The sequence below is a fragment of the Melanostigma gelatinosum genome (assembly GCF_949748355.1).
Source record: "Melanostigma gelatinosum genome assembly, chromosome: 22".
NCBI lineage: Eukaryota > Metazoa > Chordata > Actinopteri > Perciformes > Zoarcidae > Melanostigma > Melanostigma gelatinosum.
In genome coordinates, this window is record NC_136655.1 from 2766486 (window position 1) to 2828148 (window position 61663).

Here is a 61663-nt window from a genome sequence, read left to right on the forward strand (position 1 = left end):
GTATGTCGGGTCGGAGCGACGGGCCTCCCCTGCAAGGGCCAGGAGGTGATTGACAGGGCTTTCTACTTGAGGTGTAGAGTTTCCCCCTGGTGTAAAGTCCCCGTGGCTCTCCTCTAAAGGGTGACTGCATTCCTGACCAGGTCATGAACTGACCACCTTTACCGCCGCCAACCTCCCCCCCCCACCTGAGCTGCAGAGCAACCCCAAATGTAGGCAGCTCTCGATTGCATGCTTCTCCCTGATTCTGAGAAAACTCTGCATGACTCAGGTCAATAAGGTGCAATTTGGTCATCATGACAAAATATCAAGATTGGAGCAAGTCTGCTTGGGCCTGAAAGTGGTTTCATGATCAAGTCGGGACTATTACCATCAGAACAAGACTTTCATGGTGTCCCAACTCCATACTTCTAACTGGGTTTTGAGTGTTTTGGTTTTGAGTAGTTTGCTTGATTTTGAGTTGGCTGATCGACAAAGTCTCCCATAATGCAACGGACAAAGGAAATGGGGGAGGTTACTCACAGCCGGCCCAAACTGTATACAATGCTGAGTTAGCTCCAGGAATTTCTCAGAAAAACAAAACAACTAAGTATTAGATCTTTAGGAAAGATGTTTTACATCCTCTACGTTCGGTGTAAGTCGTGTGGTCTGGTTCACCGATCAGTGACGCCTGGCCACAGCCAATGAGAGCTGAGTGTAGGAGACACAGAACAATGAGAAACAAACAGGATGCTTGATGTCACAACTCGGTTTCTATGTGACCACCAATTTTAATTAAAAAGTGTGAGGTATAGAGGACAAAGCGACATAGTGTTTCAAGAACAAAAACACATTTAAATTGAATGCAGCAGAGATATTGTGACGTTTAATCAGGTGGAAACATCTCAAAAGTGAAGCCAATGCAGAAGTGCATCATTTCCGTTGTGTAATTGTTGTTTAAGTGTTATATGCAGACTTTATATGGTCTGTTTAGAAGCACACACACACACACACACACACACATATGCATATCTGCTAATACATTACTACCACTTACAACATGGCATGGCGGCCCCTATAGACTTATTGTCTCTGTTTGTGTATTGTTGTGCCTGGTGGGCTGGTGGGATGGATTAATGCTTCGTTGTTGTTTTATTCAGTCTTTTTTTTTTCTACCCTGGCAATGTTTTTGAGCCTATAACCGCTTCATTTCTACCATGTCACACACACACACACACTCACACACACATGTAGATACACCCAAGCCCAACCCCAGCACCCTTCGGGCCTACCTCTAGGGGCCCGAGTGTGATGAGCTGCGCCCATCCCTGCCGCCTGTACTCTCAATCTCTATCTCGACCCCAGCAGAAAGCCCAGGAAATTACGCGCCTTTTTCCTGGAATGTGATTAGATTCCTGATGTTGGCAGCCACACATCTCTGTTTTTTAATTGGGTTCCGAGGCGCGACGAGATTAGCCTTGTGACATCATTGATGGTCTGTGTGTGTGTGTGTGTGTGGGGGGAGGTTGGTGGTGGCTGCTGATAAGAGATGGTAAGGGGGTGTCAGGAGGTTTTGTGGGTGAATCCCCTGCTCCCCAATGGATGATGCTTCCTAATAAGCATTACTAACAATCTATGAGAGTGTTTTTCCCCCTGTACATGTTTGCGTTTGAGCACACACATATATGTACATATGCATGGAGAGGTATTTGCTAGATTGCCATGTTATAGTGTATTAAACATTCATGCAGCATTGGTCACATCTCTTTAGTGTCAATCTGATAATTGTTGCTTCCATAGAAACAATCCAAGAAATGTGTGTCATCGCAATCTGCTTTCACAAATCATGTTCATCCACAATATCCAATAAAATCTACACTTGCCAGAATTGGCCTTACGTTGCGTACAATCCCTAGCTGTATAATGTTGTTATATTATAAACCCAAATCCTGTTTCACTTCATAAAACAAGGCTTATCATCTTGTTAGAATCACATCTTCTGGATATCCCGTATGAGTCTCATCGACTCATTTTGGTTTTCTCTTTCGTGGATGGGAGCCGAGAGAGAAAAGGGGCACGGAGGCAAAGGTTTTTTTATTTCAGGCCATCTCCGAGAAGAACTTCCACCGTAAACTGTCTGAATTCTCCGGTCAGTGAACCGTATGAAAGCTGGTCAAATGTTTGGAAAGCGTTGCCTGACACGTTTGAATCTTGACATTCACTGGCCCACACATCTCCATCGACTCACGGACCCGTATGAAGAGATTGTTGCTGATTGGTAGTAATTTATAGAATATTACACATATGACTTCTGCCATCTTAGCGTTTTGATTTTAATTTTAAATGTATACATGATTTGTACAACAACAAATGCATGACAAGGTTTGTGGTTAAATATGAACCAAAATGACTTTCATTTTGTGTTGGTTTTGGCGGTTCCTGTGGACAGAAGTGGTAGTGATTCTGAGCACCACCGTCCCTTTAAAAAACCTTTCATTTTACTGTAACAGGGTCTGGGTCTGGGTCTGTTCACGGTGGACCGGTCTCTGCTGGAGGATCTGGGTCTGTCCACGGTGGACCGGTCTCTGTTGGAGGATCTGGGTCTGTTCACGGTGGACAGGTCTCTGCTGGAGGATCTGGGTCTGTTCACGGTGGACCGGTCTCTGCTGGAGGATCTGGGTCTGTCCACGGTGGACAGGTCTCTGCTGGAGGATCTGGGTCTGTCCACGGTGGACCGGTCTCTGCTGGAGGATCTGGATCTGTCCACGGTGGACCGGTCTCTGCTGGAGGATCTGGGTCTGTCCACGGTGGACAGGTCTCTGCTGGAGGATCTGGGTCTGTCCACGGTGGACCGGTCTCTGCTGGAGGATCTGGGTCTGTCCACGGTGGACCGGTCTCTGCTGGAGTCTGAGCTGAAGGTGTTTCTGGTGAACCTGAATGATGTCATCTGGTTTCACCGGAATCCGACCCGGTGGCTCAGATGAAGAGCATCAAGAACAACTCTATAGAAACAGACCATCTTCTCTCTGATGGTCTTTGCTGATGTAGGTCATAAAGAGGCATCAGTGTTAAATTTACTGTTTCATAACTCATTGTAGTAACTTCTAAATCAATGAATCACGGCCAGAACTATGACAATAAGACCCAAATTGTAACAAATCATTCTTTAAAAATGGTGCTCCCGAGTGAAACATAGGGCCTTATATACTATTGGATTTGAAAGTTCCAACAGGAAGTGCAGGTGCCGAGACCACCTGGTCAAAAACTACAGACTGAAACTTTCACACACAGTTACTGCTGAAGGTCATGGACAGTGTGAATGATGGGGGGGGGGGGGGGGGAGAGAGGAGGTTGTGGGTGTAAAGGTCTCCCACTCCTCACCCCCCCATTAGCTTGCATCCCCTCCTCCTCGGGCCAGAGAACAATCAGCCTGGCGTCTGATACTTCCTGCCCGGCAATAATTACTCCACCTAATTAAAACTTAATTGCTGGCCTCTCCGACCGCCATCTTAAATGAGCAATGGGAGCCGGGGCGGGGGCGTAAGCCTGCTGGGATGTTTGTGTGGACGGCAAATTGGTTTATCCCTATCAGATTCCTCAGTCCCTGGCCCCGCGCACACTGCTGCACCGCTCCACTGCCCAGAAACAGAAAGAAAGGGAGAAGGCTTAATGTGATGGAGGCCAGACAAGACCTAATGAGACATACAATTTTCTTCCTTTTTTACTTGCTTCTTTAAACCACACTTTCATTCACAGTTTCGATCAGTTGGCTTACAGGAGCGGGCCGAGGCCTGTCTGGGCAGGTTTTTGTGGAGAGAGTGATGAAAAGTTTGCCTCGTGAGAAGAGAAAGACAAAAAGGCTTGATGGAGGGTGGGGGGGGGGGGGAGAAAGAGACAGAGATAAGGAAGTTAGGATTCATGGCCCCACTGCAAAATCATCAGGGGTAAATGAAAGAGGAAATGCTGCGTTAATCGCTATGGATTCTCATAATTGTTACGATTAAATTTCATAATTGACTAATGGCCAGCTGCGGCTTACATTACACGCAGGATAAATACATCACATTAAACATGCAAGCTGAGAGGAGATGAGTGGAGATGGATGGGTAGATAAGACGGGACGGACGGATGGATGGATGGACATGCACACCGGGCTTTATAGGCCTGGCGAGCAGTGAACGGCTCGCGGACGAGAAGCTGGAGGGAGCCTGGCAGGACATGAGTGAGAGCAACAAAGGTAAAAGGTGTGAGATGTGGTGATGGAGAGAGAGCGAGAGAGAGAAAAAGTGGTGTGTAGATAGAGGAAGCGATGAAAAAGACGGGAGAGGGGAGCTAGATTCATGGCCTCCGGGTGGTATTAGGCTGGGTGTGTGTGTGTGTGTGTGTGTGTGCTCTCTGCCACACTCACCTGTTCCTATGAACTCAGATTTTCCGTAAACCCCCATCTCTCGCCATCCTTCACTCTTGAACTCTCCCCGCTTTTGCCTCCTTTTTTCTTTTTTTTCCTTCATCTCATCCCAGGGAAACAAGCGAAACAAGCGAAAAGGCATTTGTGATGAGCAGATAGCGTCGGGGGGGGCGATGTAAGGAGGGGAGGCGGCTGGTGGAGGTGTGCTGGTGGTGGTGGTGGTGGTGGGAGAGCGAAAGTTGGAGGGTGATTAGAGAGAGATGACAGGTGACATCCATAAAGGGATTACGGAGCGGGCCTCAAAGACAGGGCCCTAATCCTGGCTTTGTACAGGCACAGATAAACAGCTCCACTGATGGCTTGCTCTCTTAAAAAGTGAACATGAGCTACACAAATAACTTCCTAATTCCCCCTTTGTAGAAGTGAGTGCACGCTACAACACAAATAAGTTCCCTAATTCTTCCTTTGTACGAGTGAGCCCAAGAAGCACAGAATAACTTGCTCTCGAGGTGTTTGTGAACAGGGGGGAGCAGGGGCCCCCGCAGACTGCAGATATGTGACTTGGAAATGTGCGATTGCACTCGGTTGCATGTTGTTGTTGTGACTATTGACAGATTTACACATTTGTACTCAACAGAAGTGCTTTGGAATGAGAGTTAAAGTGGAAATGTACTTATTTTTCTAGCTTTTGAAAACACACACACACACACAGACACACACAGGAACACACACGGTTGTCAGTTTGTGGTCTAATTAAGCGTTCCCTTAAAGACAGGGAGGGCTTCAAGCACGCACACACACACCACACACACCTGTGCTGCACAGACAGGAAAGACCACCAACTGAAAGTCTGGTTTCCCATGTAGGAGTGTGTGTGTGTGTGTGTGTTTGTGTGTGTTATGCGCCGAAGCTCAGCGGACTGTCAATATTTGTGCACAGCCTCTATTTTACCAACAACCCCAAGAGGTGGCTGAGTTACAGTGTAGTGGAACACACATTTATTGTGCTGCATGTTCTAGAATCGATTGCTTCTTGCTTTTCACGTGGTTTTAATTTAAATGACTCAGTCAATAAATCCTATTTGTTGGTTGAAAGTGGAGCTGCTCTCTCCCATCATTTGTGTTAAAATGCTTGTGTTCCTCTAAATTTAAAACCACATTTGTCATTGTGTTTTGTCGTCGTCGCCATCTTGGTTTTTGCAATCGGAGGTGTCACGAGATGTAGACAATGCTACAGTTAACTTGAAAGCACACTGAAAGGATTAAAGCTCCAAGAAGAAAACATACGACTCCCAGACTGGACAACACCGTGGTAGAGACCTGTCAATCACTGTGTAGCCCCGCCCGAAAGCATCCCCTGCTTTATGACTCTAAATGGACCATAATGTACGAAATGAACATCATGCTGTATTGAAGAAGACTTGAAACTAGAGATTGAGACATAAACTCATGTTTACAATGTTTACTGAGGGAATAAATCAAGAGAGAAGTAGAGTCATTTTCTCATAGACTTCTATACAACCAGAGGAGTCGTCCCCCTGGTGGACATTAGAGAGAATGCAGCTTTAACACGTGAAGCATTGGCTGCCGCCTGGGTTCAAGCAACAAAACGACTTGGTTAAGTTCAGGCAAAGATCATGGGTTTGACATGGGACACCTTCTTTGCTGACTTTGTCCCCCTTAATTAATATGTTGCCAGACATCCACTTTGCTCCGTCGTAACTACTACAACCACTGGAGGTCTGCATCGACTTCTTGTATTTGTATCGGTGATCATCCATGGGAAAAGATGGCTTCATAACCCTAAAGACAGTGTAGCAGGCCCCTTTCTAACCCATATCTATGATCTATATCTATCTGATAATCCCTGAGCACCTTCAATCGGTTGATACCATTCAAAGTTGGTGCATGGGGCAGATAGCGTGGCTTTAGACTTGTAGCCAGGTTTAGGGACAGGCTGGTCTAAACCTACGAAAACGAATACGCCGTAACTCGTATATCATATATGCACGAAAAACGAGGAGTAACTTCATCATACCTGTTGTGTGAGGATACGTAGGGACCAGAAGCAGTAGCTTAGTATAACCACAGCTTGTTATTTTAGACAGTGACACAGCGTTTTTGTTCGTAAGCACTATGCTGAAAGTTAACAGCATATGTTACTCATTCACAATCCACAGCCACATGTTCCTCGCCTGTCAAGGAGTCTAACATCCTTACAGGGTCGGACCAATTTCAGTTAACAGATGGCGTTTTGATTATCAGACGGGATGTGATAGCCGCTCGGCTCCCTCTGGCCTTCTCTTTCTTCCTTTTTAAATATGCACGGTCAAATCTCTATCTGCTATTTCACACTTCCCCTTTCATCACCCTCCATTACCTGGTCATGAATAGATCCTTGCTCTTTCTTCTTTTCCCCTTTTTCTGTTAAATTCATGCAAATTCGGCTGCAGTGGCTTCGCCGCCGACACATACCTCACATGTGAGGTATGGAAGTAAAAGCAGAGCAGAAGGGGAGGTCTGGCTAATGACTTCATTTTCTCTTCCAGTGCGTCGGCAGCGGGATTCCTCCCCTAAAGCACTGAGCTGGTGACACAGATGCTCGAATATGAAACGTACAGGCTAGAAGAAGGATGACTCGATGTGTGGGATTGATGCAGAAACAGGTCAAGCGTCGATTCTACCGCTATTTTGAGGATTTTCTTTATTAAATGCATTGAAAGAAGTTGAGTGTGGGTGTGACCAGGGGAAAAAAAATAAATAAGCAAACGGCGGCTACAAACGCACGCAGGCACATAAACACACACACGTCCTCGCCGCGCTCCCGTGTTACACACTCGTACACACACCTCAGCCCCCTCTAATAATCCGCTAATCCTGTTTATCATCAGCCAGCTCTTCTTAGTGCGAGCGATACATGAGAGAAATCACACTCACAAACACACTCCAATGTGCAGAGCCGAGATACAGTATAAATACACACATCTCTATTTCTTGATTTCTTCCTCAATCTTCACTCTGGCTTTTTTTTTTGTTGCTATTTTTCTCTACGCTCTGTTATGCATCGGCTACGCAGCTACACATCACAATCCCACATCAATGCCCAGCCTCTCAGAAATAGGAGAGTTTGCTTCTTGCTTCAGTGTCTGAAGAGTTTTACTAAGCTGTGGAGAGCTCACTTCTTCCCCCCCCCCCCCTCATTGCTTTTTAACTCCACATGCACACGTAAAAAAATATGATACTTCATTGCAAGTAAAATTGGCCTTAAACTGCAGCTGAACTTTTTCTTCCTTCCGAAAGAAAAAGCACGTTTTCCACGATATCCCGTTCTGAGAATAGGACTATGAGGTATAATCACAGATGATCCTGCTTTGGCTACCTAAGAAGGCAATAAATCTATATTTTTCTCATTTCTCTTTTGGGATGCTGATCCTAGTGAGGGCTAAGTAAGTTGTAAATATAGCCATAATCGCCGCTTCTCGTTTCATAAGGTAATCTTCGGCGCTTAAGGGGTCGTTGGAGGAATTGCTGTTTGGCTGAGAAGCACAGAGCAGGTTTACTCAAGCCTGGTATTGTGTAACTCTTGCATGGCGTATCGTTGAAGGGAGAGCGGGAAGGCGGGTGAGGCGGACGGGGATACGAGGAGGGAAACGCCTCGTTTTTAACAAAGGCAAAAGAAGTAGCTCAACGCGGCATGGCTCTGTTGTGATGGCAGCGCTCTGCAAGTTTTCAAGCGTCACGACCCGCAGAACTTTAAAGAAGCGCAGGCAGAGTTTGGTTTGACCCCTGAAACAAAATACAATGTCGAGTTTCTGAGGTAAAGTGCTCAGCCATGTGGTTTTCCTCGTGCAATTATGCGTGACAAAGTGAGGAAAAGCTACCAGGCGCTAACAACAGCATGCAGGCTCTCACACAGGTATGACGTCTTTAAATGTATTTAAAATAGATACAAATAATCCATTTAAGTGTAAATCAAAACATATTTCTGTGATTCCACACCTGCTATCATTTCCAATATTGTATTTATTTTTCTACAGCCATGCTAGCAGCTCTGTGAGACGCCACAATGGCTCTTTGAGCTAAATGCTAACATGGTTTATCAGGTACAGTATGTTTTCTATGCTAACCCTTTTTGTGTACCATGTTAGCATGCTACAATTAGCTAATAATACAAAGTACAGCTGAAGCTGATGGCAGTAGAAAACGTTAGTGTGTAATCACCTGAAACTAAGAGTTGTTGTTGTTTTCGTTAGCTTAGAATGAGCTCTTCATATCTACATACAGAGCGGGACCGCTACAGTAGCCCAGAACGGACAAACCTGACACTAGCCTTGGAGAGGGCCTTTTGCATTTTTACATTACCTGAAGGCCACCGTAGTTCTCAGACGTGCTTGTGGAAAGGGAGGGGTGAGAGGAGGGGTATTCAGGTGGTTGCAATCTGCAACCTCACCCCTCGATGTCACTGAATCCCACACGGTTCCTTTAAGGGATCACTAAAGTTATGAAAATGTGTCCTGAGGGTAACACTTTGGTACCAAATGTGATGGCAATCCATCCAACAGGTGTCGAGACATTTAACTAAACATTTTAAAAGTCAACCACATGGTGGCGCAAGTAGGAACGTTCGGGGATGAAGTCAGTAGGATTCATCCTCTGGCGACCAGGAATGCTGTCTAATAACAAACCAACGGCACTATTAAAGGGCGCAACTCTTGACCGAACATTCACAGTCACAAACATGTACACATAAGAGTGCGACTCTTTGAAATGCATGTGAGCAAGTTCTCACTGAGTCATTTACACCAAGGCCCTGTGAGATTTTCCACGATTAAAACATCTGCACTCGTTTCCGCCTCTCTAATTAATGTGCGAGTGATAGCTTGGCAGCGGGTGAGCTGTTTAGCCACTTATCTGTCGCCACCATCAACACCTACTTCATGACAAATTACACGCACAACTTGACCGGGATAGATGGAGGCGGTGATAGAACTGCCTGCGGAGCTTTTTGAGCATTCGCAAAAAAGAAAGAGAGAGAGAGAGAGAGAGAGAGATGAACAGCATCGGCTTAAAATCCAGCTTTCTGGTTGTAATGTGTTTTCTCTTAAGAGTGTGACACTTTGATGTCAGTCCAAGCGCGCTCAGAGGCCACAGAGGCCTCGGGAAGCAGAGAGGTCTGGTCACTTAGGGCTACTTTTAAACAGCGGGGGGCCGTTCCATTTCCTGAGTCCAGGAAGCCCACTTTTGAGGAAGCTCCGTGGGTTCGATTTCTTCTCATTTCCTTCTCTGACACCGTTCCTGGTTGGAGTGCAGGAATGCAGGCGGGGAAGCTCCTCAGCGGCGTCCTGTGGACATTTGTGGACTCCGAGAAGTAAGACGTCAGCACAGCGGTGCGGCAATGATTCATTTATCGCGGCGAGGTGAGACGCTCACAATCGGCATGTGTACTCAGTCGCAATTATGCTTCTGAGATACTTTTCTAAACTTTAATAAGTGAAAAAGAGAAGGCTGTTAAATACAGCACATGGACCATCTAAGCTGACATAACCCTATTATACACACACAAACTGTCACACACACATTCTCGGACACACACACACACAGTAATTTCCTCAGATGGCCTGTAATCTTGCAGGCCTCCATCTCGCGGGCTTAGCCCAGTGGACTGGGGCAGCCGCTGCCAGCTTTCTACCCAGGGCGGGGGGCCCTGAGGAGGGGGGAGGGGGGGGGTACAGGGGAGCCGCAGGGCCTGGAGGAGCCCCACATGGATTGTATTTGGGAGCCTGAGGCATGAAATGGAATAGGTTTAATCTGTTATCACCTGCAGGGGAGCATCAGGGCCAGCCACTGACAGATATAGCGGTTGAGGTGGGGGTATTGGGATGGGAGGCGGGTGGGGGGGGGGGGGCAGCACCTCAGTCCCCGCTAGTAAATGAAATATCAGCCACTACAGGAGGAGAGTGATATTAGTTTAATTTCTCTTCTGCCTCCCTGCCTGCCTCTCCCCCGACATTCAATATCATCTTGTGCGAGATTCAGTTTTGCCACATTAATGCTGGAAATGTGTCTTTATGGTCCCAGACGTGTCAATTTGTTGGAGGTAGCTCTAAAAACCCCACTCATCCATTTCTTCTTTTTCGTTTAATTTGTTTTGACGTTTTGTTATATTTGCTTTCGAGAGTTGGATGAGAGTTGGATGACACCACTCTCCTCCATGTCCTTTTAAGCTGAACTGGACATAAAGACTGGAAACAGCTAGGTTGCCTGGTTGAACTGGTGGGCAGATGCAACAGTGACGAGGGGTCACGAGTACAGACTGTATATGAGAAGTGAAGTAGTCGTCACAACGTCACCCATTGGTTTGTGGACGTTTTGAAGCCTTGAGTTCGGTGTTTTGGCCGCCGCCATCGAGTGTTGTAGACCTGTCAATCACTGTGTAGCCCCGCCCTAAAGCATCCCCTGCTTTATGGTCTGTGTGACTCTAAATGGACCATAATGTACTAAATGAACATCATGCTGTATTGAAGAAGACTTGAAACTAGAGATTGAGACATAAACTCATGTTTACAATGTTTACTGAGGTAATAAATCAAGAGAGAAGTAGAGTCATTTTCTCATATTCTATACAACCTGACTTGTTTTTTAGGAGACATTGCTTTATTTTAAGTGGTCACAAAGATCAGAAACCACTGAACACACGATATATTTTAGTTTTGAGCATCTTAGCAACCTGAAGGACGTGTTCTGTACATTTAAAGCAGAAATCACAGTATGTATGTTTTTAAAGCCAGCATGAATCTTCTCTTATGGATCTCTCCTGCATGAACTGATCTGCTTAGCGCATGTTTGAGAAAAAATATGATAAACTTGTCGTATTTTTGACGATGCTGACTTCTAAACCACAACTTCCTGTTAAGGAGAGAGAGAGAGAGAGAGAGAGAGAGAGAGGTCTGGTTTGACACTCAGGGGGTGTCGGATAGGTTGAAGGAAGGCGGCTTCTTCTTTTTTTTCCTCTTTTTTTTGAAAGCTGCTTTCAGACTCCTTGAAGTGGCTCACCGTCTCTGCTACTGTACTGAGAAGAAGACATGAAGGGGTGGGAGTGGGTGAAGGATATGAGGTAGAAATCGGCAACCGGGGGAGGGAGAAAATGTTGGGAAATGGTGGCATAATAACTATCTGTAGCAGAAGAAGCTTCACCTTCCATCACGTTAGCCTCTGCGTGAGTCTCAGCCGGTAGCTCTCTGGGATGCACCACATCATTCAGGATGTCATCGCTCTATTTTAATTGTTTATGCTCGACAACATACCACATCCCCTTTAATAGTGTATTAATGCCTTTCCTGCGTCATATCTATATAGGAGGTGATGTTGTTGTGAGCTGTTTGCTCCGTGTGCAGCCTGGCAGATTGTACCACTGGAAGTAGCATATTCACTCCTTTTTCTTTCTTTTTCTTTCTTTTTTTGCAAGGCAAGTCATTTTTCGGTTTAAGCTGACATAGCTCTAAAAATAGGTGTGGTTGGGAGGTTGATATTCTCACACACGCATATTTACAAACTACTCCTTACCCACACACACACACACACCAATACAGTATGTTCCCACACTCTGCTCCACTTTGCCGACAGCCCACGCTGACACAAACAGATGTGCCACACGAGAGAGAAAATATTCCATTTCACACATTGTTTTTGCACGAGTTATTTTTGTTGCTGAGGATCACCAGGCGGCTTAAAGAGTCAGTTAGTCACTCAAGTCAGTGTGACAAAATACACACAGTGCGTGCTGTCAGGAACACAAGAGGAAGCAGTGTTTGGCAGGTGTGAATAACCCCCCCCCCCAACAGATGATGCATTTAGCAGCTCACATGGAGGAGGGAAAACAGGCAACCCCCCCCCGTCCCCGTCCCCCCCGTCCAGCTACGTCCGTCCAGCTACGTCTTCACATGGCAGAGGTACAGGACCACCTTCGGTTGCATCACCGTGTTGCAACTTGGCGGTGGCGCAGCAGGTCCACTGTTGTGATTGCAATCAGCCATTCCCGCCCGACAACTATCACAACCGACTAATTACGGGATGATCAAACAAGGCTCCTCTGTCACCAGCGCCAACCACACTGCGTATTTTGGCAGGCGTACCTGTCGGTTTTCGCTGTGCAAACAGCTGTTGGGGTGGGGGGGGAAAGATGATAATACAATCAACTCTAATGTCAGTTGCTTCCTGTATGACAACTTCCACGGAAAGTCCCCCGCGAGCTAACTGTTTATTTTGGTTAGCACGCAGACCAGTCCGCGGAGCATTCTTCCTCGAGGTTAAAAGTTGCTCGTCACCCGGCGGTGATGACACGGGAGTGACACATCTTGCTCAACGGCTGTCTGGCACGTTGCAAATGAACCAAGGAGTGAGGAGGAGGACCGGTAATGAGGACGGAGAGGGAGTAGTGTGGGTGACAGAGGGGCGGGGAGGGTGGGCCCCCCGTACTGTATGACATACTGTAACTGGGGTAAGAATGGGTGACTAGTGTTACAGTAGCATGATGCCGTATCAACTCTCACGTTATCTCCGTCCCAGATCGCATGATGAGGAAAAGGCGACCAAGAACAACAAGATTAGTCCGTAATCAGATGAGATGCGATACTCTGTGTACACTCCACTGAGGAGCCAGAATTCAGACAGGTTGTTTGAACAGAGGCAAGAATGTAGGAGCGGGTAGACCGACTGTGGCATGCAGCCGCACAGAAAGATGTGATAATCCACCCGTCAAACACACGTTTCCACATACCAACAGTCGCGATTTATACAGTCCACTTTGAGTGTAGCTTGAACACATCGTCGTTATTTTTCATTACATTTTCTCAACCCATGAAAGAAGATTTCCACATTCCATCCGTTTATCACGATCTTTATGTGAGAAGCATCACGTCACCATTGGTTTGTGGACTACGGTTTTGAAGCCACGAGTTTGCCGTTTTGGCATCGCCATCTTGGTCTTTGGCCGGCGCCATCTTGTTTGTTTTTTCTGAAGTGACACAAGAGGGCTGAATAAGACTTATAGGCTTTAATGAAAGTACACTGTGAAAGGGTTAAAGTTGTAAGAAAAAAAACACGGAAAACTCCCGGACCGAAACAACACCGTGGTACCGATCTGTCAATCACTGTGTAGCCCCGCCCTAAAGCGTCCCCTGCTTTATGGTCTATTTGACTCTAAATGGACCATAATGTACGAAATGAACATCATGCATTTCACAGCAAACACTCTCAGCCTCTGATCAGAATGAACAACACCAGAGAAAAAGAGGAAGTCGTGCACTACTGGATTTATTAGTGTTCTTTTCACATTCAAACAAAAGAAAGGAAAATGGTGACCATTAGCCAGACTCCAAAAGTAGTATAATTAAGTGTATTTCAGGAAGTATTATGGCATATTCCTGAAAAGTACAAGTGTACATTCACTTCATTTCCTTTCCCTGAGTAAGTGCCCTGAAGGTGGATGAACCTACCCATCTACATGCCACACATCGGCACAAGGACCTCCCCTTCTCTTGTCTTCCTCGTCTTGTTTCTTGCATATATTTCCCGCAGTTAGCTCCCTTAAATCTTTTGAAAGCAGCCACTTCCTTGATGCTGCTCAGAGTGCTGTGCTGTGACACAGAGTGACTAATGTCGCCATGACATCATCAGTGCCCTGACCTCAAGACGGACTCGTACTGTACAGACACGCAGTCACAGGAACAGACCTGCCGCATGCACAAACGCGTTCGCACAGCATGGAAAGATGGAAAACACGCTAGCACGTTAGCGTGTTTGTGTGTGTGTGTGTGTGTGTGTGTGACAGCTCGGCCATGAGGGCAGGCTGCTGACGAGAGTCTTCCTCAGCAGCTCTCGCCCGGCCGTGTTTGGAGTGTAAACATGTCAGGCAGTGTGAGAAAGGCTCTGTGTGCGTGACAACCTGGCTTTATTTTGGTTCTCAGGGTAATAATAGATGATGATGAGCCAGGTTAGCGTCTGTCGGTTTGCGGGGCGTGCAGGTGGCTACAGACGGGCAGTTGGCGGTGTGAAAAATGGCAAAACTAGTCGGCCCTCTGCAGAGCGAGAGACGCTGGAGTCGTCTTCTCAGACGCGAACAAATGACAAAAATACACTTCACTGAGCACTTACCACAAGCATCGATCACAATTAATTCCCCATTTTCCATCATCAAAATGAGATGGTTGTGAAACAAGATAAGATGATGCGCTTTTACGCCCGAACTGTTAGTTGCATGCGAGAAATAAACAGTGCAAAGAGCTCCCTGAAAGCACCACCAACTGATAAGGCCTATCGATAACGTTCGCTATGTATAATTATAGAATGACGTAATCTCATTAAGTCATTGTACATTACTAAACCTCGTTAGCCCATTAGCGCCGAGCGCCCGCAGCGATTAGTCACGGAAGGCCCCGCCCTTTCCTGTGCTCCCACTCACTCGGAGAGGAAGCAGGAAGCTGCTCGCATGTCAGTCGTCACCCAGACAGGAAGTGCCTGGGAGACGGCAAACCCTTTAATGCTGCAATTATTGTAACTATTGTTTGGATTGATAATCACGCTCATTAAACAGAGGGGGGGGGGGGGGGGGGAGGAAGGAAGTTGGAAGCTCTTAGGCTACATGTTGGAGGCCACGGTTTGTTCCGCGGAGGTCTGACGGACGGTGGTGGAGGGAGGGAACGCGGAGCTCCGGAGGGATGTGGTGTTGCCGCTCGGGTGCATGGGAAAGCTTGTTTGTTGGGAGAGTTTGCATTTGATCTGGGTTTCTCAGAGTAATTATCTGCGCCGGCGCTTCCAGGGTGGGGAGCGATTAGCACAGGCACAGGACGACACTCGGGAAGCTGGATGCTCTCTGGAATAAAGCAGAAGATAAGAGAATATTCTGATTTAAATACCTGATTAACAAGTGATATGTTGTTTGTTTACTACATAGAAAAAGTGAAATGTTAAAATGACAAGTTTACGCTCTAAATGGGGCGTTGAGTTGCTCTTTACAAAAGGAACAAAACTAAACAACTGTAAAAGTCAACTGACAAGGAATAAAATGAAACAAGTTCAAAGTGAATCCATGACACGAACATATTCACTTGTGTGCAAAAGCATGGAGCTCACAAAATCAAACTTGAATTGCCAACTTCGCCTGAGCGTCTGAGGAAAACAGCCACAAATCACACACCTGCTCCTCAATTACATGCTGGTAATTCTGCATGTAAGCAGGTCTTTAAAGCCACGGCAGGGAGGAACCGCTCATTTTCTCCTCAGAGGGGAGAAATTTGCTCCGGGATAAATAAAAAAAAGAGCAAAAACACAGCCAAGTATTAAAAGAAATGTTAAGTGTCACGACATGCAGGACTCAGAAAACCTGTAATTAGAGAATCCGTCAGTCGGCGGATATCACACACTGCTGTGGCAAAGATTGTAGAAGCTTGACAAGGACAATTAGAGGAGCGTCGCTGATTACCTCTTCTTTCTTGTGACATAAGCGTGATGCTGGTTCATAATCCTCCTATTTGTGGCCATTTGCAACACTGCTTTACATTTCACCGCCGACAATTAGATAACCAACCGATTAAGAAACGAGGAAACGCTGCAAATGGTAATGAAACAATGTTGTCGTTAATAATCACAAGTTAACAGGATGAAGCGACAGATAGGATGAAATAATAATGAAGTGATAATGAGCTGAATAAAAGAAGAAAAAACTGGTGTTTTTTTTACTGGATTATTACAATTTCATATTAAAATTAAAATATTTTTCTTCTTTTGATTTCCCCAAAGTTTCCAGATGGAATTTGCCACTTTTAGTTTCTCACAACTTTTATTATACATTCGCTCTAATAATTCACCTTCGTTTAAATGTTTTTACAGCATTTTTCATTCCGCCCTCCTTCATGTCGACTAGAACATGAACATAGCTCACATTCCTCAGTGTCGAAGGTGGAATATTTAAGGTGGCGTGCCTCTGTACGCATGGAGTGACCTCTTTACCCCGCTCCCAGAGAAACAAGCCTGTCCAGTTACTCACGCACGCACACACACGCACACACACACACACACACACACACACACACACACACACACACCTCCTCCACGTGTTCGGCCTTAAAACAACAAAAAGGAGACATTAACATTTGACCTCTTGTCTAATCCTGGGACCTGCTACTGTTCCTCACATTGTTTCCTCATTGTGTCCCTTCTTAATGGTTCCCTTTGTGTCCAGAATGGCTCGTGGGCCTTTTTTTCTAAACCGAACAGTTCCAGGAACTTAACAAAAAAAACACCAAAAAAGCACATTTGTGGTTGCACGTGGATCTGTAAACATCAGACAGTTTACACGCATAAAAGATACAGAAGTGTCCGCTGAGATTTCTGATTGAGGATGTTTCGTTCGTCTAGTTTAAAACAGCCATCTCCTGAACACATTCTTTGTTAGATGCAAATCAGAAAGTCCCTTTTCAGCGGCAGGTACTCTTTTGGGGGGGGGACCAACTGTGATCCGTCAACCAAAACTGTGACCAGGTTCCTGCTTATGAAATGCAGGTATGTAACTGTAAATGTTTCCTCAGTTCCTGTGCTCAGAACAGCTTCTCTGGGATTTATTCTGTTTCTGCTCAACGACCTCAGTGAGAGTAGTGAGTCGACATTTTCTCAAAGAGTTTAGCGATGGATGAATGAGACAGAAGAATGTCTTTGATAACACACACTTATGGCCTTTGGGGTAAATGAGCTTATTAGGGAAGCAGGAACACACACACACACACACACTGCTCCGGGGTCAGCTGATTACAGGGGTACGTTAGCCCCCCTGGGGCTGGCCCATTCACTGTGAAGTTAGCACACACACACACACACACATTTATGGTATTTACAGCCATTTGCATTGCTAAGGCTCTGACTGAGGAGTTTGTTTAGTCCTGCTGGGGGCCACGAGACCTCCACATCCTCTGAAGATCCGACAGGTCCGACCGGCTCGGCCCAGGGTGTCGCTGTGTTTGTGGACGTTACTGGTCAGTCTACCTGGGCCTCGACATCTTAAAGGGCCGGTGCTCACACCTGGTGATCATCACTGTCCCACCTTCCATTGAGTCAACTCTCTGTCTTTCTGTCTTTCTGTCTTGCTTTCTGTCAGCTTTATGTCAGTCCATGACAAAAAAAGAAGCTAAAACCAGGATTACGAGCAACACAATTATTTTTTTAAATTCAATTTAAAAGCTTTAACGATTTTTAAACAAGGCTAAATGTGGTAAAACCATTCATACATTTAGATCGTCTCATTCTTCATTGAAGGCTATTAACAGTAGCTGCTAACCGTGGCCTATTTTGTATTCAATATTTGTTTTCTGTTTTCTATTTTATTTTGAAAAGCCTTTGAAAATATGTGTAGCAGTTTGCTCGGCATGTATTGTTTTTGTGTATTTTATGAATGACTACATACGCGTACATGAATATACAACGTCATCTTAAAACTCAACTAAAGTCATGAACTTACCAGAAAGAAATCCAAAATGTGTTACAGCTTCGTGACTTTAATCTGAGTTTTTCTCGCAAATATATACGACTTGATTCTGAGAGAATATCCACGTTTTTTTCTCGTAGATTCTGACCATTTCTGAACCCTAATTTGCCATCTTATGAAGTAAATAATAGAACAATCTGAGCCATTTTTTGAAACCTGTCTCACCAAATCCCTGAACTAAAAGAGAAGGATCGGTTTGTTGCTCAGTACACAAACGTGATGCAACAGGTCAAGAAGTCAATCCGCCAGACAATAGAGCTGGAGTAAAACTACACGGGCTACATTAACATCGTGTGTGTGTGTGTGTGTGTGTGTGTGTGTGTGTGTTCGCCTCCCTCTGACTGCACGGATGGCTCTGTATGGGCTGATAGTTGGCGTCAGGGCCGCCTGCTCAGCCAGAGCCACACAAGACAAATAGCCAATTTGGTTTTATTGTGCTGCTGGAGGTCCACTCGACCCCAGAGACAGATGACAGAGCAGCTCAACACAGAAACACAGGAGGGGGCGAATGAGACTCGATACAGTCAACACAAATACTGCCAAAAAAGAAGCCGCTAACACAGGCGCACCCAGGTAGACACCAGTGAAACACGCTGGTCCCTCTAAACAAGGACACGCGACTTTGTACAACTCACACTTTTAATCTTTTCTCAGGAAAATCTGATGAAATGTATTTTGTAGAAGTGTGAAGAGGAATCACTGTAGTACAACACAGTTTTGAGGTACTTTCTTGATAATTTTGTACTTTATACTTCTTGTACTCTTTACCAATTTAAAGTTTTAGTTACAAACTGTACTGTAACCTAATAATTAGGTTATTATGTGTTGTTGTTTTCAAGCATTATTGATATGTATGACTGTTTATTACAGTGCTATAAGCAGATTATTAACGCATCATAATGCAGTAGAACACTTTCTATGTGAATTAGAAAGTATCACCTTAGAGAAAGTATCTCTAAGGAGATACTTTCTAATTAACATAGAAAGTGTTCTACTGCAATTCAGAAGGAAATGTTCACAAAACGTTTTACTCCTCTACATGACGCCCAATAAAATGTTCCCGCCTGGCAGCAATATGTTTTGCATGTAAGATCTTTATCAGCAAAATACCTACAAACTGCATCAATCAGATAAATGTGGTGGAGCAACGTTCCAACTCTGCTTCTCTGCATATCGACACACAATACACCGGTCTAATCCCGCTCAACGCACACTCTGACGAGGCAATAAAGGCCTCAACAGGCAACACACTCTTCAACACGAACACACACTTGAGGCCGTAAAGGCCAGTCGGCGGGCCCGCTGTGCTGTCCGCCGTGAGAGAATCGAGCTGAAAGAGGACGGGTTGTAAAGTCTCTCATCACCACTGTACTCCGCTCTAAAGGGCCACGCCGATTGGCCCCCCCATACGCCATGCCAGGGGGTCCCTATCAGGCACATTGGAGTCGGGTGGGACAGATGGAGTGCAGAGATGGCGATAGGTACGGGGACGGGTGTGCGTAATTAAAGCGGGAGTCAGCACTCTAAGGAGACCAACAGATGGAGAGGAGTAACCCCCCCGCCGATACTAATTCCACAGAGGGCTGAGGCTGGCAAGCACAGGAACGCTAAGAGCAGAGAGTGTGTGTGTGTGTGCAGTCCTGGGTGTGTGATAAGCACATGTTCCCCTGGGTAAGTGCTTGAGTGATCTAACAGGGGCAATTAATTTGTTTTATGTACGATTTAACTCCTCCGAGCGGCGACAAAAGGGAGGCAGTCCTCTGGGAGCTCTGAATGCTCTCTGATACAAACCGGGACCACAGGGGAGGTGCACAATCAGCCCGACGACGAGAACGCCCGATTATGCCCGAGCTTTCATGTGTACTGTTGGAGGAGGGGGGCGATCGACATGTAAACCCATTCCTCTCAATGAATATGTAATGGCGACTGATGAGGCTAATGACTCGTAGAGGTGACCTACTTATTCACGCCGAGGAAATAAGGGATCTGTGGCGTTTCATCTGTCCCACATTAGAAGGAATCTCAGATTATTTATGTACAAGCGATGCTTGTGATGTCCCAAGAGAGGCCGTCGTCTCTGTGTCATTTGAAACCTTCGCTATCTCTCGGAGGACGTGGCAAGGTGCCCTTTTACGGCCATCAAGAGCCAATGCAGGAAGTGGTGCGCTCTGTATGTAGCGAGGCAGAGAGTAAGGGGGTGGAGGCAGCGGGGGTGGAGGCAGCGGGGGTGGAGGTAGCGGGGGTGGAGGGACGTGCAGTGAGTCCATCTTTCATGCATGCATCCCATTTATTTTTATATTGTAAAAAAGTGACCATTTTTAAACTGCTGGCATTGGACGTGTGTGGTTTTGCATAAATCATTATTTTCTAGGATGAGAAGTTGCAGTAAGGAGTTAATTGATAACTCAATGCAAGACAACAGAACAGGGCTTCCTTTCATTGCTTTTGGTCTGACATGTTCGGATAGGTGGCAGGTGTAGAAATATCTCTTTTGAGATAAAATCAAGTCATTGTTTGGGTACAACCTCATTTGATGGAGCCAAAAAGCCTGCGGTTTGGCCGACGGCAAAGCCAACTCCAATTTAGTTATTCCACGTGTTGGCAGGGTCGGAGTCTCGTCAAATCCCCGGGTGTGAAAACGTTGGCCTCCCTGTTGATTGCCGTGCTGATCTTGTCTGGAACATTTCAGTCATTTCCACATGTGCATTACATCATCTGTCTTCTAGTGTGAGCCATCCAACGAGATGGATTTTCACATTTCAGAGGAGGTCACCCGGTACTCTTGAATCACGGCTCAGACACACGGACATTTAAAAAAAAAAAGCAAAACATCAAGTCACTTCAGCGGAACCGCCACAATCACCTTCCTTTTGTGAACTTTGAGAGGTGATTTTATCCCAATAACCAGCTCAGAAACATCCTTAAACGTGCCGACCGATTAACGGAACAGAGAGAACCGGAGATTCCAAAATGGAGGAAGCTATTATATTAGCGATGTGGCACCACCCCACTTTCTTAAAGCCTTAAAGCTGGCTGTCAGAAACCTGCACACACTCGGAGTAACTATTGATATGAGGACTCAGCGGTCAGCCCCCCGCCCCAAAAAACGGTGAACTATCCCTCATCAAAACCCCTTTCACGCCCCTTTTCTCCTCCCTTTTCTCCTCCCTTTTCTGGCCCTGATTTGGTCTCATTAACTCGCCAGTCCTCCCTCCTGCAGCAGAGCAGTGATGCTATCTGCCCATCAGTCCATATTGGTCTCCTGAGAGAACCCCGAGGCGCTGGGAACCAGGACCCCCAAACGGTTCTCTGGAGAAAGAGGAGAGAGCGGGACAACGGGTGAGATGATGAAGGGAATGACCCTTTAAAGAAAAACAGCTGGATCCATGGAGGTGGGCATCGCAGATAGCGACAGGCCCCATTGTGACCCAGCATCCTCTAATTAAAATAAAAAACAACCTGGACCCGACGATAAGGACGGCCTGAGTGTCATCAGTTGGAGATATGGAGAGGAGAAAATGAATAGGGACAAAGGGACAGAAGGGACGGACCGTGGGAATTATGTGATGAGCTCGACTGAACGGGACGGTAGCTCAATGCTCTCCGCGCTGCCGTCCCAGGACCAGGATGCTGATTGATCGGCAGGGCTGCAGGTTCAGGAGGATGTTGACGGTCCACAGCGGTATTTCATGTTTCAGTGAGATCGGTTCTCCTCGAGCAAGAGTAGCAAACGTAGATCCAGCCTGAAATCATTTTACATTGAAAGTGTTTCCTCTTCTACTCAGAGTCACAACTCAGTCATAGCAGAAATGCCGGTCATACTGTGATGACAGTCGAGTGTTTTCTGTGTATCCATGGTAAGAGTGAGAACAGGAACTATTCTTACAACGTAGCATGACTGCAGGAAAAACAGGGGAAGCAAACAGCTCAGTGGCAACACTGCACAAGCTGTTTGGAAAACAAAAGCATGATGGAAACCGTGAGGTCATAACTTGCATCATATTCATCACAAGTGGAAATATACGACACTTTCAACAACTCTGACGTCAGAATCGGCGCACCGACCTCGGGCAGCTGTCGGTGTCAGCTGTGTGGAAGTAAGCTGGGTTTGAACTTCTCCGTCAACTTCTCCATCAAACGAGGGCAGCGCCGTGAATCACGTCGATCAACATCAGGTTCACGTTCACAAAGGCAGAGCAACACATCCCCTGAAAGAACAACTGAACCACTTCACACTCTGTATGGCTGACTCGGTAAGAGCTGGTATACAGACATCATCCACAAATATTATCATGAGGGATGAGTGCAACCCAGAGAACTGTTTGACACAAAAGATGACATTTAAACTGCACAATAACCTCACCCAGCCACCAGGTATGATTGCACCAACCCTTGGAAAACAAAACTAAAAAGAATTTCCTCTCATTTGCGTCGTCGGCGGCGAAAGTGTCGGCCCAGGAAAAACTGCGAGCTGCAGATACGGCTTTGAGGAAACATGGACTCTCATCCCTGGAAACGTTCATCAGGCTTTGACCCATTTAGCCCGCGTCTTAATGAGGCGGACAGCCTCGCCGATCGGACCTCAGACGCATGGGTAAATCACACCCTGGGGAATGCTGGGAAATTAACAAAAGCACATTTCAGTCTGAATCATTCATACGTAATTATACACAGAGAGAGGATGAAAGCGTCCGTCAGAGGCGGAATCCGCCCGTAATCAAGCCAAAAACACAACTATTAAAGAGGCTAAATGGAGGCTGCTAAGTGGTTTGACCTCAACGCTGGGAGATGTAAAACAGTCCAGGCATTTTTGGCCTATTAGCTAAAAGACATCAAAGTTATGGAAAGAAGAAGAAGAGAGCGAGAGAGAGAGAGAGAGAGAGAGCAGATTAACTTTCCTTTCATGCTCTGATTTACAGCTGTGTGTCAGGTTAGTTGAAGGAATTTAATATAAAGTGATCTATGTATCTTGGCAACAGCCGGGCGTGACGAAAGGCTTGATATGAGCAGGTATATTTCCAACTGACACCACACGCTGCAAAAGAAATATCCACTGTGTTGACACTGAGATAAATACGTTATCTTGTTTGTTTTTTCTGCACATTAAAGACATTTTGTTCCAGTGCGACGAGCAATCGAGAAATAGCCAAAGTTAGAGAGCAGAAGTGAAACTATCTCAAGCCCACAGTCAAAGTGAGATTGTCAACAATGCTTCAGTGCTTAACCTGAGTGATGAGTCATGTTTTTATTCAGTAAAGGAAGCTGCTTTGTAATGTGAAATACAGATGCAAGGCCAATATTTATCACAGTGGCAGGAATGCACCCAGACACAAGATATTATACAAATATGAATCTGTTGGAATCGATGTACAACGTCTCAACCAAGTGGGCAAATAAAACCCAACAAGCTAATTATATGAAATACGAATGTACATGAAATATCTTAGGATGGGAGCTTGTGTCCATTCGAGATCAGTATCATTATCGGCCTTCGCCGGCTGATGTTGGTTAAACCTGAACACCAACTCCAACGTCACACGCGGTCAATTTTCTGCGACGGTATCTCTGCCGGTTACACTCGGATAAACCGACTCTCTTATCCGACACACACCTCGGCGTGTTTGCTCTCGCTGAGAGGTGCAAACTCAGACCTGTGTCAGTTTATCTGTGCAGCAACAATGGATCCGCTGTTGACCAAAAGATAGAAATGATGCTAATGCTAACTCAGCTCCGCTATCACGCCGCAAAGCCCTTGAGCGCATGAAGGGGCCACAATGCATATCTCACACACACACACATACAAACACACACACTCTCATACAAACAAACACACACAGAGAGATTCAATCTGGGCGGCTACTGCTGGCCTCTCACTTTGATGAGCCAAGGAGCCAAGAGTCTGGGTGCTGGATTAAGATGGCTGAACTAGATTCACACACACACACACACACACACACACACACTCTCACTCACTCCCTAGAGAGGTTAACCCTGATCCCCAATTCATTTACATTGAGTAGTCTTTCTTTTCTTTTTTTTAAAGAGAACACAAAGACTCGCTCCACAATGGTTAAAATATCCACCTCTGAGATTAGCCGGCATAAACAAACAGTCATCTGAGAGGAGGCCTTTCTCCTCCGTCTTCTCTCCATCACACACAAGGACCGGGTGTAGTCCGGGCCTGTTAATAAATTATATCTGGGGTCTGAAGGAATGATCCATATTGGTAGAGCTGGTGGAGGCTTGTGTGACTGGACTGTGTTGCGTTACACAGCGGGAAGCTCACTTGATTCCGAAGCCGACACCAGCGGACGTTGAGTTAAAAGAAGTGGTGAAGAGTGGACTGATGCAGTTTGACTCATGGTGTCAAGCATCACGTTTTCCGTCTCTGTCAGTCAGAAGGTAGTGTTTGATATGGGACCGGGTTACTTTGGGGTGTGATGGCTGATGTGAAGTGCGGGGTTCAAAAATACCACCGGGGGAAGCGGTCGGTTACGGCAACCAAGACTCAAATAAATGACATAAAAGCAGAAGTTCAGGTCATAAAAAGTGAAGACAAAGAAGTTTTTCCACCAGTCAGGGTGTCAGGTCGGAGGAGGATGAATCCCAGCTGTACTGCGACGTAAAAGCAGAAGAGTAATGCGTCACTGTGTCTCACTGTAGCTCTGGTGAAGCCTTAATTTGCCTGAACTGGTCAACTGAGGCCGTATACGTTTGATAACCATATTAGACCAAGAGCTCCTGTCTTACATGGACCTTTAAAGTTCAAACATTTGCATATTTTCTTAAACTAAAGACTAAAAAACAAGTTTTCATCATGCTTAGAAATGTCACGTTCCCCGAAGTTCTTCTACTCGTCGTTCTATCACGAATGTGATTCTGCAATATGAGAATAAAAGGAAAAAATAGTCATGATTAAATGTGTATATTTCATAACAGGAAGTTGTTTGTTGTTGATTGTAACAACAAAATAAAACAATCCTCAGTTTACAGAATATAAAACCAAACGATGTTTGGAATTTCTGCTTGATAAACGACAAACTAAAAAATGATAATCGAAATGTGTAGGCAATTCATTTCCTGTCATTCATTTTGGTTATTGACTTTTATGGAGGTTTGGTCTTCAGGCTCGTCTTCCCTCGTAAAAAACATGTAAAAGCATCATGATTGAGATGTCATTCAGAGATTTAGAAATAAAACAAGTTACGTGAACACAGACCAGTTCGTGTGTCTGCAGAGAGGAATGCCTGAAATGTATTTGGCAGTAACTGAGCAACATAGTTGGCGTTAAGGCCTGCAGGATTACCAAAGAGTATGAGTGAAAGGCAACGAGAGCACTTAAGTATCCACCTGATCCTCCGCTCACACACACACAGACACACGCCAATCACTTAAACACCCACACCTGTAATTAGCCATTCTGGCATTGCTGGCTAACTGCCAGGACTCATGCACGTGTGTGTGTGTGTGTGTGCGTGTGTGTGTGTGTTTGCAGGCATGTACTAAAGTTAGATAATGAACATGTGAAAGTTGGGGTTTTTTTTGTGTAAGTTCATGCATTTGAGCTATTTACTGACCAAATTCAGCTTAAAAGATCTGTTTTGTCTCGAGATCCAACACTAGCTAATAAAGCTAGCATCCTAGCATTAGACAATATGTGCAGATGCTACGAGGTGTTTCCTTTCCCGTACCACCTGTTGTGTGCCGAACTGCTCAAGAAACGGTTCGTATGACGTCTTACGAAACGTTACTCCTCATTTGTTGTGCGTTTTCCTCTGAAAAGCCTGCAGCGCGTGCACAACAACTAATGCAATGGACGACGTTGCAAACTTTTCAACCTCACCCTCCGCCTCTCCAACACAACAGCTCAGGCTCATCCAGCAGCCTTACTATGAAGAGGGAAGAGGGGGAGACGGCAGAAGAGAGACAAGACGAGACATACTAAGAGAGACTGCCAAGCTCCTCGCACTTCCTCATTGCCCCCCAGCGTGGATTTAGTCGTCCATTATTCTGCAAGCGTTTCGCGTGTTTTTGTCCCGTTCAGAAACTGTTCGCTCCGTTCCGAGAAACTGCTGCAGTTTAACACCGAACATTCAAAGAGAGGCATAAAGACGAGGAAATAATCAGTGTAATTGCATAATGCTACACGCACAGGGCGATACAGCTGAACATGTAAGCTGCTGCAATATCGTCATTACGAGAACATGAGCTCTAACTGTATAACGTAAGAAGCCCTAAAGGCGTAGACGTGTTCGAACTGTTCGCTCCTATCGCCAATAAAGTCAGAGCACTCCTCACACCTCCCACGCAGTCAGACGCAGTCGATCGTTGCTCTTGTACGAGTCGATCAAAATAGCAACAGTATTGCTGTTTTTGGTGGATTTCTCCTCTTTGGATGTCTCAAAGTGTGTGTGTGTGTCACCATAATATGTAGATGTGTGTGTACTAACTGTTTACGTCTGTTCAGATTGTGTGTCTATTTCTAGTGTCGATATTCACACTGCTATGTGTGTATGTGTGAGGACGTTATTATCAATTTACCAATCTGAACACCCGTACTGTCATCATTCAACCTGTACTTCATCATGACACGTAAAAGCGTCGATTAGCCATTATATACAACATATAAATGCTTTATAAAGACTGTTGTGCTCCAGCATGATGTACATGAACCACAGCCATGAAAACATGTTTCCTCCCAGCAAACGTTTGAGTCGAGCCGGTGGTCGTAGTGAGTGAGCTGTGGGCTGGCTGCTGCTCTGTGAAGACTTCCTTTAGCGCTGACTCCGTCAATGCGCTTCACCCAAATAAATGTGTCACTTAGAAAGCTGCTGCTGCTGACCACAATCCAAGAGTAGCCCGCAGCAACCATGAGCTCCAAGGTATTTATAGCAGCGTGAGTGAACTCATGAACGGTTTCCACAGAAGCATACGCTCACCGACAGAGCCGCTTGTTCCGGGATCCACTCGTGAAAGTCAGTCAGAGAAAAGTAACCGCTTAGTTTCACAGAAAAATACAGAACGACAACCCCAGCTGAGAAAATGTAGTGATAAAAAGTAACTTCCTGTTTTATATTGTGTTCATTTACGCTAAAATAAACTTTTTTGACAGTCAATTTATGCTGAACTAAAATGTGTTGTTACTTAAACGAACCAGGTAGTTTTGCTGACACATTATTGATGCTTGAAGAGGAACTGGAATCCCTGAAAGAGTAATTGAGAGTGCAGTGCAGTTCGGAACGGAACGGAAGATTGTGACATTGCTGCTTGATTAAAAGGGATCTTTCTGTAACTGGGAGCTTTATCACAATAATAACCGTAGCAGCAAGAACAATACAACTGGTGATGTAGATAATGATATGCATTTGGTGCAGCCAATGAGGGTAAAAGAGCATTCGCTTTCATTATGATGTTTACATCCCTGTTTGTCGTGTGTGTGTGTGTGTGTGTGTGTGTAAACTATATTTCTACATCCGAGTGTGAGTGACTGGCTGCTTACAGTTACCTCTGCAACTCAATACTCACTGCTGCTTTGTGTGTGTGTGTGTGTGTGTGTGTGTGTGTGTGTGTGTGTGTGTGTGTGCCTGTGTAACAGAGCCCTGGTTGGGCCTGAGTGGTTCTGATCCATCCATGGCCGGCATTCGCATCCAGGGCTTCTCGATTCCGCTTTGTGTGTGTGTGTGTGTGTGTGTGTGTGTGTGTCCTGGCGGGAGGCTGGCAGCCGGTGCTGGCACCGGGCCACCCCCCTCACCCTCCCCCCTCCCTCCCTCCCTCCCCCCCTCCCTCCCTCCCTCCCTCCCTCCCTACTCTGTCTGAGAGCACAATGGCCGATCCGGTAAAACAATACAGGCCCAGGAACAAGGCCCTCTATAGAGCGAGCGACACACTATCCCTGAAAGAGAAACACTCCAAAACGCACGGCGGCTGAAACAGAAATAGAAAGCTAATTTCTACTCTTCCACCACTTTGCTCTCTCTACCTGTTGCTCCTTTCAATGGCAACAGTATTGTTACAAGGAACTGTTTCACGGTTTATTTGGAGGTCATCTTCAGCATTTCTTTTGAGAAATCAGAGTGAGTCAGTTCCCTCTCGCCTCGTTGTTCTTTGCTCTCAGTAGCTCAATCACTCCCTCTGATATGTGTCTTGTGTTTGTCGTTACATTTTTTGCTAACTGTGGGACTCAAGCAGCTCTGATATTTCCAGTCAACAAGGAGGCGGCATTACAGTTGGTGAGTTCACAGAGAATGCTGTTGTTTATATGACGACAGTTTACCCGTTTTGGACGTGGACATTTGCAGACGACACACACACAGCCTGTGTTTCAAGGCCAGAGGCAATGGCATGTTTAGCGAGCTGGAGATTTAACGTGGTGCTGGTCGATCACGGCATTTTTCTGACCAACTACCTCATCGATATTGTAACAATATTATTGGGTTGACTTTTACGACAATGAGATTTTTGATAAATAATCACCGGTGATGTGGAAATAAAAAGTGGGTAAAGTTATTCTGGTAGGCTCAGAAAATGACATCGCTTTACCGTAACGCAGCCTTTAAAACCAGGCAAAGACAACATGTATGTCACGTTACCATATCCAAAATCTCACACTATATTTAGCTCGTCTCATATCACCATGTCAATATGATACCAATATGTTGCCCAGCCCTATTGAACATGTTGAAGTTACGTGTATTCATTTGTTTGTGACTTTAGACTGGACCCGCCTGCAAACCAGTGACTCAGTTGTGTCTCTGAAGAGGAAAACGTGCGTTCACTGTAATATTTTTGAAAAACTGAGAGTATCAGAGATGTGGAAGCGGGCTATGTTTGGAGGAGCGCTAGATTCAGCTGAAAGTAATCAGGAGCATGTGTTGCCCAATAACAGCTTTGAGTAACTGAAGAATAGCAGTTCACACACAGTAACGGACACATTCCCACAGTGACACGCCTGCTTTGAGCTGTATATACAGTAAACATGAAGACCCCCCCCCCCCCCCCTGAAACTCACCCACACAACACACACACACACACACACAGTTATATAAACCGAGCTCTGACCTGGCCCTGCGGGTCTGACAGGTAAAGAAGAAGAGCTGAGCAACCTGTCGATGCAGGTAGAGAAACATTCCACATGCAACCCCCGACACACACACACACCAAACACACACACACACACACACACACACACACACACACACGCGCAGAAAACAGGGCGTGTGAGGAAGACAGCACTGCTCACATGGTGTAGTTTATTCATTTGTGGAGCGGATCTTCCTCTCAGTGCCCACGCTCGCTAACACCGGTTAAACCCCACCGTCCCGCTCTCGTCGCTATCTCTGCTACTTTGCGGCGCCGTCACTGAGCAGAAATCCTGAATCTCAGTCCTCCAAAGCGAGAGCAGCCTTCAGACATGCAGGCCTAATCAGGAATCTAACGTTTCACTTGTTTGCAGATGGAATCTCTCCCATATTTATCAAACACGGCCCATCTCCTCTTCCCCCCCCCCTTCAGGCTACCGGGCATATCAGGAATGACTGACACATCGGCACATTTATCACACCTATCGCCCACACACACACACACACACACCTCAGTTACATTACCACTCATGACACATTACACATCTGATAAGATCCCTCGTGCTGATAGCGGCACCTTGCCCCAGAAAAGGTCGACGAATAGTGTTTGGGGGGGGGGGGCAACAAAGCACATGCTGGGAGTTTTTAAAACATGCCAACATGTCACGCTAGAATGTTGAAGGGAATGCGTCTAATGGTTTCTCTACAGCGGTGCAAGAGACTTTTGCCAATTAGTGTTTGTTTTATGAAGCGGGTTAGCTCACGTTTAACTTGAAAGAAGTACATTATAAATCTAATTATAGCACCGTATACTAGTTATAAACACTCGTAAATATTCAAAGTGCTTTATTGCAATGATCAAGTGTCACATTGTATTATGATTGCTCTTGTTTTAATACATTCTAATCTTTGTATAATGCGGTTCACGTGGTCTGTGGTTGTCCCAGCCCAAAATCCCAGATAACAACAATAATATAATCACAATAAAAGCTTTCAATTCCGCATAATGTCACCACTTATGAGGTCTGCCTCATGGCGTGTGTCACACATGACAGAATAGTCCATCACCTCAACCTTCAGCGGCTCTCCTGCGCTCAAGTCTTCAGAGGTTTAAGAAAGGTCGACCAACTGAAAAGCGACCGGAGGCCGAACGGTTTCGCTGAAAGGCTCCGATTCTCACCGCGCTGCATTCCAGCGTCTTCATGAAGTCGTCCTGACCTCGTGTCAGCGTGACTCCAGAGCAGCCTGACTCCAGAGCAGCCTGACTCCAGAGCAGCGTGACTCCAGAGCAGCCTGACTCCAGAGCAGCGTGACTCCAGAGCAGCCTGACTCCAGAGCAGCGCGACTCCAGAGCAGCCTGACTCCAGAGCAGCGCACTGCGGCGGCTACTTGGAATATCTCTGTCTCACTTCTCCAATCACACACTGACGTGTTCCCGCAAGGGGTGAACGGGTTAGCTGATGACGACGCCTGGGGGGACAGAGAGCAGCCCCCCCCCCCCCCCCCACCGCCCTTTTCCCAGCGGCGGAGGAGAAAAAAAAAAAATCAAAAACTCTTCAAGGAGTTAGCTGTGTCTGCGTTTGAAGGAATAACCGAGGCAAAAGTTCAACTGCTTCGCTGTGTTTCATGTCAAATCTTGCCTCATCTGTTCCACCACTTGAGGAATGTGAGAAGTGAGCGAGTGTCCGATTTCCACGTAAAACTCAACAGTTCAATGACTAAAGCATGAGCTCAAAGTTGATTTAGTTTACGTCAAAGACGTACTTTGTCATAAATGCATCAGAATATTGGATGAAAGAAGATTTTAAAAAACGATCTGACTGTCGTGTTGCAGTCACACTGTCTTCACATGCCCAAAAACATTTCCTTGTGCACTTCATTTCACCTCTCAACTGTGAAATATAGCAAGTGTGACTCACCTTTCACGTGCTCTGCACACGCATGTCAGGTACGAGCGGACCAGTGTGTGCGTGTGTGTGCGTGTGTGTGTGTTCGTATGCTTAAGTGCACGTGTGTGACCTCAAGCTTTAAAAAATGGAAATCAAGAATGTTAATGTTGCGAGCAGCCCCGCAGCCAAGGCAGCGAAAATCAACCAATGACTCCTCTCTGTTAATGAACAGTTGCATGTGAGCATTCCTTCATGCAGTAGCGCGTCCCTTCCGTCTCCAGCACACACACACACACACACACACACACACACACACACACACACACACACACACACACACAGCTTTCCCACCTGTTCCTGTCTTTTTGTTGCTCACATAACCCAAAAGGTCATAACAGAGCACTTTTTCTTGTTCCCGATCAATGCAGCGGCCCTCAGATGTAATCATGTTCGCCCAGGTCTTGAAGTGGACGAGCTAGTGGCTGTGGGTAACCTGAATCAGGCTCACACACCTGCACTACGAGCCCCTCCCCTTTACACCTGCCTCCACCGTGGCAGGAGGCAGGTAATGGTATGAGTCGGCGGCGGCGATCAGGTTTTGACTCCCGGCCTGCGGTCAGGGCTGTGTGAACCTTGGCGTGACCCCCGGTGACCCCTCCACCGCAGTTCACAGCTCCCTTGGAGCTGGCAGCGGCCTCGTCATGAATGGAGCTTTAAATGAAGCCCATTATCCAGTTGCACAACCTCCCAAACTGAAGTCCCGCTGGGGCTCCCTGAGGGGCCGGCGAGGGCGTCCGTTATGGGTCTTCAGCCAGGAGTTAGAGGAAGAAAAGGGGGGGTGGGGGGCATCCATTACGGCTCTGGGGGATGTAATGTCCAGATGGCCAGGTGCTACGGAGGGGACCTGTCCCACCCTGCAACAATCCCAGCTTTCATCCCGGGCAAACCTCAGACCCTCCACCAGGCCCAGACCTGGTGGTCACGCAGGGCTGGTCAAGCGGAGAGAAGAGATGGAAGAGGAGTGGTGGACCTGGAGATGTCCACTCTCCCTCTTTTGCTAACGGCAAGTCATCCGCTCACGTTTGGGCTGTCTATGGAAATAATTAGCCTTACAAGGAGTTCATCCGAATTCGGAGGAAAGTCATGCGTCAGGAATCTGAGACAGTGTCAACAGCACATAGAGGAGTTCCTGGATCTTCAACCTGTCAACAGGTCGGTGTTAGGCAAGATCGTTCTATAAATATAGGACTTTCTACATCACCTCAGTGCTGCTTCTCTTTGAGACTGGAATTACCAGAAGCAAGAGGAAGAGAGAGAATAAATCTTATTTTCGATTCCCTGTTGCTCAAGAGCTTGGCAAGTACAAAGCATGCTCCGCTCTCCTTCCAACCCGGTGCCGCTCGCGCAAAGACGCGCAGACGTACATTCAGAAACTCACCCACTTCCCACCCACGTGCATACAAATCCCACCCCGATACACACAGGCCCATTGTGAAGCCACGACGCAGAAACAACAAGCCGCTCAAAAAGGAAAAAGCGCCCAGGGGACTCGCAATTCACCGCTCGGTCAATCCGACCGCCGTGCGAGCGGACGCTGGCTCTCGCAGGCACATTTTAAATGCGGCAAATATGTTTTATGATGAATGGATGAAAAACAACAAACATGCGCACACGGAGAGCGTATACAACGCATCGCCCTCGAGGGACAGGCCAGCAAGTGCAGATATAGGATTACTAGAATTGACGCTTCAAGTCTTCCCATTGTGAACGTGTAAATCCAATGAGGGGCCTCTAAGTGGATGCACTCACACAGAGAACCTGTTCGGAGGCTGCTAATTAAATCTAAACAGGCGCTGGCATTGATTTGAGAGGTCGTTATCGTTCCCTCTACGGTCATAGGAGCCTCGTGTGTTTAAAAGCGTCTGTGAGGGAGGCCGGAGCGCCACAGGGTTACCGGCACAAATCTATGGAAAATATAGAAGTAGAGGTACAAAATACACTTTTTCAAACCGTGGGCTTAGACACCATGGACATAACAATAAGACGCAACACAATAGGAGTGAGGGAACAAATACAATATAAGTCAAACAACGTCAACGCAAATATGAACCCAATCGTCCACATTATAGCTATAAAACACAACTTAACAAACCTGATTGTATTCGGATTTAAATAAAAATCCTAAAATTCGTTCTACCTCCAACTAAACCACCCCCAAAGACATTCCTGAAGTGGTCCACCTGTCACTCTGTCAGCGACCCATCATGATCTGCTTTCAACTGTACTTTCAGGGAGAAAGCCAGTCGTCGGGCCAGGACTGAGTACTGCTTCCACAGAAAGGCTCGCTGAAGCAACCGCCGCTCACCTGAGGGAGGAGCAGGTGGCGTGAAGGTGATGCTGCAAGATTTTTAGGTTTCGTCAAGACAAATTCAGACCTGCATGAACACAAGAACGGCATTTGCGCTTCAAACGCGATCAAACTATAAATATATAATTCTGAGAATCTATGCCACTTTCAAATAATGATTTACGATCGATAAATCACACGCAAATTAGGAAGATCGTGTCTGTAGTGTAGGAATACAGTAAAAACTTTGTCACAGTGCAACTCGTGTTTTTGGTGAAGGAGGGGAGGCAGGGAAGGGTTCGGGATATCATCAGAAAGTACAGAAAAAGGGTAAAGGTGCCTTCCAGAGTTTCAGCTGCCACTGTAATAACCTCTGACAGCATTCAGTTAAACTGTGACCGAGCCACGCCGGGTGTCTCAACCTGCTTTACAGGAACAAACCAGAGAGGTGGAGGAGGAGGAGGAGAGTTTTTGGAAGTAAAGTGAAACAAAGACAGGGCTGCCAGGGTTTCAGAGAGAGAGAGAAAACTGAGGGTAGAGTATCTGTATGACACGTGTTAATAGCTCAGAAATATCCCACTCTTGCGTCCCCTTCTCACCCGTCACTACTTGCTGCGAGGCATCAACGTCCGGGTGAAGGAGAGTTTAGGTCGTTTTCCCTGCCTGCCTGACAAACCGTGTGCAAAGAGCACGGGAAGGCATACCTCATAAATACAGTTCAACCAACGTGTGCGTGAGAAGACATGCGGTACATGTAGAACGTAATGCCGGCGATCCTTTTTGAAATAGTTTTGCTGTACTGTTTGTGTTGAGTCTGCTATGTGAGTCAAACTGATTTGTTGAGTAGTTGAGTAATAAGGAAGTTTCTAAATCTTGAGTTATTTTGTCTCAAATTGAAAGCAAGAGAATTCTTCAAATTCAAATTCAGGGTAGTCGGTCTTGACTTGGGGCTTGACTCGGCCCGTGTCCATCTTGACTTGGGGCTTGACTCGGGTCTTGTGGGTCTTGACTTGGGGCTTGACTCGGTTCTTGTCGGTCTTGACTTGGGGCTTGACTCGGTCCGTGTCCATCTTGACTTGGGGCTTGACTCGGCCCGTGTCCATCTTGACTTGGGGCTTGACTCGGGTCTTGTGGGTCTTGACTTGGGGCTTGACTCAGTTCTTGTCAGTCTTGACTTAGGGCTTGACTCAGGTCTTGTCGGTCTTGACTTAGGGCTTGACTCGGTTCTTGTCCGTCTTGACTTGGGGCTTGACTCAGGTCTTGTCAATCTTGACATGGGGCTTGACTCGGGTCTTGTCGGTCTTGACTTGGGGCTTGACTCGGTTCTTGTCCATCTTGACTTGGGGCTTGACTCAGTTCTTGTCGGTCTTGACTTAGGGCTTGACTCAGGTCTTGTCCGTCTTGACTTGGGGCTTGACTCGGTTCTTGTCCGTCTTGACTTGGGGCTTGACTCAGGTCTTGTCAATCTTGACTTGGGGCTTGACTCGGGTCTTGTCGGTCTTGACTTGGGGCTTGACTCGGTTCTTGTCCATCTTGACTTGGGGCTTGACTCAGTTCTTGTCGGTCTTGACTTAGGGCTTGACTCAGGTCTTGTCCGTCTTGACTTAGGGCTGGACTCAGGTCTTGTCCGTCTTGACTTGGGGCTTGACTCGGCCCGTGTCCATCTTGACTTGGGGCTTGACTCGGGTCTTGTGGGTCTTGACTTGGGGCTTGACTCAGTTCTTGTCAGTCTTGACTTAGGGCTTGACTCAGGTCTTGTCGGTCTTGACTTAGGGCTTGACTCGGTTCTTGTCCGTCTTGACTTGGGGCTTGACTCAGGTCTTGTCAATCTTGACTTGGGGCTTGACTCGGGTCTTGTCGGTCTTGACTTGGGGCTTGACTCGGTTCTTGTCCATCTTGACTTGGGGCTTGACTCAGTTCTTGTCGGTCTTGACTTAGGGCTTGACTCAGGTCTTGTCCGTCTTGACTTGGGGCTTGACTCGGTTCTTGTCCGTCTTGACTTGGGGCTTGACTCAGGTCTTGTCAATCTTGACTTGGGGCTTGACTCGGGTCTTGTCGGTCTTGACTTGGGGCTTGACTCGGTTCTTGTCCATCTTGACTTGGGGCTTGACTCAGTTCTTGTCGGTCTTGACTTAGGGCTTGACTCAGGTCTTGTCCGTCTTGACTTAGGGCTGGACTCAGGTCTTGTCCGTCTTGACTTGGGGCTTGACTCGGTTCTTGTCCGTCTTGACTTGGGGCTTGACTCGGTCTGTGTCCATCTTGACTTGGGGCTTGACTCGGTTCTTGTTAGTCTTGACTTGGGGCTTGACTCGGTTCTTGTCAGTCTTGACTTGGGGCTTGACTTGGGTCTTGTGGGTCTTGACTTGGGGCTTGACTCGGTTCTTGTCAGTCTTGACTTGGGGCTTGACTCGGGTCTTGTCGGTCTTGATTTGGGGCTTGACTCGGGTCTTGTCGGTCTTGACTTGGGGCTTGACTCGGGTCTTGTCGGTCTTGACTTGGGGCTTGACTCGGTCCGTGTCCATCTTGACTTGGGGCTTGACTCGGTCCGTGTCCATCTTGACTTGGGGCTTGACTCGGTTCTTGTCAGTCTTCACTTTGGGCTTGACTCGAGTCTTGTCGGTCTTGACTTGGGGCTTGACTTGGTCTGTGTCCATCTTGACTTGGGGCTTGACTCGGTCCGTGTCCATCTTGACTTGGGGCTTGACTCAGGTCTTGTCGGTCTTGACTTAGGGCTTGACTCGGTTCTTGTCCGTCTTGACTTGGGGCTTGACTCAGGTCTTGTCGGTCTTGACTTAGGGCTTGACTCGGTTCTTGTCCGTCTTGACTTGGGGCTTGACTCGGTCCGTGTCCATCTTGACTTGGGGCTTGACTTGGTTCTTGTCAGTCTTGACTTGGGGCTTGACTCGGGTCTTGTGGGTCTTGACTTGGGGCTTGTCCCGGTTCTTGTCAGTCTTGACTTGGGGCTTGACTTGGGTCTTGTCGGTCTTGACTTGGGGCTTGACTCGGGTCTTGTCGGTCTTGACTTGGGCTTGACTCGGTCCATGTCCATCTTGACTTGGGGCTTGACTCGGGTCTTGTCGGATTTGACTTGGGGCTTGACTCAGGTCTTGTCCATCTTGACTTGGGGCTTGACTCGGGTCTTGTCGGTCTTGACTTAGGGCTTGACTCGGGTCTTGTCGGTCTTGACTTGGGGTTTGACTCGGTTCTTGTCTTGTTTTCCATTGGTTGATTGTGTAACACCGCTTAACTTTCACATCTGATTAATTGCCAAGTGTGAAAAATACGGCAATAACAAACAACCTGTCATCGTGGCCAGACGAAGCAAGAAAAAAAGAAAATGCTTTTAAAAACGTCTGGCTTGTCCGAACTCTATTTACCTAACTTCTCTTGGTATGTGGGAGTTTTTCTTTCTTTCCCATGGGCTAACAATTACAGGAACATTTTCATCTCCCTGGAATCCAAAAAAAAAAAGCCTCAGAGAGGAGAGGAACACATAATGGAGAAACAATGGAGGGAAAAGCCCTACTTTTGGGAGGAGAAGAAAACTAAAGGAGTGATGGAGATGGATACGATAAAGACAAGCGAAGGAGAAGATTGAGGCCAATTATGAAAAAGATTGATGAGAAGTGATGAGAGGTGTTTTCCTTTTCCGAACACTCACTTGCTGCCCTTCTCTTCCCTCTCTCTCTCTTTCCTCCCCTCGGGGCAGATCTGTCTCTTGCAAGTCCGGACGGGCTCGAGTCAGTCCCAGGTAAAACTGGTCACCCGAGTCCTCCTCTTCATCTTACCCCACCTCCATCTCCCCTTTTGCTCACCTGCCCTGAGGCAAGCCTCCCCCTCCATCTGGCACCGTGAGTAAGAACAGGAGAAACCACCAGGATGATCCGCAGCATTCTGCACTGATGAAACATGACGAGAAACAATACCCCCACTGTTGAGCCAAAGTTTTGAATGAAACAACTTTTTTTTTTCAGTTGGTTTACAGCAACGTTGTTCCAAAAATGAACCCATGTATGCATTTGACAATCCAAACTTTTGTTTGTCCCACTGCTCTCGCCGCTTGGCGACAATAGGCCAGCTCTCAAGGTGCAGATGTGTTAATGTGCTAAGACCGTGTGATCGGGCTTTTTGAGACATTTGAAGAAACAGTCGAGTGAATCGCAGAGGAAGAAAAAGAAAAGGGAAGGGATGAAAGAGGAGGAAAAAAAAGAGAAGCTAATTTCTGCTGACATGGACGGGCTGCTTAAAGGAGACAGCGAGCCAGGGCAGCAGAGAGTGACAGAGCTACAATGGAAGCACAATGGAAACTCTCCTTCCCCCAACGCCAGCCATCTCCCCTCACTGGGTTTTTCATCCCACTGTCGCCCCTGCCAGGCGACAACGTGGGCCAGGCTTGTTCAGCAGAGCCGCAATAAGACAACACTAATAAACGCCAACTGGGGGAGGAAAGAAAACAACAAACAGCTTACACTTTCAAATTTTACACTGAACTAGTCAGGGCTAATTCCTCCTCCAATGTTTACGGGAAAAACACCAGCCCTCACTCACCCGTTCCTCTGTCTCTCAAACTATACCCCATCCCAAGCCTAACCTGTTTATCCACTGTCAACAATACAGGGCCTGCCGTTGGAGCGAGGCACCTGCTGCTTCCTGGTTCACGACTGGTGATCGGGAGGCGTTCAGATAAACAAACTCCGTCTCGTTTGGTTCGGGTGTTGACAGCGACGCATTCCCGCTTTTCATCTGCTCTTCTCTTACGCAACCCCACACTGCTGCCGCTCTTTTTTTTTTGGTTTGACAGATTGGTTTCCCTCGCTGGGGTTAAGCATATTTCTGTGTGTGTGTGTGTGTGTCTTTGTGTGGCTTTACTTTGCTTATTCTGCAGCTTAAAAATTGCTTGCGCAGGCACCATTAAGTGCAGCGCTCCAGAGCCTTCCCTGAAGCAGAGGCGAGATGAACTGTTTATCTGTCTATTACAGTAGAAACCACACCCACCCTTATATTATCACCAGTAAGGCCCTGATGGAAGAAATTCTCCAAACTCAGTAAACAACGCCACTGTTGCTCAGGTGAATCATCAAAGACACCCGAACCTGCCACAAATCAAAATTACCGATGACTTTAAAGACTTTATAATCCAAAGAATAGCTCAGATAGTTCCCAGTCCAATCTTGAGGAGATACATTTGAGGCAGTAGATCGTCAAAAGAAGTGACGGTGGTTCCTTTGTGTGCCTGCTTTGTGCAACTGTCACTGGAGGTCAAGGTCTATTAGCAGCATTCTTATCTCTTCCCCGACGTTTAGACTGCACTTTAGTAAATTAGAGGCCACAGTGAACGCACACGCCCGCCCCGGCCTGATCCATCCTTCCTCAAGTTCGTCTACCGTCCCAGTCTCTTCAGACTGCTCTCTGTATATAACGTGAGGCCTGAGCTTCAGCCAACGTGTGCTGCATGGGTCATTTTGAAATGTCGAGCCTGCAGAAGCTTGGGCAGCTCGGTAGCATACATGTACGTCACGGCGTCCCAGCAAGCATTTGAGATTTGGTCCGGAAATAATTCAGTTATATCCAAAACATAGTCTTGAAATTTTCCCTTTTTCAAATGGCCATTTTGACTGAAAAACGTGTTTTCAGAACCTTTGAGGTTCCAGATCTGGTTCCTGGGTCGTAGTTCTTTCTTGCCAACTTTCTCTCGTCTAAAACCTTATCAAACACTATATCATTGAAAACTCTGTTGGATGCATACGTTTCTTACACCTCATGGGTTTAAATGTGGTGTGTCATATTCGGATCAAGCTATAGATGGAAAGTATTGATGTTTTTAAGAAGTTGTACCTGCTGCACTTTGAGTTTTCCAATGTTGATGCAAAACGTCTTTCCCTTCCATTCCTTATTATTGTTATGCATACTTTGTACTTGTACTCCTAATAATAGCCTCATCTCCTCAACACTTTTGTATTCATCACATTAGAGATATTCCGATTCCATTTTACTTCACCGATACTGTATCTTATGTATCGACTGATATATAGGATCACATCTTATGGTATGTTGTATTTCCTATGTATTAGGAACTTCAGAGCTACAACTGTGTGCAGAATCTTCATATTTTACTGTTTTTTTTGTCTTGCGCTGTAGAATTTGCTCCTGAGTGCAGTGATTCTTATTTAACAGGCTCACGTGCTAACATGACTTGTTCAGCCTGCCAGAGCTGACGGTAGGACTGACAGGCACTGGCTAAAATATTTAAGGCTGCTTCAGGCAACAATACGCACTGGGAGGGCAAGCAATCTGTACAACTATTCATCCATAAATTACTTTGTCAAGATCTTTTGATGTTGACAGTTGAGTCATATATGAAAGAATTGTCAGTCGGAACATAATTCATCTTTTTTTAATTTACCAAAATTAAATGTGACTAGAAAGAAAGATAATGAGCAGAAGATATTTTAACTTTTATAATGGTTTTCTTTAAATGCAATGGCTGTCATATTCGTTCGCATGATATAGCGTTTTCTTTTTTTCACTCTCCCTGACATGTTGTGGGCCTGTTGGGTTCAGACAGTTGGTCTCCCAGACAGCGAAAGCATGTGAACTGCAGTGCTTGTGAAATAATGTCATAGCGCTAATATTGGCTGTCGGGCTCCATGGTGATGTGATCACAGACCATCCGTGACCTGTTGCCAGAGCCGCTGCCGGTTTGTACGCGCCGCAGCGGTCAACCCAGGCCAGCATTACCTCAGGAAGGAGATTTCGCTGTGAAAACACCAGCCGTCTCCGCTGGCTGCCTCCAGTACAAACACTCCCAGGGCTCCCAGAGGGAGGTGGGGTGGCTGTGGGAGCAGAGCTGGGGCTAAAAGAACCGGGGGCACAGTGGCAGGGGGGGACTGTTTGGGACTGTTCTTGTAAAGCATTGAGCACTACCAAGCAAAAAAAGCATGGTTGATCCTCACACTATTGGGGCTGATTGTGCAAGAGGCTCGGATTGCATCAGTGTGGGGATCTGCAGCTGCAAGTTTTAAACAAGCACATTTTGTCTTTGACGCTGCTTTGACATCTTCTCTCAGTATTACATCATCTGATGATCACAACTCTGCTGGAAGCACCACCTGAACACTTAACCGGTGGTCCAAAATTGACTTCAACATCATCAATGTGGTTTCGGTTGCAATCGATGTCACGACATCTTGAAACAAGGAAGTGCATGAAACTTAATCTGCCGATCTGTGATTGGCTTGACCGTAACACGGCTTCCTTCTTTCTCTCCTCTGAAGGAAATAGAGTAATATTACTCATCTTGTTGTTCACACACAGTGCAGCATGATGACCTGTCAACTACTTAGAAATGTTGGCAGTTCCCAACAACACATGTAAACTAAACATTCCTTCGTGTTGGTCAGTGTTTCTGCAAAGCCCGGACAAATCTGGAGATATTCACACTTCTCCAAACAGATCATTATCCACAGACGATGAACGAGCAGCAAGAGATATCGACCCTCCAATGAGAACGGAGACAGCCAATGAATGAAGGCTCTCATGAGTTATGAGGTAGATGGTCAGAAGGGAGGAGATAGAAGGTTTCACTGATTGGCTGCAGCCGGCTTATTTACCTAGCAAGGCTTGTCTGATTGGCCCAAAGGGAGACAATGGCATGTGTAAACAGCCCTGGGGGCTCTGGACAGCCGACCGACACAGCAGTCCCTTTGTTAGTTGGGTAGCTACTCTAACTGTTGGCAGTCGCCGCATGCATGATCACACACGCACTCACTGGTTGCAGTTAGAGTTGGACTTTCATAAGCAGTCAGCTGTGCCAATACTCCACATCTTTAAAAGTGAGCAAAGTTCACTCACTTCTTCCATAAAATGTTGGTAGTGTCAAAAATACAGCCTACCGATTAATGATTGAGTTGTCCTTCACTGGAATGGCACAAGTCGAGTGTTTACCTTGTGATCGTTGAGCAGGAGAGTAAAATGATCGCCGTGAGAACTTGTCAGATTTTTTTAAATTCTATTCCAAACCACTGTGCAGTGTTTTGGCATCTGACAAGCCTTCAAACTCATGGATCTGTTTTTAAAACTGGACTTCCTGGATTCTATTTCACAGTCTCGTCAACACGGTCTCACCAACTCAACAAATGCTGCCACTTTGTCACTTTAGGATCTGTATAAAATACATCTGGCTGTCAGCTAACTCCAGTGTAAAGCCATGCACGTCATTATTAGTCAGAGTCAGTACAAAGAACGAGATAGTCTTACAAACACAGGACTTTCACCCAGGACACCGCTGTTCATGTCTCCTGTGAAACCAAAGTCAACATTGAGTTATCTCTTGGTAGTTTTATGTAATTTCTGTACTTTAGAATTTGTAGTAAGCGTGGTCATTTTATCCCAAATCCACGTTTTTTTCCCCTAAGCCGAACTAAGTACTGTAGCTTTGTTGCATAAATAAACCTTGAAACAAAGTAAACCTTGGTTGAAAGTTAAAAGAATCTGTCGGCATGTAAGGAGCGGGTAATGTTTGTTTCCTGTCAACACAGAACTTTATTTTGAAAAGACACTGTTCATGTTACCAGCGGTAACAGACACACCGGCCGTGTCCAAACCTGAAGCTGGAGAACGCTGACTCAGCGGCGGTATTTGACGAGTTGGGAGAGAGAACGTGTTGTTCTCGTAGTAGCTGTAGCAGAAAAACTGTCTGAACTGTTGGTAAACTTATTTACAATGTTTAGTGCTAATTAGTCAACGTTAGCATGCTAACAAGCTGCTCTAAGATGTCAAATCTGACTGCAGACCTCATCTCTAGAAGCTCCTGTTTATTTCTGTGTGAGATAAGAGCGATTTCTCATCCAAAAATGCCAGTTCTTTATCAGTTTATTCAATTTAGTTTGATGTATCAAACACAAGTTGCTGATCATGTGGTTCCCGCTGTGGAGCCTGTGATGTGTTGACAACTTGATGAGCTGGATACGAAACAAACAATTCACTCCAGAACAGTATTGCATCTAACAGATACGAGGAAAAAGTCCAACAGCTCTGGCGTGCAGTGAGCCGTGAGCTTCTGCATCTTTAAATGTGACTTTTCATGCCAAGAATTTCGACATGGCAGATGTTTCTTTTTCGCAATTTTTGGCACGAATGGCAAGCTGATGCTTTAGTCTCAACCTCTTTGTAATATAGGGGGAAAATAACTTCTTTTTTTATATATGTAATCGCAGAAGACACAAGAAAAAAAACTCTAGAATAGATTAAAAGTAAACTCACCTCCCCAAAAGTTTGCAAAGATTTAATGCTGCAACATCTGTCTTAAGAAAACAACTTCTCACTCAGTTCATTGAGGTGATTAAGGCATGACTTGGCCCAGATGTAAAAGGAGTGGTGCACTCTTCAAACACACCTTTGCAGATGGTGCCAGGATCAAGCATGTCCCTTGGCACTGCAGCCAAATGAACAGAATACAAACACCTGTCTGCTCTACTTTTCTGTGGATTTGTGATGCGGCTAAGAGGTGCCAGTCAGCCATCAGTCGGTCGCTGCTCGGGCTCAGGTGACTTGGCTGAGCATTGGTGCAGCGGTGAAGGCTTTTTTTTGGCGGGGCCGGGTAAACCCCAGTGACAGTTTGTGGATGCAGGCTCATGCAAATGTGCTGCCGCCACGGAGGTTTTTCACAGGTGGGCTCCAGTTTCGCCCGAGGCCTGGAAGGGACGGCTGTCCGTTACACGGGGCCGAGGCGGTAAATCTGGGGATCTGAGGGGAAAACATTTGAGAAAAAAGGGGAGGAGTTTCATTTGATTGTATGTATTCGTGTTTTTCATCGAAAACTTTCGGCACAACAAGCCACACTCTTGCTTTTATCGCGTATTATGTTTCAGAATGTGAAGAGAAAGAAGTTCATGGAATTTTTGTCACTTTTGAGGAAAATATATGAAATATATAATCATAAAATATATAATAATAATAATAATAAATAAATAATAAATAATAATAAAAATATATGAAAAGCCAAAGGACCCTTGAATAAAGCAAACAAAGTATTATTGTGCTGTATATTTACCGCTTTGTTGAATGAAGAACTCTATTTCAAGTCTCTGTGTTGTGGAGGAGAGATCATGCAGCAAAGTTCCTCTTTTGCTGATGAACTTTTATTTTGAGTGTTTTGTTGGATCATCTCATCTACTTTAACTCGAGCAAACTTCCAGAAACTAACAGTTTTTGCACGAGTAGGATCATTTGGTTCTCTTCTTTTCCACCGTTGCAACATAAGTCACTCATGCAAACATCCATTCTCTGAGATATTCCTCGCTCCACTTCTGTTTAACCCAAATCCTTCACACCGCCTGAACTCTTCCCTAAAACAGGTCACCTCACACTCCTCCCGGCCCTCTCAGGTCGTCATTCATTCCCTCCGACACCTTCTGTCATTTCTACCTCACTTAGTGAACCTGCGAACTTTGTTTGATTTAAGAGCCGAGGTGACCGAGCCTTTGAGGCAGTGGCCCCTTAGGCTCTGGAATGCTCTGCCTGCAACGCTGCGCCTCGCAGATACTGTGGATACTTTTAAAATCAGCTCAAAACCCACCTGTTTAGGCTGGCGTTTGAGTAAAAAGTAAACCCATGTCCTAGACCTGCTCTTAAAATATGTTTTACATTTTTATTTTATTTTTTATTATTTTTATTTTATTTTTTAATTTTCTCTGTGTAGATCATTTATTGACCCGAGGGTCACATTGTGTTTTTTATGCTTTTAAATGTCTGCTCTGTTAAGCACTTTGTGATACTACTGTCTGTGAAAAGCACGATATAAATAAAATTCATTCATTCATTCATCTGTTGATGAATCTCTCATCAGCTGCAGGCTCCCAAGCCTGTTGCTAGTCTGTGAGGGAGTGTGTGTGTGTGTGTGTGTGTGTGTGTGTGTGTGTGTGTGTGTGTGTGTGTGTGTGTGTGTGTGTGTGTGTGTGTGTGTGTGTGTGGGAGATGAGGGTTTAGGCACGTTGTCTGCTAGGCCGTCCAAGAAGCCCCAGGGCACCTCAGTAAAAGAGATAATTATCTTTTATCTGCTATGTTGTGACGGGAGATTATGGTTCAAATTTACGATTGTTAAGGAGACAATGCAACGCGAGGCTGCTCTTTTCAAAAGTGGCGAGGAGGTCTCGAACAAGTGAGAGAACTCCCACAATGCCGCAGCGGCTCATCCCTCATGCTTCAGGTCTTTGGAAACAAAGGGACAGGATCAGAGCGACAGCAGCCATTTACTTTGAGAAAGAACTGTAGTAATCCTATCGTATGTTTGGGAGGATGCTAAATAAACAGTATATTGTATCTTGCATGCTATCAAAGTGGAATTGAAAGAGACTGAAGATACCACTGACTCCAATAAGATCCCTGAAAGCGCTTTTGATCAGCTCATTCCTGCCTTTATTGAATGAATATACATTTGAAGTGCAACTATGTCCGTGCTATTTAAGTGTCACAGTACAAACCCGACGCTGTAACAGACATCGACTGTCACAGACAGAACGAGACATCTTTATATTCTGGGTTTGAACTGTGGGACAGGAGAGGGATGGTTCACCCACAACACACAGCTGGCTCCCCCACATGTGACCACACTGACACGTCACAAACAAACAGGTTTCTACTTCCTGTGGTGTGAGGCTGATCAGTTCAGCTCTGTGGGGATGAAACGGTCTCTTCCCCTCTTTACTTTGAAAATCCTCACGCATACTCAGAGACGTCATTTCAATGTTTGTCCCTTTGTGAAAATGATGACAATGACAATTCCTCCGACACGATGACCCCGATTCTGACCTCACCTCTTGCTGCCTGGATGAAGATGGACTATTCCTCCGAGCCGATGACGCCCACAAATCTGTCATCGTCCTCACCTGAAAGACGAGAGGCAGACGCAGGAAGAGAGACAGACGGAGAGAGAGAGACAGAAGTAAGTGGTTTGTGACCACGATGATGGAGGAAAGAGGAGAAGAGATCACGGAGAGTTCGTTGGTCCGTATTCGTCCTCACCTGAGCCCGTTGCTGCACATCCAGTCACCCGTGGCAGACGTCCACCGCTAACCACCAGAGGGGGGGGAAGTTCAGCCAGAGGCCATGGGGTCCCACAACGGGGCAAAGCACTCCTCAATCCCTCACACACACACACACACACACACACACACACACACACACACACACACACACACACACACACACACACACACACATAGTCCCAGTCTCATTCCGCATGCCCCCTTGACCTCACTATTAAAACACAGGAGCAAATCTCCCGATTCGTCACAGCGGCTCAGAAACAAATGACGCCAAATACCTAACTTCTGCACGGCCCTTTTTTATGCGGCTTTGGCAATCCGCTTGTCCAAATATATTCCGATATTGGAAGTGTGGTTCCCAACAGCGGTAGGTTAGGGGGATCCGTCGGAGTCGTGTGGAGCTTTTCAGGCCGCATGTCAACAACAAATAACGTGAGGATGGACTTTAACGGGAAATAAAGAAACCCATCTGATGAACGTGTGCCTCAATCAAACCAATGATACGACAACGCGGCAGGTACTTTCCTTCTTCTTGATATAAGCGCCTCTGTATTCACTCCCGCAGCCCGTCAGGGAAGTTGATCTGGATGTTATGAGTCCCCGGAGTGTGCACCAGCATTGGGATAAAAGGCTGAATGTCTTTGTTTGGGATGTTCAGCGGGCTTTCACAGGTACAAACCCGCTGAAAAGAAGCGATTTACAGAGGTCTCACGGTCACACTCCAATCACCGGCGCTCACTTCTGATTTGTTGCGGATCTTTTATTTAAATCTGGTAACACAGCAGAGGCACAGCGTCTGTGTTGTTGAGGTCCACTATGGAAACAAGTTCTATCTTTTTGTGTTGCATTGCACCGTGTTTGTTTTACAAGCTTTTTTCATTTATTTTAGTCTTTAGAAGCCCAGGACCCATGTTGGTATTATTTTTGTGACCTGTTGTTTTACTGTTAATCTTTCTATGATATTATGTTGCACATGTAAAGCCCTTTGAACTGCTTTGGCCTGTATGGCAGTATGGTTTCCTCTCTCACAGTAATAGCAGTGTATCATCTGCTACATGTCACATGTGGACGGTGCTGCATTGTGCTCAGTTTTTGTTTGCGGTCTCAAAACCCAGAACTGTACTGAGTTCCGTGGGCTCTGGGAATCCTGAGCAGAGCTGATAACTTCCAGGTTCCCCGACAAAAAGATTGTCTACATAGAAGTTGAAGGTGGAGGAAGCTCCAGACACTTTGTGGTCGATCCAGTGGTCGAAACCAACGGAGTTCCTCTTATTTTGCCAGCTGAATCATTTCTCAGCAGTAGACCTGATGCATTCAGCGATATGTTGATTCATTCACAGAATTGTTCGAGTTTTTTGTTCATTTGAAGGATGAGACGTATATATTTTTGCTTAAAAATGAAAGTGTAGAAGAAGCTCGTCGAGCGAGTTTAAATCGAAGGGAAATTACAGAAATGATGTTTCCTCACGAAATGAATGCTCGGTGTGTGTGTGTGTGTGTGTGTGTGAGTTTGTCGGTAGGATGAGACAAAAGCCCCTTCAGCCGCGGTGCCTGTGTGCCTGACCTCTCTGACCCTGCCATTTGATTGGTTCCTCCATTGGCTGTTTATTTCTGCTCTTCCTGTTTGTGCTCAGCTGACCATACGAGCTGTTCCTGTGAATGCTGCGTAAAGAACTGAATGATATATCAGGCGGGGTGTTGCTGGTTGTGGTTGTGGTGGGCGGGGCAATGTGTCGAAGATCACACGGAGCAGCAGGAGACAGAAAAGACGGCTCTCGACCACAGTGCTAACATGTCAACAGAGATTAAACTAGTTTATTATTTTCAAAGAGGAAAAAAAAATTACGAAACAAAAAAGCAGTCATATTTTACACTAGTGATTATTATTAAATTTTTACAACCATTCAGTCTGCATAACATAAAGAAATAATTCTACATCTTTGTTTATTTCGTATTTTTGGTACTCTGATTTATACATACAAATAACAAATACAGGAACTTTTTTCACAATGCATATAATCTGTGGGCAGGAAGAAAGTCTTTCAGGTGAACACATTTTGTGTGTGCGTGCGTGTGTGTGTATGTACGTGCACGCGTCAACACAAACCAATTGCCCGAGACCTATAGCACATCCAAAAGTAAAAACAAAAACAGAAGAGACGTCATTTCAGCTGGAGCCGCAGACGCTCTGCAAACTTAATGCAACACAATTCACGCAGGCGAAAAACCGAGGCCTGCCCTTTCTCAAGAGTCTCCTTGCCTCCTCCTCCCTTGTTTCCTTTCCTCCGGGACTCTCCTCCCTCGTCTCTCCTACTCGTACCCTTCTCGTCGCGTTAGCTGCCCGGGGGCATGTTTCCTTTTTTATTTTTCTCACTAAATTAAAAAGTCTTCATTAAATGTACTGTATTTCATACAATTTGTACAAATATATTCAACATGTGTCTCTCCTCATCTCCAGCGTGAGGAGGAAGGGGAAGATGAAGAAGAAGGGGAGTGTGTGTGTGTGTGTGTGTGTGGGGGGGGGTTTCCTGTTACACAGGTGCAAAGTGAAGAGGCGGGGTTAGGGTGAGGTCGTTGTAAAAGTTTTTTTCAATGTTCTTGTGATGTTCGTGCGTGGAAAAAAAATGGCTTTTTGTACACAAATGGAGCTCCGCATGGTGTGGATCAGCTGGGAGGGCAGCCTCAATGTGGCGGCGGCGGCTTGAGGAGAAAATATTCTTTCTCTCGCTGGTTGGAGGGAAAGCAAAATCCCCCCCCCCCGGAGACCAGCGCGCCACAGTCAAGTCTGCAAAGCATTCACATCGCAGAGGTACACTTTGATTTTATAAAAATAAGATACAACTGAGGACAAAGGAGCCGAAAGCCTGCTGATCTCGCGCCGCAGCTTGGTGATGGTGGGACAAAAGGGGGGAGGGGGTCAGAGGAGCGGTTCATTTGTCTGTTAGGATATGGAAGCAGAGGTACCGAGGGATGTGGCGGCGGTGGGCGAGGCCGAGGGCGCTGCGCGGGGGAGGCCTAACCCATGGCTGTGACCATACTGGAAGGGTGGTGGGGGGCGAATGAGAGGCCGGAGGAGGGGTGCATGGGTGTGGGGGTGCTCAGCATGTGGCCGGAGTGCGAGAAGGGTGGGAATGAGGACATGTGGCGGGACAGGGCGGCCGGGCTGAAGGAGCTGCTCTTGTCCATCAGGCTCTTGGAGTAGTCGTCCATGCTGTCTTGGGACTTTTTGCTCTTCTTGGACTTGCTGGACATCTTCCTGTTCCTGGTCTGGATGCCTTCCTTCTTCATGGTCAGAGGTCGGTTGATCTGCTCTCGAAAGGAGACAGAGAATATGGCAGATTAGTATTTTGTCGCAACGTGTGCGCGGCGTCGCCTTCACGCAGGACAGACATCGTGGCTCCATTTACATTAAGCAACAGAATAACAACAAAAGAAGAGAATCCTTAAGTGAAGGGAGTTTCAAAATAAGACAGAAGATGTGGCACAATCTGAGCTTTTAGTTTCCTCTTTAGATTCTGGGGTTTTGGGGAGACATAATGATATATAATGGAGTCCCATTACGGGGCAAATCTGACTGTCCCATCCTGAAACGGATGATTGTTTACATACTATTTGTGTGTGTGTGTGTGTGTGTGTGTGTGTGTGTGTGTGTGTGTGTGTGTGTGTGTGTGTGTTGGGGTGGATTTAAATGTTGATTCATTTAAGCTGAACTGTATCTGAGGCTGCGACCGTGCCAGAGAGACAGAGAGAAAACGGGGAAGATGTAGAGAGAGAGACTGTGTGCAGAAACGGCCTGGCAGGGACACATGGCCACGACGACCGCCGGCCAAGTCCTCCTCTCCACCTTCCTCCTCCTCCTCCTCCTCCTCCTCCTCCTTCTTGACCGCGTGGCCCGTCTCCTGGCCAAAACCGGGCCACAGCTGCCATATTCCAGCGAAGGTTTAGCCGAGAGCTGGATGATGGAATTCAGGGCCGGATTACGAGGAGAGAGGTGGACGAGGCCGACTGGCTTCCTGCTCTCGGGAGGTTCTCCTCCTGTCTTGAGACGGTTGCCCACGTTCTTCACCGGCTCTTTAAGCAGAGCGGCCCGGATGATCGGCAGAGGGCAGATATCTGTGGTTTTGTTCTCTGAGATGTGGGTGACTCTCTTCTCTGCCTTGCTTCCAGCTCTGAAGGCCACGCTACGCCCACCTACAGCTGGTCAGCCCCCCCTCCCCCCCAGTGCTCTTTACAGCTGAGACGTCTACCGTCTCACAAGAGGGAAGAAGCCCCGGGCCCTCCGGGCCGCCGCCGCCTCGGCACATCAACCAAAGAGCCGTTTGAGTCAATGACCGCCGCAGAAATACGCAGTGCAAGCCCCTCACATCCTCTTTCCCCAAACACCAGCAGCTAACCACCAGAACCCCAACACACACACACACACACACACACACACACACCCCTGAGCAGAGGTGTCAAAGCCAAACACTTCAGTCAGACACGAAGAAGATGAGAAAGACGTCTCTTCACACGTGGTGACTCAAACCCCTGATTACTAAAGATAGCCTGTCTGGTGTTTATAGGGGCAACTCTTTTTTGTTTTCACAAGCGTCTTATCTCGACTCGGCTGTTTTCGGCACACGGGGACTTCGCTAAACTCCCAATCTACGCCGAGGGTCGGGCTCAGTTCAGATCCCCTGGTCCGAATGTGCTTCTGCAGCGCCTATAGCTGTCTGCCAAGAGTAACAAAATGATTTAACAGGGAGCGCTTGCGTGACAAGCAGGGCAACAGAGCAGGATGCTCTTCCTCTGACACACAGGGGGGGGGGGGATATGCAACCTCTATCTGTTGTCTGAGAGAGGTGAAACATATTACCTGCATGTGGCCTCAGAGCAGTTAGCCTGCTTCTTATTATTATTAGTTTCAGCCACAATGGCTGTTTGATTGAAAGTGACAGCTTTGTGCACAGGAGGAGAGAGAGAGAGAGAGAGAGAGAGAGAGAGAGAGAGAGAGAGAGAGAGAGAGAGAGAGAGAGAGAGGAGAGAGAGAGAGAGAGAGAGAGAGAGAGAGAGAGAGAGAGAGAGAGAGAGAGAGAGAGAGAGATATAAGCGAGTCCCTGGGGTTTTCAGATTGAGGATGTGAAATGATGTGGTGAGGCGCTAACCAAACCCCAAAACGAATCAGGCGGATTGGTGGTCAGAGGGGGGGACTCAGAGTCCCTGGCGCGCGTGGAACCAAAAGGCTAGAAATAAGAAGAAAAAAAATCGGCCTGGAAATTAATCGAATTTTAATTAAGCCCCCCCCCCCCCCCCCCTTCTTTAATATTCAAAAGCGAGGCGGCTGCGGGCTTAGTTCACTTCGGTCTTATACATTTTAGATTCGCACTTACTGCCAATAAAGCATAATCGCCGTGCCCCGAAAGTCTCTGCAGGGACGCGTCCGATCAAACACTCAGAGAGAGGAGGAGGAGGAGGAGGAGGAGGAGGAGGAGGGAAAGGTGGCCGGCAGGACGTGGTGAGAAAGACGTAACGATGGAGCTGAAGCGGTGCGCGCTCGGACTTGTCGGTAGACTTCCTATGGAAGCTTTATTACTTACATTGTGCAGTTTGTAGTACAGGCCGCAGGCGTTACACACCGGGTCCCCGTTGGCGTTTCTCCGCCACAGCGTCGTCGTTGTCGTCTGGCAGTTTGCACACGACGTCCCCGCCCGTCTGGCCGCGGACTGCACGACACAACACACAAGGGGGAGAGAGAGGCACAAAGAACGTCACATGACCAGTAATGACCCAATCAACAAGCAGCTTTATTCTGACACGTTTAACGCAGAGATTCAGGGGTGTCATTTATTTTAGAAAGCACTGAAATGCAGATGGGAATTGGGCGTTTTATTTGGAAATGTAGCTACTTCCGGGGCTCTGAGTTAGGATGTAGCTCAGGAGGTTAAATACATCAAGATACATTTGGTCTTTTAGTGTGTCTTTGTGTCATGGCAGCCCTGTATACATCTCTATAAATGCAATAGAGAAAGTATTTATTTTCTTTCATTGCAGATTAAAAGCATTCTTTATTTTCACTCATGTGCATTGTGTAAAGCTATTTAAAACCCTTGCTGGTCAATAAAGGCTTTATTGTGACTGTGCATACACTCTTAATGTCCACCCATAGGAATTCATATTCTGCATTCAGTGCAAGCTAAAAAAAATAGTTTCAAATAAAGACAGAAATAGCAAAAACAGAGCTGCTTTCACTCGAGGCTAAAAATAGAGCACATACCTCCAGGAGAATAAATATTTACAGGAGACATAAAGAGCAGTGGCTTGAAATGGGAGAGCTATTAAATCTGATTAAATTCCCCCCTCCCCTTAAAGTTCGTCTTTGTGTCACGAGGGCTTGTTTTAAACGTGGACCTCGTGACGTTAAACAATAGAAGTGAAGAGGAAGCGCCTGAACATATAGATTCAAACACGGGCCATTGTGGGTAGAAAATATGAATACTTCATGCAGTGAAATGAACCATATGAGCATATAATTGCACGCCAATTAAAAGCATAATAATGGAAAAAGAAAAAAAGGTGGATATTTTAACTCAGCTGCAGGCTACCGCGCAGTGAAAGTCATGTCTTCCCATGGATTTATCTGCCTGTCTCGCGGCCCAGCTCGCTGCAGTGGCTTGACATTGATGTTATAATCTCTAAATAAAACAATCAATAGACAGGTGACCGCAAAGGACACACGTAACGTAAAGGGACTACATTATCTCGGGGAGGGATTTCCAAGTGTACACACGTGGTGGCCTAATAACCCCTATAGTGCTGCAAATAACCAATCAGATTGGAGGAATAAGCCTCTTTAAGTCCATACATGATGTGTTTCATGTCTGCTTCTGATATTTACTTTCATTGTATTTTCTTATTTCACCCTCTTGATTTTTTTTTTGGATTATGCCAATTCACCAAATCCTTAAATACCTTCAAATGATCTGTCATTTAAACGTTAAATATGAGCAGACAGGATATCAGTTGGTCGGTGTGATTAATTGTTACACAAATGGTCCTAAATCCTCCTCTGATGCTCTGGCCTACAAATAACGTTTTTTTTGCCCTCTATAAATAAAAAACGAGCAGGTCAAATGTTGCGTGGCAATTACCCACCTGACCCGCGTATTTGAAGGAGAGATTCTAACACTAAACAATCTCAAGTCGTGACTGTGTGCTGGGCTGGCTCAGACTCCGCAGCCTCTATGTTTTGACTGGGGAAGCGGGTGTTGTTAGAAGCAACTTATCTACGCTGCTCAGACATCCGGCAGCCCTTTCCTGGGAAGTCAGGTTTTCACATTAGAGGCGAGGTGCAGGAGAGAAGAGGGTCCAGAGCTGGACTGGACGGCCATCTTTGCCTCAAGAGATGTTTTTTATATTTCTCTTTTTCATAAGAAGGCATGGGGGGGGGGGGGGGGGGCGGAGTCCTCTAAAGCTCGCGAGGGGGGCTTTCCCTAAAAATAACTGCAAAAAAAAAGCTCCACCTGAAGCAATCGTAAGAATTGCAACAAATGTGTCCTAAATACTAGAATGTCAAAATAATGTTCGATGGAGCTCATTGTGCGTTGTTTTTGAATGCAGGCCTGCAGCCACAACTCTTTAACGGAGGCAATGCATCTCCAGAATACACACATAGGCCTATTGTTTAAACAGAATACTGTGAATCAATGACAATTTTAGCAAATAAAAAATAGCATCGTCATTGCATTTAAAAAAAAAAAAAAACTGTGCAGTTTTTTTCGTAGTATCTGAAAACAGAGACCTGCACTTGTCGAGTCAATTTCCTGCAGCTAATAGGCCTACTTCTTCCTGGATAGGGGAAAAACAGAGAGAGAGACGGAAATGTCATCAATAGAGAAATGTGGTGGAGACGTACCAGCCGCCGCTTGGGTTTGATGAGAGGGCGGTTCTGCCCGTTCATCTTGTGATAGAGTCCGCAGGCGTTACACAGATAGTGACCCGTACCGTCCCGCCTCCACAGCGGAGTTGACGTGGCCCCGCAGTTCACACACTCTCTACCTTCTGCAAGAGCCAACACACGCACACGCACAAACACACGCACAGGACAGTGCCCAGGTCAGTTGGTCCTTAAAAATAATTGTTGATGCATGTAAATTATGTTGAAAACAGAAAAGGTTGTGGCATTTAGTTTTCTTATAAAACATGAAATAAAAGCATCAACATCAATTACAATAATGTAACATTGCAAATGACTTCTACTGCAGCAGTTATTTTATTTATAACACACACACACACACACACGCACACACACACGTGAAGTGTTGGTGGTGAACACAGCAGTTGTGTTCGGTCCATAAGGTAGATTTTATTTCCAATATCTCACAAAATCTTCAACTATGCGTGTCCTGTGACAGGATTCTCAGACAAAGCAAAATGCACTTTGGTCCTTAAGAAATAAAAATAAAAAAATCGAATAGATCAGGCCAATCTCTCATTTTGATAATAATAGTTATTATTAATAATAGTATATGTATAAGCCTATATGTCGTTTAAGAGGCTGTGTCCTTTGTTTTGGGCTGATTGAGATGGTGTTCATCTTTGACTGCTCTTCTCTAGTGACACCGACAGGTGAGACGCGCACTAACAGTTTGATCGTGAACGGGCCTGAAACTGAAACAAGGGCGCTGCAGCCACAGTCGGATTATTTGAAAGCAGAGACGCACACAGGGATTTTTGTTTTGTGCAACGCCGAGAGCATTTTGCATTTTCATGCAGCCGCACTTCCCCTTTTTTCTGCGAGATGCAAAAACATAAAGCTCGACTTCTTCACACAAAGAGAGAGATGCATCAGTCCGGGTTGTGCCGCGTTTTGACGCGACAGACATGAAGTCTCCTTGACAAGTGTGAAGTGGAAGTGTGTGTGTACGCACGCACGCACGCACGTGGGTGTGTGTGTCTTTCAAAAATGTTTTCTGTTGCTGAAATCAAACACGCGCACTGCGCACTGGTAACCTCGTAAAAAACGGGAAATACTCATCAGATCGGGAAATATCTTAAAACGCATATTATCTCACATTATCCTCGAATTAAAAATCTTTATTTGCATTAAGTGTGTGATGTTGAATCATCCCGATGATATGCATCAACTAATCCACTGTTTTCTATAGCCGCTGATATTAATCTCATTACAAGAAAAACTGCTTTTCAGCAACCTTTAAAATAATTACCCCCGCGCTCACAATTTAGAAAATATCTCCCCACACTCGCTCTCTCCCTCTTTCCCTCCCCTCCCTCCGCGGTTCGTGCACTCTGCCACGGCGACGGCTCACCCGCTCTTTTACCTGTGAATGAACGAGCAGCATCCGGTGCTCTACCGCTGGGTAAACAATGCAACTGTGGCGCGCACTGGTCTGACAGTAATGGGATTATCTTAAACATATAAACGGGGCGACACAGAGAGCTGGCTTCCCCTCTGTCTCTGTGCGTGTGCGTGTGTGTGTGTGTGTGTGTGTGTGTGTGTTAGTAGAGGAAGAGGAGAAAAAACGACCTAAATTAATCTAAAGCTTTCAACTCTGAACTCTGTTGAGGATTTTATTTTAGTTGAGGGAAAATATCCAATGAAGTCTGAGAATTAAATAGTTTAAAATTGTATTCTTCTATTTTTTACTCAATGTATTTAATTTGTTTGTAAATAAATGTATTTATTTTTCATTTAAAGTCGATTCATATTTGTATTATTAATATTGTTGTTATTATGTATTAATATCTTTAAATAATTTTGTTATTTAAAAAAATATGTTGTATTATTATATCTATAATTATTATCAGACACATGAAATAAAGAGCTTTGAGGCATGCGCCTGTTTAGAGTACAGGTCGACCTGTATGGCCTTTAGCTCCAACAAAAAGAGCTTGTTCATGAGAGGGATGAATGAGCTGCTAATGGGAATTTTTTTTTAGTATGAGATTAAACATGGCTGATCATTAAGGCTGCAAATCTGGGGAATAATGTTACATCAAAAGGGAATGTAATAAAGCGCAGCCTACCTGAACAGGACCTTGCTTTTGGTCTTGTTTTGGAACCATAACTAGAAGATGACCCACCTATCAGGCTACTTGGTGGGAAGAGGCCTGGGCCGTATTCGGGGACATAGGATGGGTATGTGGCGATGGGGTGGTGGTGGTGGTGGTGGTGGGCAGAGGATGACCCTGCTCCGATTGATGCCACGCTCCGGCTGTGAGCAGACTCCAGTTTCATACTCTCGGCCAGGGTCACCTGGTACTTTATGCACTCTTTATCCTCCTGCCGCCCGGAGCTGGTCCCCGGGGTGGATATGCCCGGGTCCGGGGACACGTCTTTCGGCGGGGTCGGGGGAAACGTGAAGAGGTGCGGACTGGAGTGACCGGTGGACAGGGAGGAGGAGGAGGCCGGGGGGTAGACTGACAGGCTGGTCGGGGAGCCGTGGTGCAGGGGGTTCTTGGGGAAGGGGCTCAGGTTCCAGGGAGAAGTGCTGTGGTGCGGGGCGATGCCTTTGCTCCCCTCCAGCCAGGGCAGAGAGCCGTGCAGTAACGAGGGACGGCACACCTGGCTACCTGGGGCAGCACAGAAACACAAGAAACCATCAACAACCTGACCTCCGTCCGCAGCCACCATCAAAACACTGCCAGTAGCTGTAGGCCTGAACACGCACTGAAAGATGAAACATGAGCACACATTTACGCACTGATTTACCAAACACGTTTACATTTTATTACATGCAACACCGCGATTTAATTTGCCTCCAGCGGCTCTTTCAAAAAAATATTTTCCATCGAGATTCTGCTGCCGTCTAGAAATCATCGGATCCCCTCTCATGCAGAGAAAACGAGTTTCGTGTGGCCATGCACGCACGTGCACGATTCTGCCCCTTTTTTGCCTTCTCCACTAAACAGGCCTTCATGCGACTGAATACTTGTAATTCAGAAAGCCTCAGAACAAACAGCGTCGTGATTGACGGCTGAGGAAGTTAAAGTCTACAATAAAGGGAACTCCACAAATGACTACGTGCCTGTGAATGGCACACATTATGATGAAGATAAACAGTGTGCACGCGCTCAGAAGTCAAAACATGCTTCCGAACGTTCCCAAAATATTCTCTTTTCTTTAAATACGTCTGTGCCAACACGTCTATTTGTTTAACTCAAAAATCGATTGGTTTTGGGGGAGAAAAAAACAAATTACGCACGGGCTGTTTGAAAAACGTCTGACAGCTGAATGTATTATTTTTGTTCGTGTTTGTGAAGTTCAGAATGTCACATAAGCGGAGGACAGAAACCAAAGACAAGCTGGAGGTAAACCATCCGTATTCACGGTGTGGTTTCACGACACTTTACGCTCTCAGGTTTTTTAAGGCGAAGTCAGCTCAAGCCAAAACCGAAACCCGGTCTGGATCCCAGTCAGATAATACAAATAATTCCAAACGCAGTGACAGTAATTTAGTATCTCCTGCGGGGAGGGGAGTCCATTACGCACAGGGATCCAACGCGGATAATGTGCACATTATTAAATAAAAGGCCTAAAGAGGCCGTTGACTTACTGTGTGGAGGAGGAGGGTACCTCTGGACGGCTCGGACAGAGTTTCCATAGTACGGAGAGACGTGGTTCCCCTGTGCGTCGATATTAAACAGTACATCCACATCGTCAGCGAGCTGATACTGCGAAGGGTCCATGTATGAGTGGCCGAGGCCCGGGTGATGTGAGCCGGGATGCTGCTCGTTCAACACCGCGGGATGATGGCTCATCCATCGTGGCTGGTCCGCACTTACTTCCATCGCTTTGCTTTTTTATTTTTCTTCCTTTTTTCTCTTCAGTAAATGTTCATGCGCGGCGAAGCAAACGGGTACAAGTCAAGATAAGAAAGAATCAGTCCCAAATCCGTGTTTCCTTTCTTGGGGGGTTAAATCCACAGGTTCCGCGCTTGCTTCCGATCACCTTGAGACAGAGAGGAGAGTTTAGTCTTATTTTCTCCAAATTGTTCACATGCAGCACGAATACAACAGACTTAAATTAATTCACCCGAGTTTTATTTTTAACAACAAAAAAGATATTTAAACACGAAACATACCCCACATTGCAAATGCAACAAAAAATGTTTGTCATATAAATACGTCCAAAATGGAATCCAGTCCCACGAACTTCTTCCTCATACGGAAAAAAACAAACAAAAAAAACACAATGTCTTTCAGCCCGGCTCAACAAGTATGCAGGGTTTCTGTGCGGGCGCAGGGCTCGTTCGCAGCGGGCGGCTTCACTGCACACTGACCAGCACCAGCGAGTTAAAGTCACTGATCAAATCTCTGTTTGTGTGCAGTTGTAGCCTCTCCATTAACTCCGCTCCCCTCGCTCTCTCTCTCTCTCTCTCTCTCTCTCTCTCTCTCTCTCTCTCTCTCTCTCTCTCTCTCTCTCTCGTCTGTGTGGCTGCTGCTCGCTCAACCTTGCTTTACCTCTCTCTCTCGCTCTCGCTCTCTCTCTCTCCAGCTCCCCTTTTTTCTCTCTCTCTCTCTCTCTTTTTTTTTTTTTTTTACAGTGAAGGCATTCTTTCAGGATGGCGCCAGGCAGCTCAATGCTTGCAGACAGCTGTGGCGCGACGCAACTTAAGGAGGGTCTGTCAGTGTCATCAGTTAAGGGGAGGGGCCTGCCCTAATTGAATATAACGTGAGCCAGGAGGGATGCAGAAGTGCTGCAAGATTTCTTTATTTTTGCAATGACCTTGCCAATATATTATTATTAAAATGGAGATACTTTTTTTTACTTCGGCCTCATACAACTTTACACCCAAGTTATGCATGTAAAAAAAAATACAATTAAAAATCCGCCCCTCATAAAAAGCATCCGAGACAATAAATTAAAATAAAAGCAGTAAAAATATGAATGATTTTTTGCTCTTAAAGTCTGCCGTAGAGAGAGAAAAAGAGGCTGCAGCAGAGCCTGTTGCTCCGGGCCAATGGCAGGTTGCAGGACGTTTATAGGCTCTTAAAATTTGTGACAGTGCGTCCTCTCGCGGTGACAGGCGCATTATTCTAATGGCAGATCCGAGTTGAGCCGATATCCTCACCGTGAAGCGGGCGCGCGGAGAAGGACGCCTGAGAGACTGAGCCTCCTCAAAAAAGAAATAAAAAATAGATAAAAAACCTAATGTAGGCCTTTACTGTCTGTCAGTTAACTCACAGATATCTGTGCAATAACCTCCTCTCGGACTGACAAGCAACAATGGCTCATGTCATTATTTATTCAAAACAGTGCATTCAATGTAACACGATAGCGCGCGCAGGGAGTGATTCGCAGCCTCGCGTTTCATCTTTTTTTCTCCTTCAAATTGAACAGATAATTTGAAGAACAACCTTTCACCCCCTCTAATTCAGAACGGGGACTCCTCTATATGTTCAGTGTCACGCGGTGTTCACTCCATCGCGCGGCAGAAAGTGAGCTTCTCCCCGGGGAAGTATTTTATGTCTGAAAGGTCCAGTTTGGCTTCTCCATATTCCGACAGATTGGCAGTGTGTGATAGTGGAGTGCGTGTGTGTGTGTGTGTGTGTGTGTGTGTGTGTGTGTGTGTGTGTGTGTGTGTGTGTGTGTGTGTGCATGGTGGGGGCAGCCGCGGCGACGCCACTGGATGTGACGTCACCGCGGTGTGTAAAAAAAAAAAATAAAGTCAGGAAATGAACCCCCTCCGCGGCGCGCGGTTGGTATACAGGCAGCGGGAGCGCGCACGCCCTTGCACCACGTAGGTACCAGCAGCAGCAGGATACTGTGACGGGAACATCAGGTAGGTTCCGTTCAATGTGGGGGTTTGATGCCTCCGCACCAACAGGCATACAAATAGTCAGATAAAGATTGTATTTTAATCATTTTAAACACAAGGCCGCGCGCTCAGGTGACGACTCCAGTTTGTCGACTAATTCCCAATGTGCCCCCCCCCCCCCTTTCTTTTGATATCGAGGCTGTTCTCAGCCGGGCGCGTGGGAGCACAGGCTGAGCGAGACTTGGCAAAGCGTCGTTATTTTCCCTTCTCCAGGATAGACCTACCTGGAGAGAGAGGAGGAGGAGGAGGAGGAGGAGGAGGGGGGGGGGGGGCGTTCCGCACTCAGGAAAAACCTGAGACTGAACTTGGATGCAAACTGCTGTAGCTTCCATTGTCAAGCTGTCAGCGGACTCGTGTAATTATCCTCTTGAAAAGTCTCGCGCAGCCATTATCCACAAAGTGCCCGTTATAGGCGCTCAGCGGCAACACATGACGGCGAATGTAGCCTAAAATCCCGATTATGTTTTTTTTTTGTATTTCTCTTTTTGTTTCTTGACTGGATGTATCCAAGCTTAGAGAACAGGACATGGAAGCCATCCCATGACTTTATTCCCAAGCCTCTGTGTCAATAACGCTGGAGCTTATTCAGCACCGGAATATGGCTCGCTTAAAAGAAAAAGAAAGTTGTCATTCATAATCCCCCCCCCCCCCCCCCCCCCAAAAAAAAACCTGTCTTCACGGAGGGAGAAATAGTGGCTTCACTTTCCTTTTTCTCCGCCACTGTGTCGAGAACGAGCCCCCTACGTTGGTCTATTTTTTAGGTTCATGGCCTACAAATAGCAGCGCTTGTTGTGCGTAAAAGGTTGATTCACAAAAGCCGGCGAGGGGCCAGTTCGGCTTTTGATGACAGAGATACGTGATGATGTCAGACGGCTCTGATTAAAATCAAGACATGGCACAGTTTCTTTCTCTACATCGAGGCACAGAATTTAAGACACGAACGGATTATTCCATTGCCAGTGAGGATGAAATGTTTTAGATAACGTCTCTGTGTGTGTGTGTGTGTGTGTGTGTGTGTGGTGTGTGTGTTTACTTTGTCCCCCCTCCCAACTTCCTGTGTGTGACCTCATCAGCAATTACAATCATTGTTTTTCCTCATAAATAATAATTTCCTTCCGTCAGCTGATGAATCAGAGGTCAGGGAGATTAAAATCACACAACAATAATGCATTATAATAGTAATAAAACACCACCCTATACTACTCCAAGCTTAGAAAAAACGAGAGAATAAAAAAATAAAATAAAGGTTTTGTTATATTTATTTTTAAATAGCAGCACATGTAAATGCTTTTTAGAAACAGGGACAAGAGAAACCATTTGACAATGTTAATAATGAAATGTGTGTGTGTGTGTGTGTGTGTGTGTGTGTGTGTGTTACTATTTCACGAAGGCATCAAAAGCTTTGTTATCTGGGTGCCATTTTTTTTAATTGTCCAAATAATAAGCCACGATAGTCTTTCATCTTGACAGTAAAAATGAGAAGTAAAAATAAAATAAATAAAATGGCGACAGTGCAACTGAAAGGATTTATATATACAAAGAATAAAGAGAGTGTAACGCTGTGTATACAACAATGAAGATGTCCAGTCACTGATTACAACAGGCGCGAGTCATGCTGTATAGCAGTGATACAGATATACATTACTGGTTAGATGCTCTTTTATATTAACCTGGTGAAACCAGGTTAACGAGCCTTTATGTTACTGTTCTTACCCCCGTGAGTCATTTGTCACCTTTCTAAAGTATTTTCAAGAAAAAGCTGCTTCTGTTATTCAGTCAGCATGTGAACCAACTCGGCTTCTTAGAACAAAATGAGGGCGTCAAATTCTGCTTGTCGAGCGCGTGAAACCTGACGTGGATTTCCTAGAATGATTCAAATCAGAACCATATAGGCTGGAAGACAAATCAGCTTTTTCTTCGAGTGTAGAAAGAAAAAAACCCGAAGTAGCAGTTCGTATTTTGTGTCATTCAAAAACAAAACGGTCTGCCAATAGACTGACTCGCGATGCTTATCAGTGTCTATATCGCCTCGCGCCAGACGCACTGATGTAATCTTTCATTTAGCGTACAGGGCCTTTTCACCTCTTAGCCTCTGGATCCCCGACAGAAACAAAGTCATTCATAAATTCAGCTAATTTATTAATTCTGGTGTAAACATGACAGGTTATTAAATTGACTGAAATTAAATCAGAGCTCAGAAGTCACTCACATTTGCAAAGCCTCTCAGAACAAAACAAGAACACACCAGATGTACCTGCTGCCCCTCTTTGTCCCGCTCAAGGCTGACGGTGTGTTTGCAATGTATTAATAGTTTAATAACATCACCATATTAAATCGAACACAAGTGAACAGTTTTCGAACGAGAGATACAATTGATAAAAAATAAACATGAAGAAATGAATGCTGTTTTGGGAATGAATACAAAGGTGCGCAAACTCCATCCATGCAAATAACCGTTGGAGCTCTTGGCCCTTGACAGTGCGCGTGTGATGCCCTTAATTTGGCATCCTATTAATTCTCTCTCTCTCTCTCTCTCTCTCTCTCTCTCTCTCTCTCTCTCTCTCTCTCTCC

General features: G+C 46.1%; 1 protein-coding gene across 5 annotated transcripts; it reads right to left on the reverse strand.

Annotated features, from left to right (window-relative positions):
• Positions 1–47141: 47141 nt before the first annotated feature.
• gata3 (GATA binding protein 3) lies at positions 47142–57562 on the reverse strand. 5 transcript variants are annotated; one of them, XM_079294273.1, is made up of 6 exons: positions 57356–57562; positions 56828–57222; positions 55356–55844; positions 53053–53099; positions 50852–50977; positions 47142–48584 (listed from the first exon to the last, which is right to left on the reverse strand). In XM_079294273.1, the coding sequence occupies exons 2-6, from the start codon at positions 57060–57062 to the stop codon at positions 48291–48293; spliced, it is 1191 nt and encodes a 396-aa protein (XP_079150399.1). In that variant the 5' UTR covers positions 57063–57222; positions 57356–57562; the 3' UTR covers positions 47142–48290. The 5 variants fall into 5 exon arrangements, with proteins under 5 accessions (XP_079150399.1, XP_079150398.1, XP_079150397.1 ...); XM_079294272.1 differs by lacking the exon at positions 53053–53099 and adding an exon at positions 53167–53312; XM_079294271.1 differs by lacking the exon at positions 53053–53099 and adding an exon at positions 53167–53312 and having other exon boundaries at positions 47142–48581; positions 55299–55844.
• Positions 57563–61663: the final 4101 nt, after the last annotated feature.

Excerpts from the sequence above, each read along its gene's own strand:
- gata3 (XM_079294269.1), bottom strand. The coding sequence starts at position 57,062 with ATGGAAGTAAGTGCGGACCAGCCACGATGGATGAGCCATCATCCCGCG. Across the intron at positions 55,845-56,827 it reads GTACCCTCCTCCTCCACACA|GTAGCCAGGTGTGCCGTCCC; the intron begins GTAAGTCAACGG and ends GTGCTGCCCCAG. Across the intron at positions 48,582-50,851 it reads TGTACTACAAACTGCACAAT|ATCAACCGACCTCTGACCAT; the intron begins GTAAGTAATAAA and ends TTTCGAGAGCAG.